A 72,089-nucleotide genomic window follows, 5' to 3' on the forward strand; every position below is an offset into this window, starting at 1 on the left:
GTGAGACACTCCATGACTTCACATTTGTCCTTATTCACCCTCAAGGAGTAGCCATGGTGAACGCCATATTGAGGTGACAACATCACGTTGAGTGACTCTGTGATGAAGCACTTGTATTTACTTACCTTTCTATATATGGGAGTATCCATGATGGACCCACCCTCTAGGAGTATCCATGGTGGATGTCACTATGTGACTTAGATATCGAGAAGGATACCTCCCTAGCTAAGAGGGAGTGTTGATGTTTGTAGCTATGGTCAGATTCCTTCTATGGCCGACATAGCTAATATAATTGTCTAATTGGCCTATTGGCCTTAGACAATTATAGGTCCAATTTATATTCATTTGTGTTGAGAATAATTAAGGTCTTAACGCATGCCAATTAGCATCTTGCTTTAATAGTAATTGATTGAGGCCAACTTGGATGTCCGCCATCTCTTTGTATTGAGACGTGTTGCTTAGGAGAGGGTCAACTCTTTGAGAAAAGGCATAAGCAATGAATTTAAAGGAGATCGAATCTCCACAAATATATATATATAGCACATATATATTGAGAAGAGATGTGCTCGAGGGTGACGATAGAGTTTATCATCTATGGTTGGGAGGGCAATGTTGTGTCATTGCTCGTGGTTAATCGAGCATACCAAAAATCAACATATAATCCATTAGACCATACGCAAATCTATGAAAATTTAAGTTTTGATTATTCCTTGTCTTTAAAATATCGCAATAAATGACAGTACCATCCTGTGTAACGAATTTATAAAATAGAGAATGACTCAAAAATTATCATTCACTATTTAGAGATCAGTTTGTTTCTCTTGTTTGACACTACCACCTTCCCTTCACGCTAATGCTTGTCGCCTCCGTAAGAATGGAGAATAAAATATTGCTTTTTACCCAAAGAATATGTAGGCAAAACTAATTAAAATTGTTTACAACATTTATAAATTAAAAAACACGAACTTTGAAATAAAAGAAACATAGTTCCGTTTGTCATGGAAAATAGACTCCTCATCAAACAGTTGGATCAAAAAGAGACTCGTTTCAATTTGATATGTTATAAAATTATAGTTTCTTGTGAATGGAAGTAATGCAATGGAACTGAATAAGTTCAAATCTCAGTTTTCTTTTGAATTGAAGCAAAGAAATGGCATCTCTAAAGTTTTGTCTTAAATACAATAAATAAACCCAAGAAAACGAGTCACATGAATATGTGCGTCAAGTTTTGTTAGAATTTACTGGGATTCCGTAGACATCTTGAGATTAGGTCCAGCCTTGAACTTCCACCTCCTTCCCGCAAATAATCTTTAGTAATAGTGTATCAACAAATAAAAAATGAGTCTAGTCGATTTCTTGATTGGTTATATGCAAGCATTGTGTTAGTTGCTCCAATGCCAGAGAACAAAACCACCTACTTCCAACAAAAATAACCATTAATAATAACGTATCAACAAATAAAAATGAGTTTAGTCATTTTCTTAATTGGTTATATGCAAGTAATTTATTAGTTGGACTAATGTAAATCTATGAATGCTACATCATTTAACTCGTAGAAATTGGATGTGATCTAGAAAAATGTAAATCAATTGTATAGTGGCATCACATTATTCCAAACCTTCAACCAGATGCAAAGCGGCTTTCATATAATCCAAACTTTTAAATAATGGTTACCATGAAACCTGAATTACTTTACCACTTGCTCTAGAGACAGACATGTCAAACTTGACTTACATCAATTATTTGACTTACATTCACGCGCCCAAATCAAAACTATGAAAAATAATTTATAATAAAATTTTGTAATCAAGAGTGCAAGTCTCAAGTTTAAAACATATCTGTCGGCATACAACGACCAAAGCAGATTAAGATATCTAGCATGTCTCCCGTTATCTGATATGTTGGCATCTCATAAGCTGTCTGGCACTTCAATATCTCAAAGTAAACAGGTAGCACCACTTCAACTAGATTTCGCATCGAGCACTAAGGCTTGTTCCTTAGTTGGCTACCAAGGGCATTTATGGATTGAGACTAACCTTGATCTAACATATACTCCATCTAGATCATAAGAGGTAATCTCAAAAAAAAAAGTAGATGTGCATTCTAACAATTATTCTCTAATAAAATCATATATACTTCTATTCAAACGATCACATAATTATGGATTTGTTCCAATGTGAATTTACACAGGCAACAGAAAATCTTGACTATATTTTTATTTTTTTGTGTTACGATTCCTTTCTCGTTTCAGGAGAAAATTTAAATTTCATGCGACCCCTTTTTGAGAGTAATTTTTGGATTCGATGCCCCTGACAAGGGTATATAAAACATTATCATTACAAGGTGCTCCAAAAGACGAAAAGCAAAATGGCATTTCATTAATTAATAGTATATCATCTCCCATCCCCCCTTTGACATGAATGCAAAATTATTAAAACTAATTTAAGGCATTGCAATGTAGCTCTCAATCAAAACTGGATACTTCAGAGGGCAGGCATACCTGCAATTGATTAGTTTCTGGAGATTTTAAAGCAACTTGCACAGAATGAAATGATATCAGGGTAATTGTGTAGAAGTTAACTCAGCTTCTTTCACTCTTCAACCAAGATTGTAATATAAGTAACATAATCAATCATAGAGTAGTTTCACAACTGCGTTCTAATTCTTAATTACATGTTTATAACAAAAAATGTCACCCCGAGAAACTTCATAGAGCATTTAGATAGGATTCAAAATCCCACACTACAACAAAACAAATTTACAAAATCCTATATTCCTTGAAATAATATGGTTTCTTCAAGGTTTAAATAACAGATGATTTAATATCAGTCTCATTTGGGGGTAAAAAGGCAAGACTTAAACCCTATAAATTCATTCCAGCTACTTAAAACATTAATATTATTCGATTACAGACAGTCATTCCTCAGAACAAAAGAAATGTGAAACCAAATCTGCAACCATGAACCTGTAATGGTTGGTTTTTGGACAAACTTCTGATTCTTCTGAATATATACCATGTGCCTCAAACGCATCGAAATTGTCATAAGAAAAGAACACCATACAGAAAGAATCTCCTTCAGCAACAGACTTGTGACTGTCACTTAGCAATTGCCATGCTTACCTCTACACATTGGACCCCACTTCACCTTTCATAAAAATTTATAAATTTATCCAGAGTGACTAAGAGTTGACTGCAGATAAAAGATGCATCTATAGGGAACTCAGTCTTTTACATCCAATCTGCACACGATATGTTAAAACTCAGCCTAGGGTATGCAAAAATAAAACCCTCACATGTAATACACCAAAATAAAAAATAGGGATGCTCATCCTCCTGTGATTGCCCGACCCCCATGGACTGCAAAAACAACAGCTTATTTGGAATTATAGAAGAGGGATCCTCAAGCATCTGAACCATCCAAACAAAACACTGTGTGTGTGTAGAGAGTGACGGATCAAAATACTCAAAACAAACTAATGACAGTTAAAGTTGATAGAAAGCTCTTAACACATTTAATAGATTTCAAAAAATTTAAGGAATTAAAAGTGCAATAGCTTGAACAGAACAAGTAAAGATAATTGCAATACATTTTGCATATCCCAATAACTGCAACATAAAACAGTCATGGAATGTTATTAGCGAATATTTGCCGAACATGTGAGCTGTAACTTCTATAACCGAGCCGTTATTTCACTTGGCCATTTAATATTCTGAAGCACAGTTTTAAACCCAAAACAAATAAGCATTCATTCTATCAATAACTACTCAAACAAGAATGAAAGACACATAAATGAGTAAACTCATGCAATGATAGAAATAAAGGTCATCTGGAGCACCCCTGAGGGGGAGAAACAATAAACGGACCAACTAAACATACAAACTCATGTGGATTGGTACAAGAGCAGTGTTGCACCTCACTTTGTACAGCCAAATCTGGCTGAAGTTTAGAAATAGGCTTTCGAAAGAATACATGCTCTTTACACAATTTGCCTTTCATTCTCACTGAGATGTACAAGAATACAGACAGACACCTTTAAGTTACAAAGAATCATCATGAGCCACTGTGGGGTTATAATCACTGCGCCAGTAGTTTGTATCATTGTACATAGAATTGCCATTTCCATCATTCATTCTAGGATCAACTTCAGACTGTAGACGATTTGCTTCCCCTTTAATTGGTCCAGCCTCTCCCACAATACCTTCCTTTAGAGCATGTTCCATAGCCTTTTGAGTTCCTTCCATTTCTACACCAACAAATTCCACATTATCTTCAAACAACGATGTCATTTTACTCTTCAATCCATCAGCTTCTACCTCACTTTGCAGTCCTGAAACAGAACTTTCCACATTTATATCTTTGCCAGATATACCATCCATTTCCACACCAGTGTTTTGGTTAGCTACAGCTGATTTTGAATCATCAACTGTGTTTAATAAGTGTTCAATATCTGCGTCGAAAGGATTGCTTCCACTGAATGGATTTCTACCCGAAGTGCCTTCAAAATCTGCAGTCTCCCTCCATCCCACCCAATCAGGAGGCTTGACACCGAATATCTCTGCAGTTCTTTCTTCACATTGAATAAAGGGGAAATTATCAGTTATGCCAACCTTCTCTAATCCTACGGACAGATCATCAAGTAGATGTAAGGAATCCTTTCCCTTCATTTCTAAGTCTACACCATTCGGTGTTGTACCATTTCCAAAGTCTGCACCAAAGAGTGTAGCACGTGCATTTTGAGAAGTGTCAGTATCAACCAAATCCTCATCTTCTCCTACCACAACCTCATCATCGCTACTACTACTACCACCACTATTAGCTGATGTCCCTATGTTATTTACTTGGCTATCATCTACCCTTGGGGATGAAGAAACAAGAGATGTTGCCACAGACTCTTCCGTAGACCTATCATCTTGAAAAGCAAACCAATTTGCATTTGTAAACATTGCTTCTCTCAACCCCCCACTGCACAAAAACCAATAAGGACAAAACAAATTAACAGTGTGGATTATAAAATTAGCTTAACATCATGCTCAATTGGAACATATACAACACAATGGGTAAAACTATTGCATTTCCAACACCCAAATATAATCAAAGAAAATATAGCAAATTTGTTAAAAAGGCAATATCAAGCACAAGGCAACCTGAACAGTAAAAACGCAAGTCGGTTCTAACAATGCAGTTAAAAGGCTTTGAAATATTTGCAGTACAACTACTGAATTCTTTCAATTTCTGAACATATGGCTACTAAAATACTCCTCTTAAGTTTTTTCTCTGCCATTTCTAATTAACATGAATTTTCAACAGATTTTATGCAGTTCCATTTACCTGTCCTGTTCCTCTGCTATCTTGATAGAGGAAACCACCATTTCAGCTGACTCGTCATCAAAAAATACATCCTGAAAATACAAGTGGCATAGAAGAATAATCACAAAGGATAAGTTCCATTAATCTCCACAATGAATATTTGGTTTTAAAACTATGATTTCAGCCCAAACTACAAAAGTTCTTGCTTGCCACTATACTGGTACAGCTCATAGTGCAGTCACTAAAACATGATTTGATTAATCTTGGCTCCATGAAAGAAAGAAATAAAAGGGCCAGGATAAGTCTCACTAATGCAAACTTAGCAGTAAAGTGTACAATACCTCATCATCCCTGTCAATCACCCCATGGGCCTGCACAAATATAGGAGCCAAAAAAAGAGCATGAAATGGCATGAACTGGTAAGATTTGACAACAGAAAATTGAAAAAAAAAATGAAGCAAGTTATATGACAAAAAATTCAGTGACTGCTTTGTAAGATAACAACCTGAGATAAGTTAGAACTATTACCTCTTCACCGTCTTCATTGTCAAACATACCATAACGGAATGCTTGACTTAAGTTACTGGCCATTGTTGACACATCATAATCTCTGTCACGGAAGTCATCTTCATCACTGTCCATAGTCCGCTCATGCACTGTTGTTGGACGCCTGCAGTTCACAGTAAAACAATCAGACAAAATAATGATTTTATACAGCATTCAAAGACAAATATATTAGACAGCAGAAAAGAAATCAATGGATGGTTTGATTTGGTAATTTTAACAAAAAAACATGAAATATAAATGCATTAATCATATTTAGAAACATAATTAACAGCAAACCGAGGAGAGGAAGGATCAAACAGACAAGGGAAGAAGTTATTTATTCGATACAATTGGGATTTCCGACCTCTACCAATAACATCTCATAGGCAAAGGGCATCTCTTTACTACAAAATTCAAAATAATAACATCCAGATTATCTGTAACAATATATCTGCTAATCACAGCTTTCGCTTCTCCATCTTTCAAAATATCCTAAAAGAATGTAAACTTGTTATGTCTGGTTGACTACCAACATATCAATACAGTTACAAGCATTATTGTAAGGAAGAAGTTTAGTGAAATAAAGAATGGATTTAGGAAAAACATAGGATTGTGAGCAGATTCATTCACAAGATCGGTTGCTAGAGGTACCGTTTCCTAGGGCCATCAGTGACACCTTTAAAACCTCGAAGATATGAATAAACTAAGCCAAAAGGAAAGTTTGCTGGATGGTATTGAGACCATTACTCTTTCTACTTGGCAGGCAAAGAAAGGTTACCGGAGGATACTGAGAAACTCTACACAAATACTGGCCATAGCAATGAGAAAGAGAACAAGAACTGACTGTAAAATAAGATTAAAGATATCAGCGCTACGAGAAAGTTTAAGCAGTCAATCAAAAAGATAGCAGATATTACTTGCAAGGAACTAAATTTTGTTAAGAGGACAAAGCAAGAATAAAGGACAAAACCAGTCAGTTAGAAGATCTAATTGACAGTATTTAGGAACAGACCCATCTTTGAACAGAAGGAAATCCTGAAAGCTGAGAACAACTAAGTTGAGATTGAGAACAATCCTGATACAGAAACTCCTCCTGACAACAAAAACTTTAAGGATTACCAATTATCATAAGAATTTAAGATTTGCATACATGTACATAAGACATGCATCCAAGTATACATGCTTTACACTGTAGAGAACCATTGTAATTTAACCCAAAGCATAACTGTCTACACTCTACACTCTCTAGATGTTGTCCTAGCTTTCTTTGGACAAAAAACTTATGAAAACGTAAAACACTTTTTATTTTTATTATAAAGAAGATTTGGATGACCTTACTTCTCATGGTTGGAGCTACAAACACTGCAAAAAGCATCAAAGAATAATCTCAACTATAACAGGCATTAGTTAATACTTGAAGAAACAATGGGTTGAAAGTGGACAGCAGCAGTTTGGAGTTCTGGTACCCACACTGGAAGTTGGTACTAAATTGAATTTTGATGGAGCTTCAAGGAGAGGGAGCAGCTTTGTTTTACATAAATGACAGAATTATTTTTGGGAATCCAAAATAAAAAATAAGGCAAAATGGGAGGCTCCTCTTGCAAGATTTTTAGTAGTTAAAAAGCAAAATTTAAAGATAGTTATTGTGAAGGGGTATTCTTTGATCATGATTAATGCATTGTGCAAAGGTAAGAAGCTGAGCTGGAAGTCGAACATATATGTAGAAAAGGAACATATCATAAAGCAAAACTTTGGCTCTGTCAAGGTTGAACATTGCAAAAGAAAATTAATATCTCAATGTGTGGTGCTAGCAAAGACGCGTAATGTTTTAAAGATTGGCAAGGTCAGTTTTTCATTGCATTGAAAAGGTTGAAAAGGTGGTGGCTCCAGTAAGCTGGTATAGTTAGCTTTCCCTCAGTCTTTGTGCTGGTTTCTTGGATAGGTATGGAGAACCAGCCGCTAGTGCATTAAGATGGTGTGCAATTATCTAAAAAAAGCATTTTGGATAACCATTTACAATGCAATTATGCCTGTCACAACCTGGCATCTCAAGCGTTCTGAAATCTGCCCTGGGGTAACATGTCATTGGATGGCCACTGCTCCAATACCATTTCACAAAGACTCTGTCTCAAATCCTTCTCACTATCTTCCAAATGCAACTTGGGGCTTCTTTAAATGTTCTTGCCTGACTAGTTCTCTGACTTGTCAGTGCAACATGTTGGCCCAGCATCTTCCCCACAGATGTTGGCAATATTATAAATGAATTGAAGTCTGAGATAAAAATATTGCATGCATGTTATGGAGATGTTGGTCGTGTGCTATCTGGATTACATGTTCACCATTATTGATGACATTTGGAAATAGGCAGTGATTAGATGATTTCTTTCTTCCATGGATCATCTATTCACTGTTCTCGTAGGTGGCAGGAGATACATTATGGAGTATACTTTCCTTCTTTTGTTGGTTATCTCAGAGAGGTGGCTGGGAAATGTCAATATGCCCTAGGTTGAAGATGTTGCCAATCTTATAGATGAATTGAAGTCTGAGATAAAAGTATTGAATCCATATTGTGTAGATGTTGGTCGTGTACTATCACAATTACATATTACTGAGGGCATTTGGAAATAGGCAGTGATCAGATGAATTCTTTCTTCTGTTGATCATCTATTCACTGTTCTCGTAGGTGGCAGGAAACTCTGTTTAGAGGCTGGGAATGTCAATATGCCCTAGGTTGAAGAACTGTTTGACACAAGACATGTCTCTCCTACTGGATGGTACCAATGGGGAGTAGTGTTGTTAGTTCTGTTTAGGGGTTTTTCTTTGTTATGGTCTCCCTGGGTGCTGTTTGCTTGTGTAGGATGTTTTGGGCTACTGGTGTGTCATGGTAGTATTTTTTTGCTTCTGCAGGTTTGATTTGAGGCCTGATGCTCTCAGGGGCATTTTTATGTTATGTAATCTTGATGTATTACAAATTTTCAATATCTCAAGTAGTTAGCTCTAGGTGGGGCCACTGTAGTACCCAACTTTCATATCTAAAAATATCTAAGACATTTGAACCCTTCTCAACACATGGAAATGCAAGAAATGTAGGATAATTAACACTATAAATGTGTTCTGATTCCAAAAGTAATAAAAGGCAAATAAAACATACCCACAGGCCCACTGATAGACATTCTCCACTGAATTGCGGCTTGACAGAACAGTTGTCTCCCAATCCATCCACTTCTGATTTTCCTGATAAGAATGCAACAGAAGAAATATTTTGAGATAAGCATCCCTTAAGACAGTTCATCTTTATTTCATGAAATTAAATGCATAATATACATTCTCAATATATAGGAACGGATTTCAACCTGACATAATTCTAGGAATGAATTATATTAAAATTTGACTAAAATAAAACCCTATAAAATCAAACTGTACAAATTGTAACAGGAATACATTATTGTCCAGGTACTATATAGAGTCATGAATCATGCGAGTCATTATAATAAAATGGTATTCAACCATTACTCTTAAAAAATAACCATACCTATCTATAAGAAACATACAATTGGGAGACATTATCTTAAATGCTCCCAAATTCCAACATTTGGGATATTGCTTTGTTGCCTACCATCTGCCCCTGAGCTAACACATGGCTTATCAAATATCTAGTTGATTACCAATATTTACTAATTATCTATAAAGACACTAACATTAAACATTGATGAGCAATGCTAGTCTTCTCTCTACAGTTTATTTGAGATTATTATCTCCTAAAACCACAGTATACAATTTGTTCCTGTTTATTTATTTCAATAGCATGTTCTTTAAAATTCTGCAAAAAATACATTTATTCATTTTATATGTGCCTTTCTACATATACACACACAAATATTTAGAATCTACTCTATACCACACTGAGATTTGAGATAAAAAGTTATTTCCATAACAACAGATGTGTCTATGCTCACATCCTGGTAACTGAGGTCATATCCAGGAGCTAGTCATGTGTATCAAAATTTTCAAATTAAAATCACAGTAATGAGCTTAAACATGTTGACACTGAAAAACAATGAAAGGGGACTTTTTAACAGCCGCAACAAACTGGCAGCAAATTCCAGGAAACTAACAGAAAAGCATAAAAACTGGTCATGCACAGAAAGGAAGAAGATGTGTTTTGTACAGGGCTGTTCACCAGATATCCTGGAGCAGACAAAACAGGTGCAAAAAGGATACTATGTGCTGCTGGTACCGTACAGCAGAGTGCATGAAGGATACATAATAAAAATCTGCCAATTATGGATGTAAATGGGGGAACTTCATTCAAAAGGAAATTCAAACCTCTCTTTCTAATGCCCCGCCAGATTTAGGGTACTCAAATAAAGACAAGTCACACAACCCCTCCTGATTTTCTTACTTAAAACCCAGAGCCAGCTTATGACAGGCTTCAGAAAACAATGCCGTTTTTAATTTAGAGCATTTGAAAGACAGGCTTCTTGTAAAATTAGAAAGCAGCTCAATATTGGATGATACAAATCCTGGTCTTATGCACATCAATAGCCAACGAGATTCCAGTAATATAGGAACCACACAAACCCCTAGACTTGGTGACCCATGCATTGTTTGATTATGCTTTTGTATTATTAGATTCAATAGCATGTGACCTATAATAAAGCATTTTGAAATGTTGGACGTGTAAAACTCAAGCTTGATGCCCCAGACCAGAAATCATAACCAAGGGTTTTTCCAGGTGGTATTCCAATCCACAAAATTAGAGAGAATTTTTCACTAGGGGTGACCCAAGCACTGGTTTATTGTGCTTTTGTAATTAGAATTCAGTAGTGTATGGCCTGTAATAAAGTAGTTGAAACGTTTGATGTGTAAAAGTTGAGCTCGATGCCCCAATCCACAAATTGGATTCCTAACCAAGGCTTTTCCGAGGTGGTGTTTCAATCCACAAAACATAGAAGAAACAATTTTCACAACGGCTCCCTGAGTCATCTTCACATGTTGCCTGTGCTGCCGAAGCCCCTTCTTCCAATTTGCAAGCACAAGTTTTCCCCAAAATTCTGGAAGTCATCCTCGTGCCGAGATTTGGCCCTCGTCTAGAGGAAGAAGGATGAGAAGAGGGAAGCGGAACCAGCTTCAGCTATCAGGACGTGATAGCTAAAATCAAACAGAGATTAGGACCTTCACAATGCCCTATCCTAGCAGTTTATCAGCAATTTATTACAAATGAAGTTTAATATAAAAATTAGCATATTTAAATTTTTCATATTTTAAATTTGATATAAATATATTTAAATTACAATATTTTTGTTTAATAATGTCAAATATTTAATAATATTTAATATGATATGGGGATAATATTTGTATTATAATATTATTAATATTTGATATACATTTACATGCATAAATATACATACATACATACATGCATGCACGCATGCATAGACATACATGCATCCATACATACATACATACATATTACATACATATGTACATAAATACATGCATGCATGCATACATACTTGCACGCATACATACATGCATCATGCATTCATACATGCATGCATACGTACGTACGTACATAACATACATACATACCTACGTACATAACATACATACATACATGCGTACATACGTACATAGATATATATAATATATATTAATATTAAAAAAAGTTATAATTATACATACATAAATACATGCATCCATGCATACATACATACATACTTGCACGCATACATACATACATACTTGCACGCATGCATGCATGCATACATACATACATGCATCATGTATTCATGCATGCATCATGCATTCATGCATACATACATACACAACATACATAAATGCATGCATCCATGCATCCATGCATACATACATACATACATAAATGCATGCATCCATGTACGTATGTACATACATAGATATATATAATATATATTAATATTAATAAAAGTTATAATTATATTAATATTGATACATATTATATCTATATATTATTTTTATATTTCAATCATATTGATATTATTTTTATTTTTATTTATAAAAATAGATATTACATATAAAATTTATTTTACTATATTTATTTATTATTTTTTAGAAGTCTTTTATATACATAATATTTTTATATGTTTTTGTATGGACAAACCCAACCCCAAAAAATTTTTTGACTGAACCCACAAATCAAACCAGTAGCAGTAGCAGGACCATTGAATTAGATCTCTAGCAAAATGAAAAAACATGGGCTTAAATTTCATGAGTATTTACAATCATGCAAAAATATTTACACAGCACAAGTCTCAGGGTATAACAGATTATAAAAAGCATTCAGAAGCAATACCTGAAGAAAGGCCTGTAAAAAATTATTATTTGCTGCCAAATGACAAAGCTTGTTTGCAATTCGTGTCAAGTGACCGATATAACCTGTCTTTGGAGGGACTCTTCCTGGAGCAGGTACAGTTGGCTAGAGCAAATTGCAAATTGCAAAAATGAAGAAAAACAAATTAGCATCACTTACAAGGGAGTTTCTTGATGATATTGCAAAATGAACAATAGTCAATAAATTAATATTTCATTTAGTGAAACACCCTCAAATCAAAGATACAAATATTGAAAAGAAAAGGAACATAGAAAAAGAATAATCTGATGATGATTTTGTATGACCACATGTACATAGTTGTAATGCTTATTGTAAAACCTAGATAGACAGTAATGCTGGCATTATTGTATTTTGCCAGTGAGAACATCAACTTCGAGGAATTTGTTTCCAAATTACCACCATAATATTTGTTTCTTATGATTTTGGTATCCTCTTATTTTTTCTGCAAGGCAATTTACTTGATAACAGCTGTGAAGCATTAAGATACCTTGTTTTCATCACAAGAAACAATTGGATTTTCATCTGCAGCCAAAATTCTTCCAACTAGATCGCAATCTTGGAGAAGGTGCTTAAAAAGTGTTGTATTGTTGCTCTCTAAACATGAAATTATGATGCTCTCCACTTGATGGTGAAGTGCATTGTTAAATGTGTAACTGCACAAATCAATACAATACAAGTTAAAAAGGTATAGCTTCAATCACATATGCCTATATGAAATTAATAAAATAATTAAAAATCAAATAGAATGTATAGGGATCACATACTCAAAAAAAAGATTTATAATTGTTTGAATAGCACCCAAACGTACTAATTCCCCTTGAGCTACTTCACTACCCGTCCTTAGTAGAACAGCAATGAACTCAACTATCTGAAAACATTACAAGTAATCAACAACAAAAGTGACAATCCATACTATTTCAGAGCATAGTTAGATAAACAGTAAAATCCTTCAAGCTCAGTAAACAACTTCCATTCAGATTTGCTAAAACTCAATCAAATGATAAATCAATCTACCATAACCTCCTAAAACATAACTCAGACCCAAAATATAATGTATAGCAAATAGAACATAGCCTCAACATCAACAGAAGATTTGGCAAGTGAAAACTAAAATTTTCGCAATTACAACTAATGCTAATAAGTAATATGTTGACAAAGAATAAACCTTTAAGCGATGTTTTCCCAAAGGAGGCTGGAGTCGGCCATATGTAGTGGGTAAAACAGTTTCACTGGAAGATACATCCAAAAGCTTCAATAAATCACCTGCAACATTGAAAAAAAGAAAAGAAAATTTGTCAATAGAGAGTTTTTAACTTTTTAGTAATACAAGCAAGTCATCATTTATCATCCACAAGGAAACACCTATATATCTATTCACAAATAAGGTAATCGACATTTACATATTGTTCCTTCTCAAGAGTTCAATTTGCACATAATCTACATGTAGTAATGCTTCCCATATATAGCATCAAGCTAAGTCTTCAAGTAATCATTTATTAAGTAAAAATTTATGATTCACTTTAACCTTATTTTTTAGTTGAAACAAATTTAGGGGATCACACATTGACCCATAATTGAAGATATGTATCTCCTTGACACTTACCAAGCCTCTGCAGCATGCCATCCACAGTCTCAGGATTTGCAGCCAATACTGACTCTGTGACATGGTGTCCTCGGCCACCAACCCCTCCTCCCATAGTTGTTGATCGCTTTGGATCCAACACAGAGATACAAACAGACAAGGAATACACCAGAGAAGATTTTGATTGTGAATCTTCTAAAGCATGGTGAAAAAGCCTTCCCACAAAACTGCACATCGAAATAAATGTCAAAGAAACTACCAATAAACAAAAATGATAATTTAAATGATACATTTATCTACGCTGTGTCCACACCTTGGGCTCGAAAGCTTTGAAGCAAGAGCAGAAGGTGCCGAGCGAGTTATAGCACAGAGTGTCTCTGCAGCATTGGTGTGTACCTCAGGAGGACTCTGCTTGACAAAAAAGGAATGATCAAAATTAACAAGCTTGCTTAGGATTCTGAAGACCCACGAACACTTTTCTACCTGCAGATAAAACATGAGAACCCTAGAACAGCAAGAGTTGTCCAATATACTTACAGGTGAACTCAATTTGTCTACAATCAAGTCAAGCAAGTCGGTATCAGCTAGCCATTGCATGGCATCAATGTAACTTGTAAACATATGATCATCTACTCCAACTAATCGAATCAAAACCTTCATTAAAAAATGCATAATTAGAGAAACAGTTTAGAAGTTCAAGAAAAGCCTGATTCTCAACTAACTTGCACTTCTGTGCACCTATACACATCCTTAGATGATATTACAATTAATACCCAAAAATAACTTCAATTATGAGTAAATGAACCTTTATGTGCATCTTGAATGAAATAAGAAAAATTAGACTTTGACATGCTACAATAAACAGAAAAAGCATATCATACAAAAATTATTTGCAACAAACATAAAATAATTATGGCAATTGTTAATATTCATGGGGCATTACGTGTACCATCTAATGTCCAAAATATCAGTCACAGTGAGAAAGATACCTCCATTATTGACGTGATGCCAATTAAGTCCACTAACTTGCGAAATATACCTTGGTGTGCCTGAATATGTGAGAAATAGTTTGTTATATGAAAACATGGTCTAAAATAAAAAAGATTTGCAATGAAAATAAAGCAATTCAATGTGTTGGGAAAATACAGATAACAAAGCATGCATTGATATCAAGGAATTCAATGCAATGTGGAATTAAAACAATCTAAAAATTGAACTCTATAAATGCACTTAAACAAAAAGTGACACAGGAGGAACATATAAAATCAATTAATCATCAAACTGTTAAACTGCATATAAGTGAATACCGGAAAAGATCTGCCACTTTTTTGAAAGAGACTAACTACTAATTTCTAGTTGCAACAGTTCAAATTTGAGGGCTCAATTTGTTCCAAACTTCTATAATCGAATGGAACTTGATCCGCAAGCATTTTGACCATAACTACATCAAGTGCCTTTCTACACATTTTACCAAGATCATATGTTTATATCATACGCTGTGTTTCCTATCAAATGGCAATATGATCCATACTATTGCCACAATCAATCTGTTAACTTCATAATTCTTTAGAATATGGTGTAATTGGCACCTATTAGGCTATTACAATATATGATTTTGCCAGTATGAGAACAACAGTTTAAGAAGTGAGCAACAATTAGTTCTTTTTATATATCGAAATTGGAAAGTAAACATTGGCCTATACAATCCAACCAATGCCAAATTTCTAAAGGATCAGTATAATAATTAATTTAACTGCAAGAATAAATGCTTGCATTAACAATACTATATTATAACTATTGGATAATGATATCAATTACAAGTTGCTCTCTGCAATATCAACATAATGAATAGTTGAACTGCAAGAATAAATGCTTACATTAATAAAAATAATAACTAGTTAAAACACTGGGTTCTCACTGTGGAGACCCAAGTTCAATTCCCAATAGGGACATCTCAAGTGGAATTCTAAGCTGCGACTCTTGGCCTTCCATAGGATGCAGAAGGTCTTAGGGTCAATCTAATCAAACATAATAATAATAATAATTCAAAGATAAGTAATGGGGATGGGGCCCCCTATGTGTCCCCACTGGTTCATAGCTCCAGTCAAAAGCTATTCAGGCTTCGGCCAATTACCGATCAAAAATAATAATAATAATAAACTTAATTTTTTTAAACATATAAAAAAAAAAAAAAACTAGTTAACTGCAAAAATAAAACTATCTTAAATATATTGGATAATGATATCACTATAAGTTCCTCTCTGCAATATCAACATCATAATTAGTTGAACTGCAAGAATAAATGTTTGCATTAACAAAAGTATCTTACAAATATTGGACAACAATATCAATTATAAGTTCCTCTTTGCACTATCTACACAAAATCTTCTATGTATGTTGACAGTGATTACACCTCTTCCAGGCACATTTAATAAGCATAAGCATTACCCCCAAACATCCATGTCAGCAGTCAATTGTAAATATTGTACATAAAATCCCAATTTTGCATATTTGAGACACCCAAAAAATTCTCACTTATTTATGCCAACACTAACAAAGATTCTTCAAACAAGATTACTCACAAGAAAACACAAATTTTAGGTTTATTAGAACTCACAATCAAAAGAAATTATTAAAAGAATATTACCATTTCAATGCGACTACAGAAAACTTCAAACACTGATAACTACAAATCCCGAAATTGTAATTTGAGACTTCAATTCAGTTACAATTTAATAAAGTAACACAGCCTTTAAATGGGATTTGAAAGAAGCAACCACCGAGTCATAAAATTTGAATTTCTATCATCGAAGTCTATTTTCATACTAATCAGTATGTCAGCCTTTTAGGGATATTTAAGCTTTAGTTTGTCCATAAATTGACATGTTGATGAATGAAAAGGGACTATTTTGCAACTAGAGATAGAAATTCCGAAATTATAATTGAGAATTAATTACAGTTGCAATTTACAATGGTAACACAGCCTTTAAGTGGGATTTGAAAGAAGCTGCCAATGAATTTCTATCATCAAATTCTAATTTTATACTAATCAGTAGGGCAGACTATTTTTAATGCTATTGTCAGTATATAGCTTTAATTTGGCCATAACTTTTGACATAGTGATGAATCAAAGGGCACTGTCTTGGACTTATAATTGGTAATTCTTACAAACTTTGCAATGAGCTTATGTTGGACCCATTGAAGTCATTGAACTGAGGGTGGAAATATATATTTGAGCTTTAATTTGGCCACAACTCTTACAATTTGATGAGTCAAAGGTCACTCTTAAAAACTTTAATATGGACTTAACATTGCACCTTTAAGCTTTAGTTTCGCCACAGCTTTTGACATTTTCATGAGTGAAACGTAACTGTAATTGAAATGTTGTCATTTTTAAAAAAAATTGCAGTAGACTTAACATTGCAGTCTGTACCCATTAAAGCTATTGAATTAGAAGATATTTACAGAAAATGAAATATAACTAGAATCATATATCATATGAATCCTTCTATTTTCCAATTTATAATAGATTCAGCTACCATCAAATTACCACGCAATATCTGTGGTTAACAGAAAAAGAGATTATGTTTCCTACCACAACAATGATAATGCAACACTAACAATGATTCTTCATTCAATATCTTAAACTCAAAAGAAAACACAAATTTCAGGTTTCTTAGAACTCGCATTCACAAGAACTTACAAGGAAACCTTTAATACTATTGTAGGGATATTTAAGTTTTAGTTTGGCCATAATTTGACATAGTGATGAATCAAAAGTTGACTGTTTTGTAGCTATATATGGTCATTCTTCAAACTTTGCAATAAGCTTACAACTGAACCCACTTAAGTCACTGAACTGAACATGGAAAAATGCTTAAGGTTGGACAAAGATTTTAAAAGTCGCTCTCGAAACTTTGCTATGGACTCAACTACATGATTTTTCATATTGAAGAGTCCGAGGTAGCTGCATTTGAAATTTCGCCCTAAAAACGATCACTCTTAAAACAGTTGCAATGGACTTCTCCTTGTAGTTTGTACTCATTGAAGCTATCAAACTGACCATGAAAGATATTTACATAAAGTGAAATATTAGTAGAATCATAGATTATATTTAAAGTAGATTCAGCTACCATCAACTAAGCATGCAAGATCTGAGGTTGGCAAATAAATAGATTGTGCATCCTAGGAAAAATGAGATTGCTAACACTAACAAAGCTTCTTCATCAAAGGACTACTCACAAGAAAACATAAATTTTAAGTTTCTTAGAAATCACATTCACAAGATCTTGTTAGAAGAATCTTACATTTGTCAACACAACTAGAGATAGAAACTCCAACACTAATAACTGAAAATTCAAAAATTGTAATTGAGAATTAAAGACAAATGTGATTTGCAATAGTAACATAGCTTTTAAATGGGATTCGAAAGAAGCCACCAATAAGCCATAACCCTTGAATTTCTACCATCAAAGTCCAATTTTATACTAATCAGTATAGCAGCCAATAATTAATACTATTGTAGGATATTTAAGCTTTAGTTTGGACATAACTTTCGACATGGTGATGAATCAAAAGTGACTTGCACCTATATATGATCACTCTTGCAAGCTTTCCGATGACCTTACCAGTGGAACCATTGAAGCAATTGAACTGAAAATGGGAAAAAAAATAAGCTTTCATTTGGCCACAGCTTTTAATATTGATGAATCAAAGGCCACTATTAAAAATTTTACAATATGAATAGACTTAGCATTGTACCTTTAAGCTTTAGTTTGGCCCCAGCTTTTGTCATATTGATAAGTCAAACTGTAAACACACTATATTTGAAATTTTGACCTAAAAAAGGTCACTCTTAAAAAATTGCAATGGGCTTATCATTGTACTTTGTATCAATTTAAGATATTAAACTGACCATGGAAGATATTTACAGAAAATTAAATATAACCACAATCATAGATTTTATGGATCCTCCTATTTTCCAATTTTAAAATAGATTCAGCTACCGTCAACTTAACACACAAGATCTTTGGTTAACAAATAAAGAGATTATGTTTCCTAGTAAAAGATGATAACATCAACAGGTTTTCAGCCTATTATAAGCGACTGTTTAAGAACTGGTTGCAAAGAAATAAATACTCACTTGTACATATTCTATAAGAGGACCAGTCTTTCGCAGCATCAAGCATACTACAACCTAAAAGAAAATAACCAACACACAAATATCAGCTGCAAGCAAACATAATAGCATAGGCATTAATATGGCATATTCATCAATAAAGAATTCATTTAAAAATATAAACGAAGGTAAAATAGCCAAAACACAACTGAATATATAGAACAACTCCGAGATACTGACACAAAAATGTACAACTGAATATAGAACTATGGAATGAAAATGCTTCAACAGCATGAACATATAAGAAAGGATCTAAACAAAACAAGATTAAACTAAAATCCATAAACAATGATAAGAAATACAACCTTGCTGAAATAGCCAGCTAATAATGCACTGTGAGCACGGTCAGGCTCCAAAAAGGAAAAGAGCAGGTCCATCAACTATAGACAAAAAATTGAACATTTTAGTACAATATTACTAGAATATTCCACTCTTTGCAAGTTTGTTAAGTAGAAAGCTGAAAATCAAAAAAAAAAGATTATTGCAGAAATAAAAATGCCAAATTTATATACAAAAACTTGTACAGGAAGACAATTTATAGGCTAGTAATTTTTTTGTTAAATGGCATTCAATACAAACTAAAAAAGAGTACATGTGACTTAACATGAATATTACATCAAAATTTGCTAAGAGATATCAAGATTCCAAAAGAGTAGAAGTGTCAAATCCTATATTTCCGTATTTGTGTTTCAGGGTTGACACCTCAAGTCTTTTAGATACCTCTCAGCACATCAGATCCATGTTAAACAGTGAAATTAGAATACAAACATCCTCATGACAATTATACACAACAATGTGCATTAAATACTTTATGTTTTCATGGACAGATCTCTATGTTTAGAACTCCAAATTCTCTAATGAATATTGCAGCAGTAAAAATTGCGCTTCAAGGCTTCTACCAAACATACTCTGAATTTTAAAACTTTAGTTATCTAGTTGTATCCAGTACCATCTACACTTACTTGTTTATAAGCTAACCCATTATCAAATTAAAAAAATTTAATAAAGTTGAGGAATTACCTTGACAGTGGACATAGATGGTGTATGAAAAGTCTTCACACGTTATGATCATGCTGAACAGTCACGCTTCTTAATCTCACAAAACATTTTCTCATGACCAATAATGCTTCTATATTTTCTATGGAGTGGACATATAAATGAATAATATACTTCAATTGTACAAGAAGGAATCTATGGTAGAGGTCCATGAGAAGATGTCTTTCTCAAATTCCATATTTGTGGAATATAGAGAACAGATATTGACTCAATTTTTATTTAATGCTGAAGCCAACTCATAAATTGATAATTAACAAAGCTTCTTGTGTTTTTGTTTGTAGGGTATTGTGTATTTGAGAAGAATTTGTTATCAAACTTATGTTTATACTTTTCAGCACATAGTCCTATCCACAAGCTATTATTTAATAATTACCATTCAAGTAATGTCTTGTTCATCAAGGGTATACAAAAAGTTAGGTCATGCGTTAGATATGGGTTAATTATGATTTTCTTTCTAACTAAGTAAATGCTAAGGGGAAGCCCTACAAGATGTATCTCTTATCTGTATTAAACATATTTGTGAATGTAATACTAAGTGCCAGCATTGTGAGATTGCTTTTGTGCTACACTCAAGTTTGCAAGTGCAGTCAAGCTAGGGCAAACAGGTGTTTTGCATGTTGTTCATGTTAAATATATTTCTGAATTCCTTTTTTCTATCGTTTATTTGGGAAAGCAGCATAGGGTAAGTCCTCTAAAATGAATAATCCTATCCACAAGAATTCCAAGGCCAACTTTAAACCTACTTAAAGTATTATTTAGTATATAGCAATGGCACATTCTCTAATCAAGCAACAAGAAGCAAATGTAGCAAAATCCTTCTCATAGCTACAATTACTTAAACATAGCATCACTATCTTTCCTAGTTAAAACTACATATGAGGAAGGATCTAAAATCTAGAAGTTTAAGTTACATATTTTAAAATAACTTCAAGTTCGAATCACAGAGCCTTTATCAATCCTTCAAAGTCCAAATAGTATTATAATGAAAGATTTGATCCAAACCACACCATCTTTCTTATATTGTGTAGCAATGAGATCTTAAAAACATGTATCCACAAACACAAAGAGAAACCAACCTCCTCGTCCTCTGCAAGTGTCTTCAGTATAACATCAATTTCACAACTAAATATTTCACAAGCAATAAATGGAAACCTGCAAATGAACAACAATAAACTTACTTAAATAGAGCTAATATAAATTAAAATTAATATATCTTCTGTCAACCAAACAAAAGGCACTCAGTTTACTTCATGTCAAGAGAAAAATACAAAACAATACATGATAAACTGCTTACTTGAATGTTCGTCTACTATCTGCTTCTTCTGGTGGCTCTTCTACAACATAGCGCAGCATCTGTTGCACCTGCGTTCTGCCTCGAAGACTGCAGAAATGTCACAAGTGAGATGATGCCATAAATATTATCTAGAAATTGAAAAAACTCATTATCAAGACTAATTTATAAAGAAAAAACATCAGAATAAACAAAAGCTCTGTAAACTAAAGATTGCTCTTTAAAAGGCACTACTATTGAACATGAAATTGTAAAATGATCTGATTAAATTTCATGACAAGAACTCCACAACATTATTGTATATAAGAATTGAGAGATAGAACCAATGCCACAATACTTCTTGCATACCTTTTCCTTTTTAACACTTATAACTACAACACAACTGTCAACCATGACTACAACTTCACAGAATCATTCTCAATCATGGATTGGATTTATCATGTTTACATCACTCACCATGTATTCAAGTTGCTTCAATAAATTTGTGAGCTTCCTTAAATGTAACTAAACATCCTAGCACATGACATAAATAGCATGACATGATTGTTTGTTTGCATAATTGATATAAAACTACTGGCAAACAAACTATATTCCAAAAAGCGTACTTAAAAAAGTAAAACAACATAATATGCTCCTTGAGAGGAAACCTTGGGCTCCATCACTAGAATATGTGACCCTATGTTCATCTCAAACTCTAAAGACAAATAGCACAACAGCCCTATACTGCATTTTTTACTAAGAGCATGTTAGGTTGCATTTCACAACATAAAACGTTAATGTACAATCTGTACTCGGCCCTTATAAACTCAGAACCCAGAATTTGGAATTCCTTAAAGAGAACATAATTCATTACAAAATCAAATATTTAGCTAGTTGAGTGGATTTTTAAAAAACTATTTTTACTAACATATAATTTGGCTTCCCAGGCCAGATTTAGAGTGCAGAAAATCTGTGAAAGTTCAAGAGTGTACTTTGAATATCCTGTACGGAGACTACATAAATGATCATTCCAGAAAGTTTTAAACAGTTTTCATGTGAATTCTTAGTTATTTCTCAAAAATCTAGTGTACCAACTAGGCCAACCTGCTAACATTGAACACATTATTAGCACAACAAAATGACAAATATTGTAAACCCCTGGCATCAAATTAAAATCCTAGCCTTACTGATTGACTACATCATGGTGCTCACAACATCCCGATTGCTTACTAGCACTTTGCTGATAACTTTCCCTATACCTTCCTTTTCTACTGAGCATTCTGAACGGATGCAATACTAGCTGTGTTTCATCATAAGATTGTGATTAGCCAAATGTTTCAATAACTCAACTACTTAAAATAAAATGCTTCATTATATATTCTTTTCTGAATTGATGAGTAATAACTGCAGCAGAATGAAATGTGCAATTCTAAATTTTTCTCACTTCAGATTTGAAATTTGTAAAGATGCACTATAAGACCAATGCTGCCTCCTACAGGAATTACAGCTGTGGATTATTAAAGATGTAGCCCTACACTGTATGATAAATTTTGACATTTCCCAGAATAAGAGAATAGTTTAATCTGCAACTATGACAAACTGCCTTACCAAATATTGATATTGTTCGACAATATTTATGAATGGTACATCATTTTTTCAAACTTCTGTCTATGTTAGACAACATTCTATGTTCTTTTGTTATTTACCACTTTTAAATCTTTGATTATATTTTTAATTTGTGCTTTAAATTTCTACTCATCATTATTTGCAATCATTTGAAATATAATAATATTAGTACTTCTAAAAAAAAGTTCAAAAGACAAATCATTTATATTAGCTTTTCCCAAATCGGAGTAAATAAATTGATTGGGCACCTTTAGTGCATAGTAGGTTAAGGGCTCCAATCCTACATACAACAAAGCTGTTAAAGGAGGAGGACAATGAAGTTGATGGCTCACACTATAAGATATGGAGAAGAAGACAACCAAATGAATGGGAGAGAATAAAATGGATATAGATTGCACACAGTAACACCAGGTGCACAAAATGTGTTTGATGGAAGCAAATATCCAAGAGGATGACAATGGATATTAAGTGGCAGTAGTGATGGGAAGAGAAGATGAGAATGCCTAAACAATAGCTTCTACTGGTGAAAAGATACCTATATGTGATGACCCATAATTTCAAGAAGCCTACTCCATCACCATTTCTTACATTGCACTGGGACTGACATTGCAGCCCTTTCTGAAAAGACAAGGTCATTCTCTCTTTATTCACTCAATAAAAATATTTATAGCCTAGTCAAGTCATTTCTTCACATAATAGATTATTAATTGGGTGCCACTTCAATTTCTGTTACACCTCAAACTTGCATATGACAGCATACCAAAAAACTTATTAAAGAAAGTTAACTTGCATATGCTTTCTGATATCCTTCCAGCCATTATCGGTTTCTGCAGAAAGTATGTCACGTTCAACAGTCATATACTTAACTTAAGTCACCAGATCATCAAATTCATTATTACAATTTAGAAGCCTAGAGCCCTTTTCGCATAATAAATGCATCGTATCCCTTCTTCCCACAATAGAAACACGTATCTTTCCAGAATTTTAAGGCTTTTTTGTTTAAACAACTGATGAAAGTACAATTGTCAATGGATGTTTCTTATGGTTAAATGCATGTATTATTGTCTTTTACACAACAAAGAGATTGTTACCTCCCACTATATAAACCCTGATTATACCCCCTTTATTACAATCAACCTTTCAGATAAATTAAAATCTTTCATTGCCGAAATCCTGTAATTGATGGTTGGCCTAACTGCTACCATTTTCTCTATCAATATCTTAATGTGGTCAATGTGCTCTACAGCAATCCCCTCTTCAACCATCCTTCTCTGAGACAATTTTTGTGTAAAAGCAATCTTTTAGTGATCCTTGGGATTCCTGCATACTAACCAAACAATCACACACTTTCTTAATGTTTACACATAACTTAAGATTCATAACACTATATTACCCTTTGCAGCAGACCTTCCTTTATCTACTTTATATTAAGGAACCCTTCTCTCGCAAAATGCTTCTCCTAAATTTCAATAGGTGAGATATGACGCCATAAAACTACTTCACTGCATGGTAATAAACATACATACATTAAAATTCCTTCGACTGACACATTTACTGCTCTTAGTTTCCTTTAATTACCCAGTTTTTGAACCAGTTAAGCCTCTTATCTCCACCAATCCAGTACCATGTTACAGAGAAGGAAAAAATGGACAACTTGCAATATATATTCAAGAGGTTAGTTAAATGAAAGTATAAGAGAATGGCCAAAAACCATCTACTAGATGCATTTAATTGCCTTCGCATGCCACCAAGTTACAGTCCCTCGATTGCCATTTTTTAGGTTAACACCTCCCCCCCCCCCCCCCCCAAACAAATGGCACCTTATGTAGTTTCTATCTAGCATATCTGAGCAAATAACTTATCGTGATCCAGGGAGCACAAATGTGTAAAACCAAATAAACAAATAACATGGTAATGCCACATTGCCCACAAACTATTTTAGAAATATGCTTCTGAACCCGCTATTATACCATGCTAAATTTTTATACAAAAAAAGGTTAATGTTGTACCACAAATAAACTTTTATACCCCAATAAAACAATATTTTTCAATTATATTTTTTTATTTTTATGAGATTTGACCCAGTTGTTTCAAATCATCTCAAGCTAACCACAATAAGTAGTGTTAATAGTTTTGCTGCCAAATTTTTCATTTGTTATAGGCACAATATCACTTCTTTTGTAAACATTTTTAGAAGGAATGTATCTTGCCTACGCTCCTCACCATTCATGTGGATTAGAAAGGTACTGATCTGTGATATTATTACAGCTTGAATGCATGGTGATATTATAACTTCCTGGGCATGCTAAGTAGAGTAAAGAGTTGCATGCTATAGAGGTGAAATTGCAATAGAATGAATGGGGTGATGATTGCAGTCTGCAACTAAATGGAGATATAATGGCAATTGATTTTGCCTCCCAAAGCAAGTTTTCCCTATAAAGGAAAGATTATATTAATCAAGTGAAGCCTTTTCTGAGTTTTAGGTAAGGAAAGATATATTAGATTTGGCAATGGGAAAACACGCTAGGGTATGAAAAGCACAAAGCAGCGCATTGCATTCACTGTTCCCCTATCCCCACTAACAAATGATTATAGGTGCTATGCTAAAGGTTCCCCTTGCCTTGTAATAATTTATTACCATCCTAGATGAGGAAAATTGTCACAAGGGTACAACATATGAAAGACAAAAAGCATTTCACAAAAATGACATCAAATCAAGGGCACAAATGATCATGAAAATTAAAGTAAAAACAGTGTGCCCACAAAAGAATATCTAACAGTATAAGCAATGTAACTTTTAAAAATAAGAAGTCAATAAATTTATAAACCCATTGAAGAAAAAATCAGCCATTGAGTGTCAATCATGTAGACAAAATTAACAAGTTGAAAAAGCTTTGAAGAAAATTACAAATTGATAAGACGACTGTTGACAGATTTGCATTCTTGAATAATTTCCTCCTCATCAAACAGCTCCTCAAGTGTGAAATGCTCTCTCTCCAAGAGTGATTCCACCTGTAGTATTATATGATACTAACATTAGCACAAAGCGCACACAGTTCAAAAGAAATAAATAATTATTGATTGCATCAAGTACAGTTTTCCTACAAACTAGCCATATAACAGAAACACGATAAATATAGTAAAAAAACAAATGACTGAACCCACAGAAAACATCAAAAAAAAGTATTAACAATATAGTTAGTTGAGTCGCTATATAAATAAATGAAAACATATGCATATATTCCACAGCATTTTCAGGACGGGGCCAGCAGGAAATGTAGGAACATGTTTCCAGGATGACGGGATGGTGGTATTTTTTGAGGATGGCAGTGGGCAGCAATAATAAAACTAGGGAAAAAAATGAAAATAAACTAAATTAAAATTATTCATGTTATAGAGCATTCATCATCTTCATATAGAACCAGATTACACAACATTGTAGTTGAATTGAGAATTCACAAGTCAACACACAATTTAGCAAAATTTCATAGTTTTCATTGCGTATCTCCGTATATAGTAAAACAAAATGCCTAAAGGATGCATCTGCAAAATGAGAACGTTGATTTTTTGGGGGGGGTAACCTATGCAGCTCAAAGAATGCTTGGCTGCACTTAGCATATAGTTAAGCACCATTTGTTAAAGTTCATTGAAATATTATAATTATGCTATTATAAAGAAAAGTAGTTGTCATGAATTATAACAATGAATTGTGACCTTATATGCAGGTGAACCCATTCCCTATTAGGCCACCATTAAGCCTAGATCAAACTAAATCTATTGCTATTTATCTGCCACTTACATATATAGTTGATTGATCATTGCTGCTCTATTCTACGTTATTCTACTGTTACATTGATGTAATTTACTTTCCTAAGTAAGTAGTAATAGAACATGTGTACATCTATAATGAAACAAATGCATTGGAATGCAGATGAACAATTTCTTACTTCACAGATATGTCAAATGTATCTCAAATTTGGTAACCTATCTGAGAAGAAATTGGGCTTTTCAGTTTTGTGGCTAGACAGATGTGGAGTAAGCAGATTCAGAGAACGATATCTACTTCAAAATATGATTTCAGGCCATGATTTAGAGGTATATCTTGGATCTACAAAGGCCTTATGATCTGCTTGAGTAATATACAAAGATGCCATGGATGCCACACACGAAATAGATTACATTTAATGAATATTAGATGACCAAAAATTCAGAGAATCTGTACCAACACCATTAAAATGTGACAACGAAAACACTATCAAACTGGACAATAATCCAATCTGTGCTTAGTTCATGCAATTGTAAAACAGATTCAGAACAAATAGATTGAGTTAATTTTCTAGATTTTTTGGTGATTTAAAAACCTACAAACCGTGCAGGATGGCTGGCCATCCCTTGGACAGTCAAGGGACTTGAGGGACGTCCCTGGCCATCCCAGCTGTCCTGCTCCCTCCTGACTGTTTCTGCTCCACACAGGGGATCAGGTAGGGTCCCAGGGACATTTCTGAGGCATGCCCCATTCCCCAAAACATGATTGGAACAAGGACACCCAGGAAAAACCCAAGGACATATCTCTGTGTAGACTGATTATATATGACAAAATTTAGGAGTTCAATTCCAGATAACAGTTCACAATCTTGCCATTATCACACTGTGTGCAAAGTTACACTGCCATCATAACAAATAAATTAGCCACATTGTAATGTCCCTTTCTAGAATGTTTCTTATTTTTGCCTGAAAACAATATTTCTAATTCTAAAATGATAATTGCATTTTCATTCATAGAAATTAATTTAAATCAAAATCTTTAATTTTATTATAACATTCAGATCTTTCAATGACAAAAATCTAAAAATAATATTCTTGATTTTCTGCTATATTTCTTCTTCAGATTTGCAGCGATTTTTCCTTAAATGGCTGTCCTTGATCTAGACAAGTTATGGGTTTTTGTCCAATAACTTGATAAGAGAAATCAATGGTTTTCATCCTTAAATCTCTTATTTTTTCTTTGAAGGGTTTGCATCCTCTTTGGCTATGACATTTATTTGCAACTTCACATAATATTTCCTTCCAATTCATTGATGTCCTCTCCATAATGAAATGATCACCCTTATATCTTAATATTGAGGGAGCCACAACCTTCCACATACAACTACTGCCCTTTGAAAGAGTCACAACCTTTCTTGTTCAATCACTGCCCTTGGTTAACTTATAATTTTAATTCAATTCTTCTTTATTCTAAATTGCTAGCATGAAACCTAGCACCACCTTATTAGCATTAACTTGAGCACCACTTTTTAATAGTCTAGTTGCTGGAAACAGGCAGCTATGTATGCTGCGATTGGTAGCAACTTGGCAGCGGCATGACAGACCACCCTTCCCAGGATTGCTTGTCCTGAAGCAATCCCAAGCTATAATGCTCTTGAAGTCACCAAGATCCCAAATCAACCTTGTAGATTTGTAATTCCTTGACATTGATTTTCCTTGCAACATAATTGGCTTCTGTTGTGATGCTTTGGCATAATTAGGAATTGAAAAATTTACACCAAGTGATGCTTCTCTCATTGTCTTGGTTATTTCCGACTTTGACTACAATGATGTTCTTGGAAATTGTTGCTACAATACTCTACTCAACCAGACTACCAATATAGGCCTCTAATATCATCAGGTTAATACCATCATCTAAAGAGTGAGGACAATTTATTGTCCAATATTCTTTGGGCTTATGAACTGGTATTTTATTTCCAGAGAAGCCGGAACTCTTGTGTCCCTCCTTGGGCACGCATATCCCCGTATCTGAAACGGATACATATCCAATACAGCCCGGATACACATCAGATACTGTACCCACATACCCAAAAAACCTTGATTTCCCACCGAACCAAATACTATCTTATACTATTTTTGCATATTGTAATTTGTTAGATCAACTTATAACTATTTCTGTAGCAATTATGTGTCTATATTGCTTTTGAAGTAATGAAAAAACTCCTCTAATAACTCAGAAAATTGGGTTAAATATATGTGTGTTTTATGAATGTCATATCCAGCTGTATCCATATCCATATTTGTATCCGTATCTGTGTCCATACAACTTCGCCCAAATACTGTCAACAAAAAAGAGTTGGTAATTTAAGACGAGCTTTCTTTCATCCTCAAAGTGAAGAAACAAAAAATCATCTTGCAGTCCTACAATTCTTCCTTCCAGCTCCACCTTTCAAACATCAAACCAAAGACCAATTTCAATCATTTTCTCTTGTAATTCCTAATTTATATCATTACACACTTTCAATATGTTTTCCAAATTTTCATTTTTCTTGTCTTAGCCTTGTGCATATTTCTTCATGTCCCTAGCTCAATACTCTTGTTTCATTAAGCTCAATTTGTAGTTCCGCAATTTTTTCTTCTAAATCCACCCTACTAGAATCTCATATTCTCTGATTCTCAACCATCTTTACTATTAATTTCTTAGCCCTTTTATTGCATTTTCTCGATTCATTTTTATCAAAGATCCTAGGCAATAAATACAAACTCTCGATTGTCATTGTTGACATCCAAAATGATAGTAAAATGTTGCATCTTCTGGCATGATGAATTATGGGAGTGTTGTGAATAGCAAGATCCCACTCCTTTGTACAAAGCCGATTTTGTATTTGAATAAAGGGATCTAAAGGGATCTAGGTGTCCTTCACTGCAGGTCATATCTTTCACTTTAATTAGCATCAAGCTCCCCAAGATGACTATCCATTTTAACTTAAATTTTTATGGCATGACAACATGTTGAATGTGTCCATTGTTCCTTAATGTCCATGTTGGTCTCTGCGAGAGGTAAACCAAAAGAAACATTCTCATGACTGCAAACTAACCCATCAACAAGCTTATCGATTTTGGAACATGGGTGTTCAAATGTCCCCTGGTCAACTTCCATATAGTCCATATGTATCATAATGGAGTTTTCTTGATTAACTTGCAATTCCTACTCATGGGGGTCAATCTTAGAAAACTCATTCTTCACAACAGCATAACTAATATCTTGCACATCATCATGATGTGGTCCAATTGTTTACATACCTTGCAAATCATTTTTACATAGATCAATTACTTCCCTACCTAAAAATCTAATGGATGTTTTTTGGACATCATTTGCAATCATTGACACATAAAATTGGCTCTTCTTCTTCTTTGGTTTTAGCGATTTCTTGTGATTCTGATTCCAACTTCTCTTCTGCTGTAATTAATAATTCTCTTTGATCAAGTTCCTTGTCTCTTCCTTGGCCATTTTTCTTGTGCATTCATATAGATCCCTCTTTGTTGGGATAATGATTCCCAAGTGCCTCCAAGTCTCATCAAGGGGAACACTAGCTTTGTAATCTTCTGACAACCTTTGGTACTTAAAAATAATTTAAGGGGCCTCAAGTTTGTACAACAATTATTGAACAGGATCCATGTCCTCTTTCTTTCATTCACCTTCAAATCTCTTTGAATAGAATTCATCCATCACTTTAGCTATACCCCACAGGTTGGCAGGATAGCTGCTCTAAAACCATTTGTAATATATCCCTTTCTAGAACATTTCTTAGTTTTGCCTTAAAACAATATTTCTAATTCTAAAACGACGATTGCATTTACATTTATAAATAAAACTTAAATCAAAATCACAAATTTTATAATAATATTTAGATTTTCACTTTGACATAATTTTGAAAATAATCTTATCTTGGTTTTCTACTATGTTTCTTCTTCCAATTTGCAGCTATTTTTCCTTAAATGTTTGTGCTTGATATTTAGACAAGTTATGGGTTTTCATCCTTAATCTCTTAGTTTTTCTTCGGATGGTTTGAATCCTCTTAAGCTGTAATATTTATTTGCAAGTCACATAATATTTTCAGATTTTCTTCCAATTTATCGATCTCCCTTTATATCTTATTATTGAGGGAGTCACAACCTTTCTTATTCAACCGCTGCCGTTTGACGACATTTAATTTTAATTTAATTCTTCTTTACTCTATATTGCTAGTACGAAAACAATTGCCACCTTATTAGCATTATCTTTGGCACCACTTTCTAGTAGCCTTGTCACTGGAAATGGGCAGCTATGTAAGCTGCGATTGGTTGCAATTCGGTAGGGGCATGATACACACACAAAATATACTTAAACAAGAATAGCACAAGTATCAGCATATTGAATGTAAACTGATGTGTATTGCAAATTGCTTAATAGCAGTTTCTGCAACTGAAAAGAGATTACAGAGTAATATAGTTACACTACAGCTATTATATGAATGCATTGTTAAAATCTAACAGTAAATAATTTAAAGGGGATGACCCCACAACGCAGCGGTTAGCTGTGAGCCTCCTACATGGGAGGTCTTGGGTTCAAATCTACTCGACTGGTTGTTAGCTCCAGGGAAAAGCTAAATTACTGCTTCGGCTGTGAATTATCAAAAAAAACTGTACATAATTTATACTTTTACAATCATCGTGTTTAGGTTTTAAAATTACTTTGCCAGAACCTCAGGCTACACTCATACACACACATGAAGAATAAGATATCAAATACATGAGAATTCGGAATTTATACATACATACTACACAATGGAGTTAATCCCACACTAACATGGAATAAAAATCATAGTCCTGTAACTGACATGTTAATCAAACAACAAAAAGGAAAACATATTTTATTATATAAACAAAGTTGCCCTTATTTCAACTAAGGAATTAATTTGATTTCTAGAAAAAACACTAGACCAAAACCACTGAAATCGAATCCCCTCTAGCAATCAGTGAGGATTAAAAATTATATCCTCTTAAAAAGTAGAAAGCAACTCAAAGTGTAAAAGAGTTTTTGAAAGAAAGAGCATCTTGACTAAAACGTGCAAAATAATATTTCCAACAGACCTAAAATAAAGATCAAAAAGGAAAACTTTCTTGAGTTATATACGTATCTTGAGCTGTTTACAAGGCCTTTGGTAAAAGATCTATGCAACGTTACTTTTTAGCTAAGTTACAAGTATGGGTACGGACACGGGTACGGGTACGTGTGTACGGTATGCTGGTACGGCAAATTTGGGGGGGGGCTGGGTACGTTTGGGTACGTCCGTACAAAAAAATGTAAAAAATCATAAATATATACATATATACAGTGTAATAAGTAGAAACAAAAATTAAATTTAGAATCCCACATATCATCCATATGCTAAACAAAACTTGGAACTATCATATATGATTCATAACTATAACAAAATTACAAATTTACTGTAAGTCTAATCTAATATGAAATATCCATTTGTCAAAATTTGAATGTTATGAACTTATGATAGATATTGAATTCATTGTGCACCTCCCGTCTCGCCTCCTCTGTGCCTTCGCGCCTCCCGTCTCGCCTCCTCTGTGCCTTCGTGCCTCCCGTCACCCCTCTCACCTCTATGTCGTTGCAGCAGAAAGAATGGTTTCCGTTTTTCGGTTTTCCTTCTTAGTTTTCACTGTGTGTGGCGTGGAAGGAATGGTTCTGCATTTTTAACTTTTGGCTTTGCTTTAGAGTTTAAAACGTTAAACGACGCGATTCCACCCGTGAAAAAAACCCTCTAAATTTGTGCATGATGCGGATTCGTCAAAAAAACCCTTTGGAATCGCCACATCTACACCGGATACGTCGGGATTCGTGACTCAAAAAACGGATACGTTTCAGGTGGAAAAAATCAGTACCCAATCCGAATCCACAAGGATTCCAGGTCGAATCCGAATCCGATACGTATCGTATCCGGATTTGGGGGAAAAATGTGAAGTACCGGTAACTTAGCTTTTTAGGAATTTAAAACAATTAATTTATGCAATACAAAATTGCATGGCCGAGGCCCACTTTCCCAGCGCTAAGTAATGCTGTGTGCAGAAATATGTTAAGTAAAAAATTTGACTATTAACCACCAAGTGCATAGTTTGCATTTCAATGGCATGACTAATACTTCATGACAAAACAAAATTCAATATATTGTCAGAATTTCTAATATTTGAACAACATTCTATTGGTAAAAATCTGTATTCTCCATTTGAAATAAAATCACCAATACTGAAAGGAATCACATGGATTGGTGATGACCAATGCAATTCCCTCCAGATCAATAAGCTGGACCCTTGGGTACTATCGTACTGCAATAAAGTTGTAAGAAAATGAACTTAAATTATTCAATGTGAAATCTATGTAATGGAGCAACATTTGACATTCTTACTTAAAACATACAATAGCCAACAATTATTTAGGGAGAGGGGTAACGCTGTTTTGATCACCATGACACATTTACTTGAGAATTATTATAGAAGCCAATTGTCAAAGTGGAAAAAATATAAAGAACTGCATCAAAGCACTAAATTCCAAAACAACTAGACATGAAACAGCATAGACCATTGTTACCGCTTGGGTTGAAATTTAAAAAGACAACATGAGAAACTCCTCTAGAATATCTTTTGAAGGTATCATTAACATGTAAACAGGAGGCTACAAACTTGAAAAAAACTGAATGGCTACCTGAAAACCATGGTGGAAGGCAATAGGCAAAGCAGAAACAATATGAAGGCTAGTTTAAACATACTTCCATGAATTTTCCAGATAAACAAATATTAAATGCTCAAAACTAAAATTCTGGCCAGCTAACTACAGAAAAGCATACACCATTGCCATGACCTTAAAAAGTAACCAAGACTTAATTATCAGCTGACATGTAACCACATTCTCTGACCTGCCAGATAAGAATAATAATTCTAATAAAGGTCAAGCTTAATGCATATACACATCTGTGAAATTTACACCTATCTTCTATATCTGTATACAAGCACTCAACAGGAATCAAGACAGTGGCAAGCACATGACATGAGATTGAGAAAGCACAGCTGTTGCACACATGTTTTCAGGGAATAAGTTGCTTCTAAAAAGTGTAGATAACAGTTCTACAGAGCTCAAGATTTGGTAAGCATATGCAACAATTATATGCAAATCACATCATAATTACCCCATGAAATTCAAAATTAGAGAACACAGACAATGAGCCAGTGATAAGACATGTCTACATTGTAAAGTGTGATGACCAGCATGCAATGGGGCATAGATTGCTTCTAACAGAACAGATAAGAACTGTGAAAGACATCCATATTTATTGTGTATAAAACATTAATAAGTTAACAGCTATGCCTAAATTGCTTTTAGCAATGTAAATAACAGTTCTAAAATAGGACACCATTTATGAGGTATCGGATTTATGGTAGACCAGGAGCAGGTAAAAAGTTTCTTCTCCAGAAGGATTCCTGCAGTTAAATATTGATCGGGCAGCACATGGTAATCTGGGTGAGGCTGATGCTGGAATGAGTGGTGATTCATCCCTCTTTGGGTCATTTTAAAAAAGGGTCTTGTACCTCAGGGTTACAATGAATGATGAGGATGAGTTGGAGACAGTTATTCACAGGCTTTTCATTGGCTTCATCTTTGAACTGTCAAAAAGCTCTTGCACAAAGGTAGTCACTCTTTGGTGACTATTAAAAGGCTTTCAAAAGGCTATTTTCCAATTTGGCAGCTCTGCAGTATGCTGGATGGAGCTAAATCTTTTATGTTCCAATTTTTCTGACATAAGCCTTCTTCACTGTCTCTGTATAGTGAAGAAAATATTTTGGTGAATCAGGGTATTGACCAGAACAAGGCCTTCTTTGGCTGCTAGCAACCACAATATGGTTTTTAATGTTGCACTTGGAATTGGCACCTTATAATAAATCTCTGTGCGAGGTGATGATGATATGGTTTGTTTGCTAATTCCATCAGTTCTCTTGAATCCCTTACCAGACGTATTTTCCTTCTGCTTGTGTGGTCTTTATCTTTTAGCTATACATTTCAGCTAGTGTTTGGTGCCATTATCATGATTCTTGATTCGTGGGTGGCTTTCGTTGGCATTTGTTGGCCTCTCCTGAGGTCATGTGGTGGTTGCTTCTTTTGTGCTGTCTGCTATTGCAAAGAAGCCTGTCATAGGTAGGTGTCACAATCCCTACCATTGAGGAAAGGTGTATGATCACCAGATGTACAAAATGTTTCACTGCACTATTGATATTTTCCTGAATTTTGTTAAATGCATTCTTGGACCAGAAAGTGTGGTAAACAGTCGGTTGCTTTAGTCATGAGAATCAATTCTGGGAGGATTTTTGGGGGAAAGAGAAACTGACAATTCTGTCAAGCAAGGTGCACAAGTGGTAGTAAGATATGGAGAACCTGGAAGTTTCTGTACTGCATAAACTTCTGCTGGTCTTGGGTGGAGACACAAGTGTGAATTCCAAAAGCAACTCTATTTTTTGTCGGTTCAACAGAAATTTTAGGAGCTATAGGCTTTCTGTCTATAACTGCAAAAGGTGGAAAAGCATCTGTTGATGACTCATAATAGGGAGTGCTAGAGGTTAACAGTTCCTTTCCCCTGTCTTCCCTAGACGGGCTTCATCTGATTTGGGCCCAGCAGAGGAAAGAAGTCATTCCCATTGTTCAGTTTTAGATTCGACGAATTGTGCGGATGGCGCTATAGTTAATGCTAAATCAGCAGTGATCAGTGCTGGTGGTGATTCAGGTGGTAGTAGCAGAATGGTTGCCAGTTCGGCTTCAGGTGGTGGAAGTGATGCCAGTTTAGGTGTTGGTGATTAAGGGGTCACACAAATGGATGGTAATGCTGGCAGCTGGGTATCTTCTCTGTTGGATTTTTGGCTCTGTTTTAGAATTCTTAGTTTTTAGATAGCCCAGCATGGGCATTTTCCCAATTAGCTGTTCAGAATGTATGTCTTCTATTTTAATGCATCTTGGGCAGGGGGGCCTATAGAACCCCCAGGAATTATATCGACAACAATTTAAAAAACAGTTCTAAAACAGTTCTTATTTTCTGGGTGAGTGACTCTATAGAATCCTCATTGCTTAGGTTTTAATAAATCTAAAAAAGGGTCCAAGTTCATCATGTGTATGCAACAGTCGAATAATTATCAAATTAATAATGTCCTTGGCTAAATTATCAAATTAATAATGTCCTTGGCTAAATTATCAAATTGGCATTGGCAGGGGAAGATTTGGCAGTGGTTGCCATTACTGAGTTAGATGATTTGAACCTTAGGGTTCTCGCAGCTTGCTTAAAAATCTTGAAAGGCAATTTGAAACCCTAAGGAGCCACTACATGGCTTCCAAACAATTTGATAAAACCAAGGTAGATAAAAGTGGTGATTATCTCTGGGTCAGCAGTGTCCCACACCCAAGTTTCAAACAACTGCAGCATCCTAATAGTGCCCTACTTTCCAGAACCCCAATGTAGACACAGCTGACCCTACCCCATGCAAGAAACTCAAACAGATATTCCAAAATCACTTCAAGGGCCCATCAAGCTCTTTATCATATCTAAGGCAGTTGAAGCTTTATAAGGACTTTACCTAGAGAGTGCAGCATATTCTCCACATTTGAGATCATATGCTTAGGTAGAACCAGGCGAGGGAGGAGATGCTGGTGACCCCAAAAGAGAAGAAACTCCTTGAGATCCAAATGGGGGTGCCAGTTTTCAAAGTTGGTAGTTGGAAGTGGCAGTCGAGGGCAGTCTCAGGGAGAGACCTTAGCAAGTGATGGCAAATGGCATGGAGTCAACTTATAGTAGTTCATTGGCAGTAGACATGGGTTAATTCAAGAAGAGATGGAGAGAGTGAACGGCAAGGATTAATATTGTTCAAAAAGGTGGTTCAACACAGGCTTGAGTTGAGGAATTATGATTGAATAGCATATCAATCAATGCATGCCTTGAGTCCCCATCTTACAATAATCAATCAATATTATCATTCAATGCATGCCTTGAGTCCCCATCTTACAATAATCACTCACTATTTGGGATTCTTATTCTCGTGTGGTTTTGTTTAGTAGTCTGTTTCTATTTTGTAATCCTTATTATCAACAGTATGCTCATACAAGGAGTTTTATATTGCATCTAATAGCTACAGCCATGTATCCAGGCTTAACACTCATGGGAACACTCTCTATCTTTAGCTGTCTAGTCTCTCAGTAGTATGCTCTTTGCAGAGATATAGTTTGCAACTCTAACCACATGGCCAGGCTTGATTCCCATAGGAAGAGTTATTAAAAGCAAATGACCCTAGCACAATCCCTCGTTTATCTATCCAAAATAACGGTTTTAAAAGAGGTGCAGGTTTCCTAGGCATATGCTACAGCCCTAACCATGCCTTTTTTTATATCTGAGTAGAATTACAGTACAGCAATAAAGAATCAAATTAGAAAGCCAGTAAATGATAGGATTATGGGAAGAAAGAGCTATAATGATGTAAAGCCTTTGTTATGTGCAGGCATCTAATTGCTTTTAGCAGTGAAAATGTCAGTTCTAATTAAGGTCCAGTTTTGTTGGGGACATAAAGTCAATATCAAAGCTGCAAAACTCAAATTCAGAATCAGAAGACAACAATGAAGTGAGAAAGCATGACTATTCATCCTCGCATTGGCAGTTGACGTGTATTGGAGCCTAGATTTCTTCTAAACTTATAAATTGCTTGCTAATAACATACAACAATAATAATTAATTTCCATTGCCGCTTTGAGTTTCCAGTTAAAATCACCTTGAGGTATTTAACTTGAAGCAAGCAAGCAACACTAAAGTGAGAAGACATAACAATTCATTTTGCATACAACTCCAATCATATAGTAAGGCCTAACTAATTCTAACAGAAAGACAAAATAGGACACCAAGATTACTGCACATAAAGAATAATGATAATTAAGCCCATCTTTCTTTTTCAAAATAAAACGGATTCAAAATTAGAACAACCTAAAAGACAGTTAGAATATACAGCTGTCCACTATTGTCAGTGACTTTGAAATGTTCTTGAGCTTTAAAAAACTTGAAGAAAATGTAAATAACAATTCTAAGTGTAAACAAGGTTTTATACTTTGCAGATGCAGCAGTAATATGCATGCCCTTTTTCCTGTCACATATGATTCCCCCTAATGCACTCAACTCTAAATAGCTTATAACACTAAAAATTGTTTTGGCAAGTTTGTTTTAAACCCTGCTTTATATTTCCGAGTAAAATTACTCAACAGGATCCAGAATTCGGACAAGCAGATGAGATCAATGTCAGGGTGCACAGCCACAAACAGTTGTCTGCGAGAGTCATCTCATGAGTTGAGCCCTAGAATGGTTCTAATGGTGTGATTTCTTTCCTGCAGCTATATTTTAACTCTACAACATTCAAACTTCTTGATACACGTAATACAAATTATTCTGTGGCGTACAACTTCTCTTACATATTAGACATAAAATTGCTTCTCTAAGAACGTTTAAGCTCCATTTCGCATTTCCAAGTACATCAATCCACAAAACTTAAAATCAGAGCAAGTAGATAAAGGAAGACAACAGCAGCTTCTGTCATGTATCGATCCCTAAATTGCAGCTAATGATGAAAATTATTTCTACAACTAAATTTAGCCTCACTGCTTTCCACTCCACAGCTATTCATCTCTCATTTTCAATAGAAAATTGCATTTCCTCAGGTTTCTCAACAAATACACATCAACAACCAATCAAAAAAAAACTAAGGGAATGACATGACCAGAACAGCTACTGACTCTCTAGCGCCACTGCAGTCATTTATTGAGCATAAAAAGCTTTCAACGGTGTAAATATTTTTCTTCAACTAAATTTTACTCTACGACATTTTGAACAGCAACCTAGGAGTCGCAGTTTTAGCATAAAGTATGAATTCCTCAAATTCCACACGAAATACACATCCATTATCGAACAGAAAGAAGCAAAAAATTAAAATTAAAATATAACCACGAAGAAAACAGCTAATGACTGTAGTACGCCACTGCCATCATTTATTGAGCTCTAAACCATCATTAACATGCAAGAAAAATATCTACAGCTAAATTTAAGTCCACAGAATTAAATCCACGACACCAGTTTCTCAATTTCCGCACAAAAGATGAAATGCCTCGTTTTCCGCAAAACACGCATTAGCTAGATTTCCATAAAGAACACACTCATTCGCGATCGAACAAAAACAAATAGAAAAGAAAAGACATGGACCAGAGCGGCCTATGTACCGGAGATGTGGTGGAGAGTCCAGCCATGCGCCAAAACATCTTTGCGAAGCCCAGCAACGGGTACACCACAGAAATCCGTGGTTAAAAACCTCGCAACAACCGGTATTCACACTCTATTTTCACGATCTACTGATCCAAACGTAGAACAATCCCAGATTAGCTCATTAAACCGCTGTCCGCAGCTGAGGTCTAGTGTTCGAACCCTAGTAGACCTTTCTATCTTCTATTCTCTTAAGCCTAAATTTCTGTCCACATAGTATTCACGGTGAGCTCGTGAAAGTGAGGGAGGTGAGCATATGACGATTGAAAAGCTCCGAGAATTCGAACCCGTGACGTTGATCAAGCAAACCCTGGCGCCGTTGGTTGCAGATGAAAAAGAAAATAATTATCAGAAGGCAAAAGAAGAACCCTCCTCGACATAGAGGAAAAATAATATAAAACCAAAACAACAAAAAAAGAACGGCGAGAAGCAAAATAGGGGAAATGAAATTGGAACAAGGGATTTTTTTAAAAATAAAAATTAATTATAATAAAACTGAATAAACTGAGGGGAAAGCTGAGAAGATAAAGTTGTGAAAAATTGAAATAGGTCTTGATTAAATTTTGCTCGTTATGGTAAGTTTGATAAGTGGGGAAATTTATTGCCAGTAAATTTTTGGATATTCTCTATAGTGGACTACTAGTTATTAATTCCACGTGTCTTCTTTTAAATGGTGCAATGTAGGGTTAGTTGGGTGTAAGCTTTTTAAGGTAAAAAAGGAAGGACGGTTTGTGACAAATGGGTGGATGGAAGGCTTGCTTTTTTTAAGATTTTTAAGGTATGTTAAAGAATTTATATTTATAGGTGATGGATGAATTATTTTAATTTATAATTTATTTTTAAATTATAAATTGTGATTGAAAATTTTGATGTAAGAAAATAAAAATTATGATTAGATAATGTAATTATATAGAATAAAAGTGTATATTGTATTTTATTTTTTTATTATGTTATTTTGAGTCAATGTTATGATGCATGATTTTTTTTCATATTTTGACTATTTTGGATGTATTTATTCAACTAAATTTTAATCAAACACATTGATATGTCACATCTCTGTGTTTTATTTTAATCTAATACGATTTGAATTAGCTTGTTCATCTTGGACTAGAAGGTACTTTGTAATTTTATTCTCTAGAGAAGACCACTCTTGTCTCATTCCCTAAACTAGATTCTAGTCACAATTGTATCACCCTCTTTCAAAATTTAATTCTTGTATTCCAAAGTTTGTAATATCAAGAAGTGATTTTTATTTTATTTTTACCTAGGGGTGTCCCTGTGACCCCAATTTGGGGTGAGTTGGGGCAAGACTAATCACCCAAGGTCGGTAAGGGCGGGTTCGAACAACCTAGCCAATAGGTAAACCCTATTAACAAGAGTTGAGACTAATCAATATTTTATTATTATTTATCAACTTAGGCACCAAATTTTTTATCTATATGCCTAAATTTATTCACGCTTCTATCCCCTAGACTAGATCATGGTTGCAATCATGTCTCCCTATTTTCAAATTTAAATTCCTAAAACCCAGAATGGAAGGAAGAAGTGGATACCCTCAAAAGAAGGGTTTTTTTCATGAAATGGGCAAGGGATTGGCCAGCTTTTGTCCAAGTTCGAAGATGGTGGGATGAGCACTAAGGAAAAGAGTTCACTATCAACACCCTTCCAAATGGTTTTTATCTTATCATTTGTCCAAAGACGTCGGACAAATAGGCTATCCTCAACATTGGCCCTTTTACGATGGGGATTGGGTTTTTACATTCAAGATTGGGCCCCCAACTTCAATCCTTTGAAAACAACAATCAAATAAATCCCTATGTAGATCAAACTCTATATTCTCCCAAATGAATATTGGCACCCAAAACCCTAAAACTCATTGGGAATAAACTGGGAAGATTTATTTGTTCGGATTAGGTAGTGGAGAAGAAGGACTTTAGTATACATGATTAGGTATGCTTGTATTGGAGACCCCACCCACCTCTTCCTAGTGAAATTGAGTTGTGTACAACAAATGACAAATGGCTCCAAAAAATTGAGGTGGAAGACGTGGTTGAGAATTGTAAAAAATGTAAAAGCATAAGGCATATGATGGAGGATTATATTGTGGATGCGAAAGGGAAGGAGCTAGAACAAGACTCCATTAAGAATAAGCTTCACGCCCTTGACGCCAACAAGGTTGGGCTTAATGTTGAGAATGGTAAGCCCTCTGTTGTGAAGGAGAGAGAAAGACTTAGATATCAAAGGGAGGAAATGGTTTTTTGATAATGTGGAAACTTGGGTGAAGGATATAAGAGATCTTTTCCTTCGTCTGAAGGTCAATTATTTGTCTCTGAAGTGAATTGTTGAAAAGATGTGTCGAAGCTTCCTCTCCAATAAAACAAGTTGTGGTTGAATGCGGATGTACACGTGCATGATAGAGTCTTCACCCTCTTAGACAACGATGATCAAGGATGGCAAATGGTGGATAATGGAGAGGCAAATAGGGTGATCCAGGGTGTGTAGGAGAGTTCAGATGAATAGGAAAGGCAAGTTTTAGAATTTCCAATCCCTTCCAAGCCGCTACACAACATTGGTGCACAGGATCCTGTGGTGATGAGTTGTTAAGATTGGTTTGAATCGACCACACTAGCTTAGCCTTCTAAGGGTGTGGAATTGGGGACAAATCAAGAAGGGTGTAAAATGGGAGTAGGATAGGTAACCATGATTTGGAAAAGCATGTGGATACAATGGAGGAGTCATTTTTCAAGGATATCCAAACTTCTCCTATTAGGACCAACAAATGGAAGATGTTTGGGATCCGGGGTTGTCTAGTGATTTGGAGGGTGATTGCATAGCCCTTGATGGTGAATAGGAGGATTATTTCATGGGGGTGTAGACTAAAGAATGCATTATGGAGAAGCGCTCTTTGGGGCAGACCAAATCGGCTTTAAGTAAGGCCCAAATTGAGGAGAGAAGGAAGAGGTGGGCTAAAATAATCAAAATGCTTCTAGAAGTTGCAGACAGTGCTAGAGGCCAAAGCAAATTGAGTCCAGGAAAAGACTTTGCCTTTTCCTAAAAGCCATGAAGATTTTTTCGTGGAATGTCAAGGGCTACAATGCCCCTAACAAAAGATGCTTGATCTAAAGATTCTTGGATCAATTGCGTTTAGATGTGATTTTGTTGTAGCAAAAGTAAACTTAAAGTCTTGGAGATTGATCCTTTCCTGAAAAAGATGGTTTGGTAGAATGGGTTGTTTATGAAATCTAAATGTGCCTCCAGTGGCTTGGGGGCTCTTTAGAATGATCAAACTACTATCATTCAACTACGTAGTCAAAATAATTTTTTGCAATGTTTGGAAGTTTACTCTAAATCACTCAATAAATCTTTTGTCCTATGTAATGTACATGATCCTACTAGTACTCAACAAAAAAGGGAAGTGTGGCGAGATTTGATTGATATTTTGAGCATGGATAATACTGCAGTTTATATTTTGGGAGGTGACTTTAATGTCACGCTCTTGTCGTCTGACAAACATGGGTGTTAGTTTGATGGGACATGTTCAAAAGGATTTCTCTCATTTTGTTATTGTCAAAGGCATGATGGATTTTAAGTTCAATATGAGTAGCTTCACATGGACCAACCGTAGACATGGTTTTTTTTTTGAATAAAAGGGGTAAAAACTTTATTGAAATTTAAACAAAAGAATTACAGAGAGAGTCGGAACCCTGAGGCCCTAGACAGAAGCCACAAATCCAACCCCATCTTAACCAACTTCATAACCACCCATGTCCTCAGTAAGAATCTTCTACAAGTCCTGACGGTAATCCCCAGAGAGATGCTCCCAACCTTCAACTTTCCAATTACTATCAATGATCTGAAGCTCACTTGGCCAAGCAATCAACTGCTCTATTCCATTCACGAGGGATGTGGATGAAAGACACCTGTTCCATTAAAGTATTGATCCTCTACAAAAAGGGTTAGAAAAATTGTTTGAGGACAACACACACACACAAGAGCAAAACATTAGTGTTAGCCACAAAAGATTATTTTAAACAGGCATATCAAAAGAGATACTAAAAGCATGAGAGAATATTTAACTAGGAAAGTAAATATGATGAGGCATCTCCAAATACCTCCTAACATGCTCTTAGCTCCTTCTCCTTTGTTCCTCTCCTCTCCAAGTTCCAAACTAGTGTAGCTCTCAATAACTTTTTGCACTATGGATGCTTATGGAGGTTTGAGATTGAAGTATTTACTCTAAATGTGAATAAAAAGCTAATACTAGATGTTATGATGCTAAGATGATTTATTTTAAACCAAGATGACAAGATATTAGTGATTTATGTTAAATGCTCTCTAAAATTCTCTATAGATTAAATGCATACAAGTTTTCAAAATCTAGATTATGAAGAAATGGACTCTATTTATAAGAAAAATGGAGCAATGGATGGTTGAGATTGAGTGATCTCAACAAGGGTCAGGATTGAATGATATTCAATCCATGTGATGGTTTTCAACCCAATCCCAGGATGACAAGTGTCAATGTGAGATAGGTTGAGAGGAGAGGGAGTAAGCATTAAATAGTTGACATGACTTGAGCATTAAATGTTTGACATGACTTGAGAGTTAACTTGGGAGTTAAGGTCAAGGTTAGGTTGAGTGAATAAATTCCTTATTCAATGAATAAAGCTTTTATCCAATGGATAAACTCTTGTGCAAAGGCAAAAGGGATAACCATGGTCAAAGCAATAAATGCTTGAGGAGACACATGAGTGCAAGTTGAAATAACCATAAATGGTCATGTAAGAGCCATTAGTGGTTTTGGAAGACTTTGGAGGTTAAATTGTTGAACACACAAAGCATTTAATGTTTTTTAAAGACTTTGAAGTCTTTGAGAAGTGACTCCAAGTTGCTTAGGAATGTGACAATAATTAGGGGATGGATTAGGCTAATTAAGAAGGGGTTAGAAGAATCTAGAAGGGGGTTTAGGAATGCAAGTGGATTTGGTGGGTGAAGGAAAATAGGATTTTTATTTTTAAAAAATTAATTTATTTCAATAAATGGGTGCAAGTTGCATTTGTAGGAAAATGTAAGTGGGGGGGATTAATGATTTAAATTAATGTTTTATTTAATTTATTTAAAAGAGGAAAAAGGGATTAAATTGAATAAATATGATTTATTTATTTAATTGATTTGTGAATTTGGTTTAATGAATTAATTAAAATAAATTGAATAATTTATTTAATTAATAGGAGAATGTTTGAAGATGCATTAATTAAATATTAATATAATTAATTGATGGCTAGTGGATTTTTAATCAAATAAATAGCAAATATTCATTTAATTAAAATGGATAGATTTATGTGACTACATTTGCCCCTCTTTGAGACGGTGTGGTTTATCGCATCGTTTCAAAGAAAGAAAAATAGGTGCGAAGAAATGCCTCATAAATGTTTATTTAGTGGGTGGTATGCCCCCTAGAGGGATGGGCCGAAAATTTCAAAAAATAGGGCGATCTCTCGGAAAAAAATGAAAATTGGCAGGGTGAGAGAAGAGAAGAAGTTAGCAATGCTAGTGAAAAATAGAAGAAATCGAAGATAAAATGGAGAAATGGGAGGCTCGGGAAGTTCACAGGGACCACGACAATGAGCGGGGGAAAGTTAGGGGTACGACGAAGGGTTTATATGGGGAGAAAGGGGTCAAAACAGGGTCATTTGAATCCGCGACCATAGTGAATTTAGAGCTCTGATAGTGACATTTTGGAAGAGCAAGCAGCAATTAGGATGCTAGTACCCATTGCAGAGCACCGATTTGAGCGAGTCCGTCAATTCCAGCGGCCAAAGGACTACGAACCAGCGGTATGCAAATTTTAAATTTTAAATTTTATGCATTTTTGACATGTTTTTCGCTGAGTCTAAGTTAAATCAGGACAATAGCGCTGAAACTATGTTTTGGCGTTGTTGTCCAATGAATTAGCGCTTTTGTGTCGCAATGGCGTTATTGTGCTATTTTTTGAGCGCTTGTGAAAATATGAGCGTTATTGTAGGCATATTTGAGCGCTATTGTGTGTTTAGCACTTTTGAGGGGTCAATTAAGCGCTTTTGATGTGAGGCAGTGCTATTGCATAGGTCTTGTAGCGTTTTTGTAGTTTGAGCGCTTTTGTATGGTTGTTTAAGCGCTTTTGTTAGGGAATTAGCGCTATTGTTTGTAAATTAGCGTTTTTGTTTGCAAGATAACGCTTTTGTGTAGGAAAATAATTGCCCCAGTTTGTGTGAACAAAAATCTCTTGATGTCAATGATGGATGGAGAGGGATGTGAAGTGAGAGTTGTTTTGAACCATAGCAGCCCTGATGAGACTTAGGTCATTAGGATAAATGTTTGTTGAAGTCTAGGTGTGTCATGATTGCTTACTTGTTGAGACCCGAAGATACTTGATCAAAGTATCTGTTGATAGTCCAGGTTTAAACTTTTAGAAAGTTTGAAACAAAACAACTGATGATGATTGATTGATGCACGTGTGCAGGAGGATCTACGCATCTTACAGTTGCATGAGAGACATCCGGCTACATAGGGGCTACGCAATCAACTGACAGAGGCCGAGACTGATTGCATTGCAGCTACTGGGCTGTATGATGTGATGCATATGCCCGTGATTCGGATGAATCACGGTTTGATTACAGCCTTGGCAAAGCGCTGGCACAGTGAGACATGCACGTTTCACTTAGTGCAGGGGGAGATGACTATGACACTGGAGGATGTGTGGCGCATCCTACATATTCCCATTCGGGGTGAGCTGGTCACATATGATAGATCATGGGGGACTCTAGCGGTGCAGAGATTCTTCAATGAGGACGTGTATATTGATGACGGTTCGATAGCCTAAAAGGATATCGCGACTTTGTACGAGCCATTACCAGCAGTTTTGTTTGGGATCGTGGGAGGGCTACTGTGTCCAGATAGACGATCACATGGTCTGGTCGTTGGTTGGGGACAGGTGATAGAGCAGATGATGACAGAGGGGACCCAATTTGCCTGGGGACCGTGCATGTTAGCGCACATGTATTACGAGTTGCATGAGGTAGTGTACCGCGGGAGAGGCTCCTTGACAGTGGGAGTGACGCTGCTGCATATATGGGCATGGGAGCACTTACCAGTTACGCAACCAGTGAGTCTTAGATTCCGGGCAGTTGACCAGTCCTATATGTTTATGTACAATGGTATGATGAGTCAGCCCCACTTGGGGAAGTTAGAGTGGTGGCGACGGGCGTTGAATGACATGGATGCAATTATTTGGAGACTGTACATTGAGTGCGAGCCCTGGGAGGATGATGTGGAAGTGTTACCATATGTATTCATGACCCAATTCTTCATTGGAAGGACATACTACGATGTAGAGAGACAGGTGTCGGGCAGAGTGATGAGACAGTTTAGACGTCAGCAGGGATTGTCAAGGGGATCAGGGGAGTACGCCAGAGTGGTCCAAGAGAGATATGCATGGGGGCTAGTACTTCCTTATGATCAGGCATTAGTAGAGTTCTAGATGCTTCAGGCGAGGTCGTGGGACATACGGCCGAGGGTGGTAGATGCAGGAGTGTTGGAGGAGTATATGCAGTATATGGCGGCTCATCCGATTCCTCGGATATCAAATCCGGCAGAGCCGATTCCCGATTTTGAGGAGGAGAGGGGATAGAGACGGAGGAGGGGAGGAGGTCGAGGACCGATAGGTGGACGAGGGAGGGGGGATGGTGGAGGTGGAGGAGGTCAAGGACCGATGATAGGTGGACGAGGGAGGGGGGATGGAGGAGGAGGAGGAGGAGGAGGAGATGATGGAGGTGGTGGAGGTGGCTTATGTGGTCGGGTCCAGCGAAGAGGGAGAGGCGGATTTCCACTGCAGATATCACAGGGACCATTGATGTTGGGAGGAGTCAGATTAGGTGGTCGAGGTATGGAGAGGGAGATACCGATGGATAGAGGGGAGGGAGCCACTGGAGAGGGAGCTACAGGTGAGGCACCTATGGATACAGGGGAGGGAGCGACAGGGGGTGGTGATCTGTGGGATCATATGCTATTACATTTGCAGACTCGATTGACAACAACCAAGACACAGGTGGAGGATCTGGAGGTAGAGGTTGCAGCTAGAGATGTGCAGCTATTTGCATGAGAGTCAAAGCTGACTGTAGTGTTGCGGGAGAGGGATAGTGCAGTGGAGAGATTAGCAGAGCTGCAGGAGAGAGACTGGGTTGGAGTAGGAGCATAGGGTCCTACTGGGGAGGTGATGAGACAGTTTGGACGGGCATAGGCTGAGATAGAGTATTGGCGGGGATTATATGAGCAGGTGGTGCCAGTTAGTCAGCGAGCACTGAGCTATTCACAGATGTGGTAGACCAGGTCAAAGCGGTCTTAGAGGATGCAGAGCAGTGGGGGTGTGATGGGTCCTCTACAGAGAGATAGGTCAGGGGGTGCAGGAGCTAGTGGGGGTTTTATGGGGCCTCCACGGAGAGATAGATCGAATGGTGCAGGGACTAGTGGGGGAGTAGGTGGTGATGGTGGTGCAACATCTAGTCAGAGTGGCATCTGAGAGAGCATTTTCTATGCATGTATTTATATTGTCATTTTGGACTATGTCTTGGATGGCTCTTGGTAGTCGATTTTATAGACTTCATTGTACTTCGATACATGAGATGATATATATGAGGAGATCCCATGTGTTGGTGATGATATGCAAGTTGATATGTATGGATGTTATGCAAGATGATGAGTTTATGAGTTTATGCTTAGATGGATACGTGTATATGTATGCATTTATGAGATGATTCCTATATGTTGTTTATATGCATGCTTTATGATGTTTTATGATGTTGGATACGTACATATGAATGCAGGTTTATATATGTGTGCTTTTGATGGCTTTGGGATAAAAATGTCGGATGTATGCAATGTCATGATGCTTATGTATGCATAACAAAATGATGATTTATGATAGGATCGTGTACTCTATATTAATACAAGGATGAGATAATGATATGCAGTGATGTTAATGCAATGCTTTGAATGAATGATTATTTTTATGGATATGCATCTATATGGTGAAAAATGAATGTAATATGGATAAACAAATGTAAAGTACAAATGTTTTAAATGATAATTTCTAAATGAATGCATATGTTTATAATGTACGAACCAATGTTGGAAACAAATGGCTTTTATGATTCCAAATGCCCAAATATGATTAAGCAAAATGATAATGTGATGATAATGCAACTTATGGTTAATTACTGCACCTTGATGCAATTAAAAAAACAGATAATGAATGCAATTTAAATGAATCCTAAAATGAGTATAATAAGACACTTAATAATGGATGAATGAATGCACTTTTTAACTAATGAATAGATAAATGAATGTATGCAACGATAAATGATAAAGGATAATAAAGGATGATAAAATGATAATTGATAACTGACACTAAATGAATGCATAGTAAATGACTAATACAATCAAGGACAATTGGATTATATGAATGAATCTAAACATCATGATTATGCAATGATGAAATGATATAAGAAGACTAATGTTAATAAATGATAATGAACTATATGCATGTTAAACCACTAAAATGATATGAAATGTACTTGATGCAAATGCAACTAAAAGTAATGATGATGATATGATCATGATAGATGAGTGCAAGGTTGTTTATACTTTGCATGATGCACTGATGATGTATCAGAGTACTTGGTTGCAATTGTATCCAAGACCAGCTTAATTTTTACATAACTGCTTACATTAACTTTGTTCACATTTGCATACAAAAATCACATATATGAATGAGTAAATGGATGGGTGATATGCAACAGAATGCAACATATAAACAGATGAGAAGAAATGACAATCCATATTGCTCTATTTTCATCATTGAGCTTTAAAATATTGTAAGAAAATATAAGCAACTTGATAGAATGATTCAAGATGACCAGAGTATTTCTTACATGGATTTGATATAGCAAGTTAATACAAACAACTTGATATGATGGGTCAAGTTGACCAGAGTATTGCTTGCGGAACAGACAAGGATCATCTTCGTTCATGCATGACTTGGATCGTCCTCCTTGATCTTGGGCTGATCATATCCCGAGACAAGTTCATACCTTAATAAGAGACAAAAACCTTTATCCAATTTGGACGAGGTAGGAGGAATCAAAGAAGGAGCATTGCATTGGTAAGTAAATAACATACATAAAGAATAAAGAATATGGATCCTTGGTAATGGTTCATGCTCATATGGTCGAGGTATACGCTGTAGTCAGCAAGCCGTAGCGATCTATGATTGCATTTACATAAGATCATGTAGCTTAGTGAACTTTCCACGTAGACACCATTAGTACATGCCCCGGAACTTCATCGGAACAATTCGCAGAAGATACATAAACAATGTTGTAAGATCCTGATATAAATAACCCACAAATCAACCAAGTATTTGATAGCTTAAACAAAATTTTCTTGTCAAAGAAAATGTCATCTTGTCTTTGTTTTGGTAAGGAAGGATACATCCTTGTTGAAGACAGTTTGAGTGTTGATGTTGATTGTTTGGTTGATTTGATAAGTGATCATCGTGCGAGTATTTTTTCAATACTTGTTTGATGTATGCTCGGATGAGTATGTACAATGGGGGGAGAGGGGGGGGGGGTGCCATGTTTTTGATTGATTTTTTATTTTTTCTGATGTTTTTGGATTTTTGTGAGATATTTTTCCAATGTTTTTGATATTTTTTATTGTTTTTTAATGTTTTTTTGGTATTTTTGGTGAGACATTTTCAAATTTTTTGATATTTTTTATTGTTTTGCAAATGTTTTTGGATTTTATGAGACGGTTTTGAGTGAAGAACTCAATGAATCACAAGTAATGTAGAATCCACTTCCATCAAATAGACTAAGGGCATTGCCCCCAGTTTAGACATGACTATGAAAAAGCAGAATGTGGTACACTTGAAGTACTATCCTTGATTACAAATCAATAACAAGCCATGGTTTTGGACGGATGGATGAATGGATGAAATGAATGTGATCGCAACAAGTCTGAAAGACAATGGAGCCATAACCTTTATGAGTGGTGCCTGTTTGCCAGGTTTTCACCATCGCACTTACCCAAGGTGCCACCGGAGTGGTTGTTCACCATTTGGATGCATGATTTTTCTTTATTATTTTGATGTTTTTGATGCTTTCTTTAGGACATTTATCTAAAGTTTTTGATGTTTTTGCCAGTATATATGGGAGCCTGATGCTCTGTGCAGCTTATGTATAAAACCATTTGAGGTGCATGTTGTTGATTGGATCTACTAGCGATTCTCCTTCTGAAGTAGCCAACTAATAGGCTTCGGACCCAAATACAACAATGATAACATATGGACCTAGCCAATTTGATTCAAACTTTCCCTGATGTTCGCGATTGGGTTGGTTACGAGGATTCTCTGGTAAAACAAGATCACCTACTTCAAATGTACGAGGTCTAACTCGATGATTGTAGCTTCTGCTCATGCACTGCTGATAGGCTTTGAGGTGATTGTATGCAGCTTGTTGTTTCTCATCAAGTAGCTCTAAGTCTTGGAGACGGGATACTCTATATGCTTCATCATCAATGAGATTGTGCAAGGAAACCCGTAGAGATGGTATCTCAACCTCAATAGGTAAAATAACTTCTGCACCATAGACCAATGAGTAGGGAGTTGCACCTGTAGGGGTTTGAATGCTAGTTTGATGCGCCCATAGTGTTGGATTCAATTGAACATGCCAATCACGACCGATGTCATTGACTGTCTTCTCGAGGATTCTCAATAATTTTTTTATTCGATGCTTCAACCTGACCATTGCCTTATGGGTAATAGGGGGTGGAAAAGTGGTGTTGGGTGTGAAACTTCTCACAGAGGTCACAAACATCTTGATTTTTGAAGGGAAGACCGTTATCTATGATGATGGACATGGGTACACCATACCGGCAGATGATGTAATTGAGGATAAATGAGGCGATCTGCTTGTCGGTGGCTTGGGTAAGTGGAACAGTTTCGATCCACTTTGTGAAGTATTCGGTGGCGGTAATAATGAATTTATGGTCGTTGGATGAAGATGGATGAATTTTACCCATAAGGTCAAGGCCCCATTGACAAAAAGGCCATGGTGTTGTGATTGGTTGCAATTCCTGTGCCGGTGCATGTATCAGGTCTCCATGAACTTGACATTTCTTGCACTTTTTGACAAAAAAGTAGGAGTCCTTTTCCATAGATGGCCAGTAGTATCCAATGCGTAGGAGTTTCTTGGCTAGTGACGGACCGCTTGCATGTGTTCCACAAATTCCTTCATGTACCTCTTCCAAGGCCTTTGTTATCTCATCTTGTTCCAGACATCGAAGGAGAGTACCATCAAGACTGCGTCGATATAGGGTTTCAGCAATAATGGTATATCAAACGGTTTGGCGAATGAAGGTTTTACATTGGTTATTCGATTGGTTAGGAGAAAGTGTGTGATTGCGAAGATAAGTGTAAAACTCATCGTACCATGGGGATTCGGAACCGATAAGGCGACATATCATCTCGAATTTGGAGATATCATAAGCGGGAATCCAAAGTTGTTCAACCAATAACTCGTAGGGTGTTGAATTCTGTGGAAGATCTAGAAGAGATGTGATAGTAGCCATAGTGTCAACAACTCGATTCTGATCTCTGGGTATCTTCTCAAAGGTGATAGTAGTAAATGATGCCTTTAATTTGTCCACCATTTGCTTGTATGGCATGAGTTTATCATCCTTTGTCTGATATTCATCTGTTGCTTGTCGAATGACCAGTTGGGAGTCGCCATATACTTGTAGTTCTTGTAACTTCCATTGTATAGCTAGCCTAAGTCCTGTGATCAAGGCCTTGTATTCTGCTATGTTGTTTGTGCATGGAAATGTGAGCCTATAAGACTTCAGGATGCTGTCACCTTGAGGTCTGATAAACAAAATGCCTGCACCCAAGCCATGTCTAGTGTATGAACCACAAAGTATAGTTTCCATGGTTGTGTTGTTGTGATCATGAATATCTATTCATCTGGAAAATTGGAAATGAGAGGATGATCGCCTATGAGTGGCGCATCAGCCAACTGATCTGCAATGACTTGTCCTTTGATAGCCTTACGGTCTACATACTCGATGTCAAATTCACTGAGAATCATCACCCATTTGGCCAAGCGACCTGTCAATGCTGATTTACTGACTAAGTATTTTAGTGGATCAATCTTTGCAATGAGCTGTACTTTATGGGTCAACAGATAGTGCCTGAGTTTAGTGGCTGCCAAGATTACTGCTAGGCAAGCTCGCTCAATAGGTATATAATTGAGTTCATAGCCAACCAGTGTGCGAGAGATGTAGTAAACAACACACTCTTTCCCTTCTGCATTGCGTTGTGTCAACAGTACACCCAATGTCGTATTTGTTGCTGATATATAGAGTAATAGAGGTCTGCTTGGATCTAGTGGGATCAACAATAGTGTATTCATGAGATAATCTTTAAGCATCTGGAATGCTTGCTGGCATCTGGTATCCCACTAAAAGCGGATGTTTTTGTGTACAGATGTGTAAAGGGGTGACACTTATCTGCCAGTCGTGCAATGAATCTTCGGATGGATTGTAGTCATCCTTGTAATGTCCTTAGCTGACTGATGTTCTTTGGACGTGGCATGTCCATGATTGCTTTGACCTTTGCAGGATCAACCTCAATACCTTTACTTGAGACAATGTATCCTAGAAGTTTCCCTAAGGTTACTCCAAAGATACACTTCTTTAGGTTGAGTCGAACATGGTATTGTTCCAGTCTGTTAAAGATCTTATCTAATATGTCTAGATGACCTTCTTTTGTGAGTGATTTGGCTAGTAAGTCATCAACATAATCTTCCATTATAGTATGCATCATGTCCTGGAAGATGGTGGTCATTTCTCGTTGATAGGTTGCTCCTGCATTCTTGAGACCGAAAGGCATTACATTCCAGGAGTATGTGCCCCATGGACATGTGAAGGTTGTCTTATGTTGATCCTCTGGTGCGATTTTTATATGATTGTATCCTGAAAAGCCATCCATGAGTGAAAGCATGGCATGTCCTACTGTTAGGTCCTCTATGATGTCGATGTTTGGTAGGGGGAAGTCATCCTTTGGACATTTTTTGTTCAGATCTCTGAAGTTAGTACAAATACGACTGCCCCCATTTGGCTTACCAATAGGCACAATATTGGATATCTAATCTGCATAATCAATTGGTCTAATGAAACCAACATCCAGGAGTTTCTTGAGTTCTGCTTTTGACTAGTACTGCAATCTGAGGATGCATCTTGCGAAGCTTCTACTTGAGAGGTTTGGCTCCTTCTGCTACGATGAGGTGATGCATGACTAAATCCAGATCAAGACTAGGCATGTCTGCATATGACCATGCAAAGTTGATCTGACGCTTCTGGAAGAACTCTACAAATTTAGGTTGTTCCTCTGGAGTTAGAAGAGATGCCAGGTGTATGTGGTGAGGAATTTCAGGAGTCCCCACATTGTATTCTTTTGTTTCCTCGATGAGAATCGTTGATCGTTCCTGTTGTGTACTAGCAGGGAGAATGTCAAACCTTTCATCCGCCGACGCCTCTGAGAGGTTTTCACCATTGGATACGCTCTTTCTTTTTACTTTTGTTGGATCAAACAGTGCCACAATGTGGTTTTCACTAGAAGATCCATGTTTTATTGTCATATTTTTGCAGCTGAAAGGTTTGGCATCCGCCCCGAAGTATGTTGCGCTATTAAGTTCAATGGCGAACCCAGCTTTGTGATCCCCGCTTGGTATGTTATCCCGTAGTTCTAAAAAGTCAATGATCGCCTCATCGTTTTGGAAATGGTCAAGATATGGGGGATTAGGTTGGTTCCATTTGATGAGTTCTGGATGGATAATGGGCATTACTTCATCAATCAGGTTAAGTTCGTTAGATGTATCAGCGAGGGTTAAGACATTATGGTGAAGGTCATTGATGGTACTCTCCCTATCAGAATCAGGCATAGGATGTGACGTAGGGTCTATGGAAGAAGTTTCCAGCTCAGGTACCCAAGAGGTCTTTATTTGTGCTTCTCCATAAATAGGGATGTCTTTGCGGGGTGGAGGTAGTGATGTGTCTTCCTCATCTGAAGTATTAAGCTGGATGGGATCAAATTCTCATTCATGTGAGTCGGTCTCTGAGTCACTTTCCAGTATTTGATTATTATACCATACTGGGATGTCCTTTGAGTTAAATACTGCAGGTATGATCGGTGTTGCAGGAAGGATTACGGGGATCAATGAATCCGACACCGGGAGCATTGGTAGTGTTGATTATGCTGCTTCTGCTAGAACTGTTGATGTTGTAGATACTGCTGGGTATTAGAAGATAGTTGCGACCGCTAATGGGACTATTGATCTTATCACTGTTGTTGATGGTGTTATTGGTTCGATTGATGGGACAACTGGCGTTGCGAATGGTTTTGCTAGGATCTTTTGTTTCAATGGGACAGTTGTGATGTTCTGGGGTGCTGCTTTTATAATCAGAGGTGGCCTCTTTGTAGTAGGTTGATATAGCAGTTTGTTGGGTTTTCCTTTGAATATGAGCTTAGGAAGGATCTCCTTTTGAAAGCCTAGGCCTGTATTATCCTTGGGCTTCAATTTCAACTGCAATGGTTCATGTTGTCCTTGCTTGCAAGGTCCCAAAGCACTCTGACCATCGTAACCCATTCTTTGCATAATGAGAAGGCCTTTGCCATACTGATCCATGGGAAGCTTAGCTTGCGGAATATTGGTGGTGATGGGATATTTATAGATCCATTCTGCTAAATCCTCATCTTTGGTTTCTTCTTCTCGACTCTTCCCCAGGAGGAAAGGCGTCAAAGGATATGCTAGCTTGATCAGTGGTTGTTGAAGTAGCCGCTAAGGTTTACCATGTGTTTTAGGAGAAGTGGGCATTTGTCCCACACAAAAGAGTTGACTCAAATTGTATTCCCCAGGACCTTCCTCTGCTATTTTCATTTTGAGCTTTTCTTGCTTAGGTATAGTGGTGTTTGAATTGGCAAGAGAGGCTGGACTTACGTATGAGTTGGAGGAGATGGCTTCTCTATTGTTAGGAACGGTAATCTCTGGTTGATGACTTATATTATGACAATATGCAAAGGGATTTGCATTGCCCAGGATTGTAATCTCTACACCATTATGTGGGAACTTGATACACTGATGGTAGGTGGAGGGAACGACTTGCATGGCGTGTATCCAAGGTCTTCCTAACAATAGATTGTATGGCAGAGGAAGGTCCAAAACTTGACAGATAATGTGTTTCACCACAAGGCCTACTCGAATTGGTAGTACAACAACTCCTTTGGATGAACGCTCTACATCATCATAAGCTTTGATTGTGATCTTCTTGCGAGGATCCACGGATTCAATTGCATATCCCAATGCAGTGACTAATTGTAGTGTACAAATATTCAGGCCTACTCCATTGTCGATCAAGACTCGCTTGATCCTATGCTGGTTGATAAACCCTTCAATATGGAGTGAGGCGTTATGAGGTTGTTGGAAGGATGTGTTGTCACTTTCAGAAAAAGTGAGACAAGGTGATGACCTTAGATTTCCAACCATAGCTTGGAACTGATATGTATTTAGGTTTGCAGGGACTGACGCCTCTTGGATAGCTTGATCCAAGATGGTTTTATGAGATGGGGATAGGCGTAATAGCTCTAAGATAGATATCAATGCAGGCATTTTGTCTAATTGGTCCACAAGGTTATACTGCTTTGGGATAGATGGGGTGTGGGGTGCCTTGTGGAGCTACCTTTATGGTAATCTTGTTGCAACATGTAACAACATTGCAAGTGGAACTAGGATTTTTGATGGTTATAGTTGCAATTTGTTCACTAGAATCATATAGGTGATTCACAGTATAATTATATGCGGCTTGCATATAATTGGTGGTATATGTGTTTCTCCCTGAAGTGGAAGGACCCCTTTGATCATGTGATGGGAGTGGATTTTTAAACATGAGATCATCATTGTTTGTTGTCTTTGGGTCATGTCCTTCGATTTCAATATCTCCTCGGACAATAAGATCTTGAATAAGATCTTTCAATCTTGACAATTGCTTGTCTTATGTCCTCTCCCTTGATGGAAATCACAATGTTCAGTATCCCTCCACCATGCAGGTTTGACTTGAGGTTCATAGTTTGAGGTTTTGGGTAGGGTTACCAAATTTTGGGAAACCAGTTGTCGTAACACTGTTTCGATGGGTTCTCCTAAGGGAGTGTATGTTCGCTTTGGTTTTTGTTGACGTGGTCTGGGTTCATCTTGAGATGTGATGCGGCCTTGATTTGGAGGAGCAACTGTGTTAGTCTGAGGTGGGGGATTTTGTCCTGCAAATCGAACTACAGGTTGTGCACTTTTGATAGTTCTTGCATGTACAACCCCGTCATTGACAACATTTTTATTTTTGTTTCAGAAGCTTGGTTTGTCACTATTGAAGCGTGGACGAGGGCCATCCTTTGGTTCATTGTAGATTTTGATAAGTCCTTTCTTGATGAGGGCCCGCTCACATTTCAAGCCTTTGGTGATCATGTAATTGAAAGAATTTGTCTCTTTTACGTCAAGGTGAAATTCCATTTCTTCGTTTAAGTTGGAAATAAATATTTCCACTAGTTCTTATTTAGGTAACTGAAGAGAACGTCTGCTAGACATTTGATGCCATCATTGTAGGAAGACTGAGAATAGTTCACTTGGTTTTTGTTTAGTGTTACACAGATCAGCCATGGTGATATCACATTCAATGTTATGTGACTAATGTGCCAAGAAATTTTGAACTAGCTCTTCAAATGTCCTAATGCCACCTGGTAATCAGGAAAACCATGATGTGGTTGTTCCTCCCAAGCTTTGAGGAAAAATGCACATGAGGTACGTATCTTCGTATGCCACTTCGAGGCAAGCTGAATGGAATTCTCTGACATGATCGTGGGGATCTCCTTTTCCTCTATACTTTTCGAACTTGGGTGTTTCAAACCCTCGTGGAAAAGGTGGTGTAGTCACATAAATCTGTCCATTTTAATTAAATGAATATGTCCTATTTATTTGATTAAAAATCCACTAGCCATCAGTTAATTAAATTAAACATTTAATTAATTCATCTTCAAACATTCTCCTATTAATTAAATAAATTATTCGATTTATTTTAATTAATTCATTATACCAAATTCACAAATCAATTAAATGAATAAATCATATTTATTTCATTCAACCCCCTATTCCTCTTTTAAATAAATTAAATAGAACATTTATTTAAATCATTTATCCCCCCCACTTGCATTTTCCTACAAATGCAACTTGCACACATTTATTGAAATAAATGAATTTTTATTTTAATAAAATCCTATTTTCCCTAGGCCTGTTAATGGGCTGCTGAGGGCTAATCTTCAGAGTAAGGGCAATCCAACCCCGAAGTGGACTCCACCTAAGAAGGGGTGGATTAAGATTAATTTTGACGGTGCATCGAGGGGCAATCCAAGGCCCTCGTGTGCTGGGGTGATTGCTCAAGATGATCATGGAAATATTTTGGCCATTGCGGCCAAGCGATTGGTGGATGGATCGAACAATGTTGCCGAATGTCAAGCTGTAGTGGAAGCTATCCTTATGGCTGGGAAGTTGGGAGTCAAGAAACTTCATTTAGAAGGTGATTCTCAAGTAGTGGTGAATGGGATTGCGCGAGGATGATTGGAAGCGTGGTTTCTAGATAAGCAGGTGTGGAGGATGCAATTGCTGCTGAACAATTTTGAAGATTTTAAAATTACCCATGTCCTAAGGGAGGCTAATTTGGAAGCTAACAAACTTTCTAATGTGGGAGCAAATGGTTCCTTGGAAAATTTGTTTAGCATGTTTGAGGACTTTAGAGATTGTAGTCTTTTTTAGTAAGACTCGAGTTGATGGCTTTGGAAAAGTGAACCCAAGTTCGAATTTGTGTGACCACTCGCAACCTTAGCACTATGGTAAATTAAGTCCCTCGTGATGTGTGTTCTTCAATCTTGTTGCAAGTGGCCTTGAAGTGTTGGTTGATGATGGAGGTGTGCGGAGGGAGTGACTGGCGATGATGTTGGGATTAATGTGAAGTGTGTGAAGCTTTCATGACAAGAGATGGAGGCGGCCTTTAAGTCCCTTGTGTGATTGATCCCTGGCATTTTGTGGGAAAAACTTGTTTTTTGACGGAGTGCTCAGGGTTGTTTTCTGTGTAGCGGAGAGAGAGAATGGAGGCAAATTTTTCGCTGGAGTTGGACGGACAATTGCCTGCTTTTCAAGGGCCGATTTCGAGCATTAGGCTTTCGAACGTTTTCAGAGTGGACAAAGATGCCTTCTAGAGGGCTATTCAGCTTCTATTGGGAGAGGAATTTCTTTCTCAGGACTGGCGACCCAGAATAAATCTTGACATCTCATCTCTGTTTATTGCTTTGGCCTTGCAGGTGGGGAAGTCGAAGGAGGAAGTGCAGCGGATCTCTTCACTGGTTTTACGACCCAAATGGTCAGGAGGCTTGCAGGATGTGGTGGCATGTTCTGACATTGGTGTGGGGTTGAGGATGGCAGAGGGCCCAAGTAGGAGGATTGGTGTGGATGTTGGGGAGTTGCAGCCTTTTGTAGTTTGGTCTGCTTCTCAACCAGTTGCTTCGCAGGTGGAGGATGCAAGAAATGGCTGGGTGGAGATTGTGAACTTTGTTCACCAGTTGGGGCTGACTGAGTGTTTCAACATCTATGGGAAGGTGACTCCCATTCAGTCTGAGGCCCCCCTGGAGGAGAATGGGAGGCCTCTGGTTCGGCATTAGCTCCCAAAGAAACCAAAGAAGGTGGTGGAGTGTGGGTCGCTGTGTGGAGGAAGGCCTGGAACGGTGCCAGGTGGTGGATGTGAGCAGCAGGTGGCTGGTCCCAGCAGGGGTATTCCTAATTTCTCATGAGAGGAAGCTTTGGGATGGTTTCATAGTTAGGCTGAGCTAGCTGGGGTTAGTGGTGTGGTCCTTTTTGTATTCGTATGCGACCCTTTTTGTGAATATGGGTCTTAGTAGGTAGATGCTTGGGTTTTTTTTGTAGTAGGGGCGTGACCCCTTGGCTTTTGCAGATTGTCTTTCTGCCCCTTGAATGTAATACTTCTTTTTCAAAGCAATATATTACTATATGTTATCGGTCAAAAAAAAAAAAATCCTATTTTCCCTCACCCACCAAATCCACTTGCATTCCTAAACCCCCTTCTAGATTCTTGTAACCCCTTCCTGATTAGCCTAAACCATCCCCTAATTATTGTCACATTCCTAAGCAACTTTAAGTCACTTCTCAAAGACTCCAAAGTCTTTGAAAAGCATTAAATGCTTTATGTGTTCAACAATTTAACCTCCAAAGTCTTCCAAAACCACCAATGACTCTTACATGACCATTAATGGCTCTTACATGACCATTCATGGTTATTTCAACTTGCACTCATGGGTCTCCTCAAGCATTTATTGCTTTGACCATGTTTATCCCTTTTGCCTTTGCACAAGAGTTTATCCATTGGATAAAAGCTTTATTCTTTGAATAAAGAGTTTATTCATTCAACTAACCTTGACCTTAACTCCCAAGGTCATGTCAAGCATTTAATGCTTATTCCCTCTCCTTTCAACCTATCTCACATTGACACTTGTCATCCTGGGATTGGGTTGAAAACCCTCACATGGATCTCAAATCATTCAATCCTGACCCTTGTTGAGATTACTCAATCTCAACCATCCATTGCTTCATTTTTCCTATAAATAGAGCTCATTTCTTCATAATCCAGATCCTGAAAACTTGTATGCATTTAAGCTATAGGCATTTTGAGAGAGCATTTTAGCATAATCAACTAATAATATTGTCATTTTGGTTAAAATAAATCATTTTAGTATCAATAGCACAATATTAGCTTTTTATTCACATTTAGAGCAAATACTTCAATCTCAAACCTTCATAAGCATCCATAGTGCAAAAAGCTACTGAGAGCTACACTATTTTGGAACTTGGAGAGGAGAGGAACAAGGGAGAAAAAACCAAGAGCATGTTAGGAGGCATTTGGAGATACCTCATTATATTTACCTTCTTAGTTAGATATTTTATCATGCTTTTGATATGCTTGTGTAGGAAAGTATATTGTTTGTGATTTCTGACACTAACAGGTTTGCCTTTTCTTCTTGTTTGTGTTTGGTTATCATTGACTAACCTTCCCTTTATTGAGCATCATTTGGTGAACCTGACGTGAATCCAAACACCTAAAAAAACAATTTTTTTTTGACAACTAACATGTTTGAATGTTGAACTTGACACACAGGTTGCGCTTTAGCGCTATGGATCACATTGTAGCGCTATTGCAACTTGTTGTTCTAGCGCTATTGTTCTTACAATAACACTATTGTACCAATTTTAGTGCTATTGACATTGTTTGAGCGCTTTGGACATTGTTTTGGCGCTATTGAGCATGTTTGAGCGCTTTTGCCTTCTCTGTCATTTTTTTTCTTTTAGTGCGTTTGTGTTAAATAGCGCTTCTGTTTAAACACAGAGTAGCTATTGTAACAGAACGTTGTAAAAACGACCCTGTAACCGAAAAAAGAAAATTTCTTAGGCTTGTGGAAGCCCACCATAGGTTCGATTTTTTACTAACTATTTGTCTCTTATGCAGGTCTAAAAACCAACCTCTTTAAAATCAAAAACTTCCTTTTGGTGTTTTAAAATTGAACAACACAAAATTTGCTTTCTTGCAAGCTTAGGATCAAAATTTGTGTTTGGTGCTCTAAAATTGAACAAAACAACTTTTGTTTATTGCAAGTTTAGGCTTAACTTTTCATTTGGTGCTTAAAATCAACAAAACAAATCCATTTCTAGCATCAAACTTAAGCAAAAATTTACAATCCACACTTCAATTTTGGTGCAATTAAAACTTACAATCCACTTGTTTCAAAATTTTTGCTAAGCGATTTTTCCTTCATACGTGCTTTGAATTAAGTTGACCAGGATTTTCAAAGTTCTAGTTTACTTAAAATTTTGCATTTGAGGTTAAAAAGAACACCATGATTGTTGGAGCAACATCTCCAAATAGTTAAAGCATATTCCGATGGCAAGTTAAAAAGAACAAGTGTTTTTCGTGCTTGGCACACTTGTGCAAAAAGTTGGTCGAGTGGTCCTACTTCTAACACACACTATCCTCTCCCTTGGCTTTCGTGGTCCTAGGTGCAAGAGAAAAGTGTTAGCAACATTCAAATTTTTATATTTTTAAGAGAGGTCTGCCAAGAGACACATCACTCTTGAGAACGACCTCGCACGATAAATCCTTCGAGCCGCTATAGAAATCAGGTGAGAGCAAAAGCTATAGCCTTAGGTATAGTTGTTCCTACGGTGTAACTTGCCGAAAGGACAAACGGGCCCCACCACAAGTTACAAGGCTCTTAAGTGAGTCACTACAGAATAAACTTATGTCCAAAGACATCAAAAATTACTAAACACCTTTAAGTAGTAGCCCACCTGTTCTATTGATTGAGAATATTTGAGATATAATTCAGTGCAAGAGCATAGATGGTTTTGCTCTCAAGATACTCACCATACATATTTCCTTGAGTAGAAACATAGCTTTTTGAAAAGTCACTTGTGGCTTGATAAAAGTGGTGACTCCCCCATCATAGGGATCATCTATTTGTTATACTCGCGCAAGACTTAGTATATCACATCCTTACCTGCTACGATGGGATTCATAAGGTATGTAGTACCAAAGTCGAAGAAATATCAAGACGTGGGCTGAATTTATCACAACTGGCCATTTGACTTTAGGGATACAAAGTGTTTGAAGTGTTTTCGTTTTAGTCAAGACCAAGTACAAATTGAGCCAACTTCAGGCTTTGGAAAGAAAAGCACCTAAAATACACTTAAAGGAAAGAGTCATAAAAAGTCCAAAAAATGGGTTGATCTAGACCCATACTCATTTGTGTCTTTTAAGGCAACATTCTTGTGTTTGTGTGCTTGCTTTGTTTTCTTGTCAAAGAAGAATCAAAAATCAATTCCAAAACAAAGTATTCATCCAACCAAACATCTTTCAAAACAACCAAAAATATCAAAAAAGTGCAAACAACAAAGTATCAAACTTTATGACCATTCTTGACATCTTGCGAAAGAAGAATCATCATCAGAACATCAACTTGAAAAGAAGACCATTGAGCTCAAAGGCTTTGATCAAAAGGAGGAAATTCTTCTATCTCAATAGACAAATCTTTGTCTCTCATAGAGTTTTTCTACGTCACATGCGTCTCTACCTTCAAAGCAAAACAAACGAATTTGATTCAGAATCATTAAACTGCAGAGCTTTTATGCAATATAGAGCTTTGAGTTATCACAAAAACCAAGGAGGCAAGATTAATCCCAACTTCTTCCCAAACGTTTGTATCACATACAACATAACTCGAGAAACGCCACCAACGCCCGAAAGGGAAGAGGTAGAATTTGTTCCATTTGTGACACAAAGCTTTTATTTAAGTTAAAACATTTCATCCATCATCTCATTCATACATCACACATCATCATCAATCCATTCCAACTCTCAAAACATTAAGAGGTTCTTGTCCTAAGTTCTCTTTTGGATATTGCTTGAATCAAACACATCACATCACTTTTTTTTTAGATTGTTTCTACATCTAGGATAAACTCATCCTAAGAGACACATCTACACAGGTTAAAACTAGTTCATGAGTGAATCCTCTCATTACTAGGTAGTTAAATCTGTAACACATCTCAGATTTCTCTACACCTTATCACATCAAACCTTATAAAAAACAAACAAGCAATTCAAAGAAAGAATTTCGGTTACATCTACCTTAAAAGTGCTAGAGATCCACATACAACACAAATCACCAACCATCAATTTCTCATTTCATCAACAACTCATCATTATTTTCGCTCAACTTCAACAAAAAAAATTGTGAACAAAATGGCTCACACCCGATCACACTCAAGGCAACGAGAAGCAGAAATTGAAGAAGAAGAGGAGGAAAATATCAATGAATTTCGAGAAGCACTTGGAGGAAATGCAAATGACGAAAACCCAAGTACTCCTACTCCTGCAACAATAGAAAGGGCCCAGCATAACCCTCTCTTTAACAAGGTTTTTGATGAAATACTCAGGAGCAATGCGGACGCTCACTTTTTAAAGCTCGCTCAAGAAGGAGCCAAACTCCCCTCTGACTTTGATCTTGCCCAATTAAGACAAGCATCAAAACGACAAAGTCGCCATGAAGAAGAAAGAGGTAGAGATCCCAGGGTGGCTACAAGAAGTTGAGTCCCACTTTTGGGCAAAAAGTGGAAGTGTTTTCTCTGTTTTTCAAATTTTATATCGATTGATGTCAAAATTTGATGCACTTAGAGATTGAATCTCAAAAAACTTCAGTAATAGAAAATGTAGTGGTCAGAGTCTACTTTTCAAATATGTAATTTATTTTAATACCCACATGGTAGAAATCCCTTTTTTAGTAGGCATGTTTAAAAACCATTTTTTTCAAAATGCCTATTTCAGGACCATACCACACGTGTACGACCACCCTTTTTTGATGCAAATAAATGAATTTTTGCAAATCCTTCTGGGAAATGATATCTAAGACACCAAATATTGATGAGAATATTTTTGATTATTTTTTTATTGAATATATATTTTTTTATTAATTTTTAACCGACAATAAAATATATTTTCAAAACATCGGGTGTACGACCACCATAATTTGATGAAAATTTCATATTTTTCCCTTTTTTTTTTAATATTCAAAAGAATTGTATAATTATTGATGCCATATAATTTATTTTTTTTAAATCCTAAAAACCAAAAAGTTATTAAAGTTTTAGAGAACCTTGGTATTTAAGGTTTAGGTTCCACTTTTGATTAATAAATAATACAAAAATAGTAAAAGTAATCTTATCACTATAAAATTTATATTTATGAATTTAGGACGCTGAAAAATCTAATGGGTTTTTGTTTCGTCAAAAAATTCAATCAGAAAGACCCTCAAAAAATTAGGCCAAGGTAGAAATCTGATGTCGATTTACCTTAGTCATTTTTTTGAGGTCCAAGCATAGGCTTGGTGAGACCAAGCCTAACCCGAAGCAAAAAACAAATCTAAGGAATGTTTCCCGCCCCTAATTTTAAAAAATGGGCGCCCGTTTCACTCTGTACCGTTGAAAGCGAAACGGGTGCCTGTTTTCAAAAACGGGCGCCCGTTTCTGAAAAGATCCGTTGGGCCAGAATCTGGCCCACAAGCACAAATCCCAATGATTGAATGATTTTTCAATCATTGGCTGCAGGTACGATCTGCAAAGAGAATGTTTTGATTAATCATTCTCTTTGTTTGTCTTATTGTCGATTTGGTAAGGAGATTGATTTAAATTCAAATTTTGGTGTAGCCATGGGATCAAATCAATGCAGGAAGAGGCAAAGGAAGGTTTTGACAACTGAGGAGATTGCAACAAATAGGGAGAAGGAGGCAATGCGTCAACGAGAGAGAAGATCAAGAATGAGACAAGGAGCTTCAAGTTCCACAATCATTTTAGAAGAGGAGAACATCAATGAGACCATAAATGCTGACGAAGGAAACACAATAGAACCATTTAATTCAGGTGCATCTTCTAATCCATTATTGGATACAGGTATGTCTCCACAACCCTATGTTTTTTCTCATGAAGAAATTGGTGATTTAGTAGAAGCAGGTTACTTATTAAATGAAATTCTAATTGAAAATCAAACCCCAAATGAAATTAGAAGTCAAGTTGAAAGTGAAATTGAAATCCAAATTGAAACCCCAACTGAAACTAGATCTCAACTTGAAACTGAAATTGAAACCAAATTTGAAACTCCAAATGAAATTAAAAATCCACCTGCAACTAAAACCAATAATGTGTATGTAGACATGGAAACACCAATTGAAAATGAAACGTGTTTGAATGATAATCAAATGAATGAAAATTTTGAAATAAAAAGTGATGTACTAGACAACCTTCCTAGCTTGGTTTCATGGAGACTGATTAGGACACATGCAAATAGATTGTTTAGACATTTTTTTTATAATAAGAAATTTGGGTTTCAATGTCAATTAGTGGTACAACTAATTAAAATGACTAAAATGTGAAAAGTGATGAAAAAGTTAGGCTTTTATGTCAAACCCAAGAAGAAGGAGGAGTCTTTAAAACAAGTTGTATCGACTGTTGCTAGCGCCTTTGATACAATTGGAAAGAAAAGTCGTTCTAAAGATAAAAATGCGGCACGACGGGCAATAACAACAGCTTTAGTAAGCCAAACAACTTCTAATTAAAGAATGATGAGTAACATAAGTGGATATCTTAATATTCATCGCAAAACTTTGTCAAGAGCTGTAAAAAGAAGAGTTAATTTTGAAAGTGATCCGGCAAACAAATTGTGGACTTTTAGTGGTAGACTACCAAGGTCTGATATGAAACTTGCTGGTGAAGTCAAAAATTTGATCGAAAAATTTTGGCACGATAATGCGAGAGTATCACCTAATGTTAGAGATGTTCTTAAATTAAGAGTTGGGTCAAAAATTCGTGATCCACATCCAAAACACCTATTGGACATGACTCAAACTGAATTGTATAAAAAAAATTTGGATGATAAAGTGTTGACTATTAGCATTTGTCAAAGGTCTTTTGAAAAGTGTAAACCTTGGTATGTTCGAATTAACAAGGAAAGAGTCACATGTTGTTGCAAAACTCATGTTCAATTTCGCTACCATTATGATGTATTTCGATATATACGTGTTACCATGCATAGTAATGGAATGTTCCAAGAATGTGGTATAAATATACCACCTGAAACTATAAAGGAGTTTATTTCAAGTTTGTTTTGCAACCCACTAAATGAACAAAATTTCCTTTTCAATGCATGTGTTTCTGGTGTATGTGATATATGTGGCAATCTTGCATTGTTGGATGAATGTTTGCATGAAAATCTTTCAAATGATTTTGGACAACAATTAATTGATGTTAAAAGATTTAAAACTATTGAGTATCCACTAAAGGATGGAAAGGTTGGAAAACGATGCGATCTAATCACTGAAAAAGTTAGTGTTCATGCATTTATGAATGAATTCAAGAGTAACATCATACCTAAATATGTTAAACACACTCAAAATGCTAGATGGCTCGATGGTCAGTTTCAAATATGTAAGGATACATTTCCTGTTGGTAGTATACTTTCGGTTGTTGACTTTGCAGAGAACTACACGCTTGCACCACAAGATGAGGTACAATCACAATACTACAATTCAGTGCAGGTATCAATTTTTGTCCATATTGTCTATAGGCATGCACCAGATAGTACACAAGAGGATCACAAAATTTTGAGAGAGTACCATTTCTATATGAGTGATAATAAATTACACTCATCTGAGTTTGTCCAGTTTTGCTTCAAGACCTTTTTTCAGAATTTGAGGGAGAGAGAAATTTAGATGACACAACATCTAATATGGTCTGATAATTGCACAGGGCAATTCAAGAATGCTAGAATGTTTTATTGGTTGAGTAGGATTCATAAAAAAACTAATATCGAACACATTTGGAGTTTTTTTGAGGTTGGACACAGGAAAGGAGAACATGACGGTGCTGGTGCATGTTTAAGAGAGCCCTTTGTAGAGAGCAACTCAAATTTGAGGAAAAGGCTAAATTTAAAAATGCAAGTGCAGTTGTGGATTGGTGAAGTGCAAATTTATCCACAAGATCAAGTCATAACTCTATAATTAGACATTTCTTCTGGCTAGTTAAAGAGGAGAATATCCTTCCAGAATATGATTGTGATACAATAAATGGGTCAACTAGATGGCATTCATTTAAGAGTTCTAATTCTAACACTTGGACTATATGGATTAGAGAGCTTGCATGTTTTTGTCAATTTTGTGTTGCAGGTGAATGGGAAGAATGCGAGAATACAGAATGGGTCGAAGAATGGCAATACAAATCCTTAACACCTACTGAGACACAATATGAAGATGTTAGAAGAAATGAAGACCCTGATCATGCATTTGCATCAGAAGATTATGATCGTGTTTCGAACCTCATACAACTTGGTAATTTAATTCAATTTATTGTTTATAACTTTAAATTATATATTTTTATGTATTGTCATATAATTTATGATTACATATTTGAATTATAAATTCTAACAAGTTTTATTTCTACACATTGTACTTAAATATGTTTTATAGGACATGTGTATGCTATTGTTGCACCTGAAGATAATGATGAGCAGGTTGAGTATTGGCTAGCTAGATGTGTAGAACCTAAGAAAAAGTTGATATGTGATCAAGTAGATGATGATGGTTTTCAGTATCTAGTTGGGTCTGTTGTGGTGGTTGGTACATGGCTACGCAAATACTTAATAAGAAGGAATGGCTTACTAGCTTATGAAGACTACCAATCAGAAAAGAAGATTATATACTATTCTCATTTGGTGGTGGCAACAAACATCAAATTAGAAAGATACAAAGGTAGACCTGCTAATAAGGTATTATGGACACTTTCAGTAGAAGAGCATGAGGCAGTCATAAACGCATTGCAGAAGAGAGAGGATGCAGATGGTACATTGGGTTGAATCAAATTTATATGCATGTAAGTTTGTGTTACTTGTGTGAAATCTTTTATATTTAATCATGATAATTGTTTTTCTTTGTCCCTTTAACATTGTATTTGTCTACATTTGATACAATTTTGGTTTCATAAACAACATTGTATTAGTTATCTTCTTCTTAGTGTTATTTTGTGCACATTGTAATTGTGTTACAATTGAATTCTAATTTTTTATGATATATTTATTTTATTGTAATCTCTTCATAGATTAATTGTAAGTTCAAAGATAGAATTATGTCTTAAATATGACCTGACTCTATATTTATCATTGTATGACAAATCTATATTTATAGTGTACTTTTTTTTATTTTAGTACCATGAAGTCCATGCTTTTCATACCACTACTATCCGCACTAATAAACCATCAATACACTAGTAAAGTAGTGTGGTCAACTTAAGAGGAAAGTCGATACTACGTTTGTAGCTTCCTAATAATTTGGTTAGCCTTAATTCCATCAATCTATTGGATTCCTCTATGAGATTCATTTATAATTAATAATCCTTTTATATAATCATGAAAATCATGATTCCTCTATGAGATTCATTTATAATTAATAAGTTGACACTTGTGTGAACTCTTTTAAATATTTAATCATGAAAATTGTTTTTCTTTGTCCCTTTAACATTGTATTTGTCTACATTTGATACAATTTTGGTTTCATAAACAATATTGTATTAGTTATCTTATTCTTAATGTTATTTTTTGCACATTGAATTATAAACTATTGCACTATAATAACAAGTCTTGAAATAATAATTTAATAAGGAAATGACATTAAAACAAGTCCAAATAACATAATAACAAAACAATGTATCACATATATAATCACTAGAGTGTGCCAAATCACATAACACGACCTGATATCATAATAGCAAGGAAATGACATAATAAAAAGTCCTATATATAATCACATAACACATAACAACAAGTCCTATATATAATCACATAATAACAAGTCCCGGGATAACATAACAAGTGTCATCATAAAAAGTCCACAATACAATAACATGACATGATCTAAAATATACTATCTAAGAACTCACGTGCATCTCATCTGCAGTCCTCTTCACTCCATGTGAAGATGGCTGAGATGAATCATCCTACTGCACGTGGTCCTGAGATGCACCATCTTGTGTCTGTGCAATATCAGTGTTTGCACCCTCTTGTACATTATTAAAAGATTTTACATGAGAAGAAGTTACTTGCATAATTCACTTATAAAGTAATTAAATACTAATTTTTTTAAAATAAATTATCATACGACCGTGCTCGACAATGCCCTCACTGATACGTGGAGGTCCACTATCATGAACAAGAAAAGTGGTCGTAGCCAAGTCCTGCAAAAAAAACCATTTATATCAATTTTGATAATCCATATAAAAGCTAGGTACACAGTATAAACAAATTAGAAATTATTTTTGTAATCATCGTGCCTCAAATGATAATGTCGATGGTTGCATCTGGCTCAACCCCACAGCCGTACCAATATTGGTAGTGGTGTGGACCTAAACAACATATACAAAGCATGAATCAAACTTGTATATATACATAAATTATATATATATATATATATATATATATATATATATATATATATATATATATATATATATATATAAGAAAAGCATACATGTGATGCAGGGAAAGTAACTGATGGTCGAAGGCGTACATGTGATACGCCATCAAATGATCCAAAAGCCTACAATTGCAAAAAATAACGAACATGAATCAAAGTTGTACTTAAATTAGTAAGCATGTAAACACTTCAAATTAATGGATGAAAAACATACTAGTGGTATATGAGGCTGAGCCTCAGTGGTCCATGGGTCACATGAAGAAGTATCCACCTCAGTGCTACATGAAGCACCCTACAAAATTGAAAAAACACATCATATGTAAATCATTACATTAAAAAATTTATTGTTTATTTTAAATGTACATATCAATACAATCTATCTAGATGAAAGTGCATACCGTAAATGGGGCACCAACATCTCTAAGTATTGAGGTAACATGCTGTAGGTTCCTCAATGATGTGGTGTGATCCATCCTCTGTTCAGAAAAAATTGACTCATGTTATGGTTCATATGTGTATATATAAGGAATTTAATATTGCACTGTAAATTATACAAATAAATTTGTACCTCTCTAGGCTGATTATCGTCTGCCCACAGGAGATCAACATATGAAGAGACGACATCAACATGTGCAGCCTCCTCGGCATCATCGTAACCACCATGGGCGGCATCAGCATCATCAAAATCATCATCTCCTCCAGGGGCAGCCTCACTCTGTGGACCCCTACATACATCCCCACAACTCGTGCAAACATGTGCTAAGCAGGGGGCAGCCCTCACCTCCCGTAACTGTTGTACCAAATTGTCCGATAGGACAATCAATGAACCTAGAGCAGAATCCACTGCTCGATGATGGGAAGGTGCTAGAACAACTGGTGATGGAAGAGGAACCAATGGATCATCGCGCACACGGTTTCTAACCCTATTGCTCAATTTTGCTCCTGGCCTATCCTGGGGCATGCCTCTCCCAACCCCCTAAAAAAGATCTAATATCAAAGTAATCGGGCTTTTTGCCCAATTCAAATTCCGCCCATAATTTCTTCAAAAAATACATTGGGACCTCATGATTGGAGTGTGGTGGATGGTCAAAGACCATCCACCACCTCTCCCAAAAGTGGTTAGCAATGCCCGGGTACCTACACCATCGAATAGAGATCTATGGCTTCTTCGGATCTATCTCTTCACCCATCTTAGGGTTCACAAAATATTTTTTCAAATCTATTTTTGTTATTTTTAAATCATTAACTTGTTTGTATGTGAGGCCATCTACGTAAAATGCACGCAATCCCTCACGCCAGCTACGATAGCTATCTAACTCGCTATCTAATGCCTGCACAGATTGTACAATGCCTTGCATACTATCTGCAAGGCGTAACAACTAAGGGGCTGGATGAGGCTCATGCCTAATACTGTGAATATCTCTAATCAAAGCATCAATATTTGTCCTAATTGTCCGTCGCAACTGCTCTGGTGGAGGTGGAGGTGGAGGTGGTACTATACCTAATAGCTCATCTATCTCAAACTCATCCATCATGTGAAGATAATCTGCATATATATACAAACATGAAAATTTACAATTACAATTACAAACATGAAAATTTACAATTACAAACTTAAAATTTTCAATTACAATTACAAACATTAAATTTTCGATTACTTTTATAGGATTTTATATAGATTGTTACAAACAGAGATTAATCAAAAATTTATAAAAGACATTTAAGGGAAGAATTATTCGGGATTAATGTAATAAATATACAATTGAGTTGTTTCAGTAACCTTTTGAATCTTTCGGCTTCACTACAAGCCACCACAATGGTATACCAACAAGGAAACATGAAACTCATTAGGCCTTTGGGCTTTGTTTAATTTCACTTAAAATGAATCCAAATTCATCTCGTCCTTAATGAAAGGCGTCATTAATATTTGACTATCTTCACTTGTGTTAATAAAGAGAACAAAATATAAGAAGTCTATTTTGTCTTACAATTTTAAATCCCCCTCACTAGCAATAATTTCACTAAAAAGGAAAATTGATTCAAGTCTAATGGGTGAAGGCTTATTGCGAGATTCTCCTCAAAAAAATTATAAAAGTGATTTTTGTAGCTCCTTTTTTACCTACTTAAGTTGTGGAAAATTTTTATGTTCTTTTCATGTTAAGCTAGCTAAATGTCTCAAGATTTTTACCCCTAGATTTTATTTTCCTTTCTTTTGACATCTATTAATTTTAAGATAAGAGTTATTTCTTCATGAATTGATCCTAGTCAATTCCTCTAACTATGATTAATCCATTGAGAGTGTTTAGCTACATTTCTATCCATTCCTTTCCAATAGAATGTTCTTAAAAATTGGAATTACTATTCCAATCCTTACGGATTTTTTAGGATTATGATCTTTTTAGTAGAGCATATGTATTGGTTATTCTTATTTTTAGAAGCTCACTTCATCAATGTTCAACAAGATATATGAAGGGTTGATCATAAAACTACATAGTTTTTTAAAGTCGAAGGTGCATTTGGGCTTTAGAAGATCTTCCATGACTTGTAAAGTCAAAGGAGGTGATCTAAAACCAAGCATATAATTATTTTAAATTTTATAAAATCATTATGCTCAATCAATTTGGGAAATATAAAAATAATATCCAATCTCTTTACTATTATAATTAACCTAGTCCCTTTTGTTTGTCAATGTGAGTGTTCCCTTTCTAATTTTAAATTACAAACTTGAAAATTTACAATTA

General features: G+C 36.0%; 1 protein-coding gene across 1 annotated transcript; it reads right to left on the reverse strand.

Moving 5' to 3' along the window:
* Window positions 1–3,792: 3,792 nt before the first annotated feature.
* On the reverse strand, window positions 3,793–39,593 carry LOC131066098 (uncharacterized). Its single transcript, XM_058000810.2, has 19 exons — window positions 39,044–39,593; window positions 25,850–25,953; window positions 21,340–21,426; window positions 21,122–21,197; window positions 19,295–19,369; window positions 18,954–19,007; window positions 14,800–14,859; window positions 14,348–14,464; window positions 14,124–14,218; window positions 13,832–14,037; window positions 13,394–13,491; window positions 12,993–13,096; window positions 12,716–12,881; window positions 12,190–12,312; window positions 9,007–9,089; window positions 5,838–5,979; window positions 5,651–5,680; window positions 5,331–5,401; window positions 3,793–4,964 (listed from the first exon to the last, which is right to left on the reverse strand). Exons 1-19 carry the CDS (start codon window positions 39,080–39,082, stop codon window positions 4,040–4,042), a joined length of 2,655 nt encoding a protein of 884 aa, XP_057856793.2. The 5' UTR covers window positions 39,083–39,593; the 3' UTR covers window positions 3,793–4,039.
* Between the last annotated feature and the right edge of the window lie 32,496 nt (window positions 39,594–72,089).

Source organism: Cryptomeria japonica, chromosome 11 (genome assembly GCF_030272615.1).
Source record: "Cryptomeria japonica chromosome 11, Sugi_1.0, whole genome shotgun sequence".
Lineage (NCBI taxonomy): Eukaryota > Viridiplantae > Streptophyta > Pinopsida > Cupressales > Cupressaceae > Cryptomeria > Cryptomeria japonica.

Excerpts from the sequence above, each read along its gene's own strand:
- LOC131066098 (XM_058000810.2), bottom strand. The coding sequence starts at position 39,082 with ATGTTTTGGCGCATGGCTGGACTCTCCACCACATCTCCG. Across the intron at positions 13,492-13,831 it reads TGGCATGCTGCAGAGGCTTG|GTGATTTATTGAAGCTTTTG; the intron begins GTAAGTGTCAAG and ends TCAATGTTGCAG. Across the intron at positions 12,313-12,715 it reads TTTCTTGTGATGAAAACAAG|CCAACTGTACCTGCTCCAGG; the intron begins GTATCTTAATGC and ends AATTTGCTCTAG.